General features: G+C 36.2%; 4 protein-coding genes and 1 pseudogene across 5 annotated transcripts; 3 read left to right on the top strand and 2 right to left on the bottom strand.

The window, feature by feature from the left end:
• The first annotated feature begins 17,644 nt into the window (after positions 1-17,644).
• Positions 17,645-18,279, top strand: LOC145088279 (histone H2B.9 pseudogene; annotated as a pseudogene).
• Positions 18,280-30,104: 11,825 nt separating this feature from the next.
• Positions 30,105-30,697, top strand: LOC145088280 (histone H2B.9-like). Its single transcript, XM_079026540.1, has one exon. The coding sequence runs from the start codon at positions 30,175-30,177 to the stop codon at positions 30,586-30,588; it is 414 nt and encodes a 137-aa protein (XP_078882666.1). The 5' UTR covers positions 30,105-30,174; the 3' UTR covers positions 30,589-30,697.
• A 135-nt stretch (positions 30,698-30,832) lies between these two features.
• Positions 30,833-31,864, bottom strand: LOC145088278 (uncharacterized). The gene is made up of 2 exons (XM_079026539.1): positions 31,120-31,864; positions 30,833-31,019 (listed from the first exon to the last, which is right to left on the bottom strand). The coding sequence occupies exons 1-2, from the start codon at positions 31,722-31,724 to the stop codon at positions 31,013-31,015; spliced, it is 612 nt and encodes a 203-aa protein (XP_078882665.1). The 5' UTR covers positions 31,725-31,864; the 3' UTR covers positions 30,833-31,012.
• Positions 31,865-35,426: 3,562 nt separating this feature from the next.
• Positions 35,427-37,560, top strand: RAB8 (RAB GTPase homolog 8). The gene is made up of 9 exons (XM_079026537.1): positions 35,427-35,560; positions 35,657-35,800; positions 36,080-36,152; positions 36,244-36,344; positions 36,434-36,499; positions 36,581-36,678; positions 36,832-36,894; positions 37,055-37,147; positions 37,277-37,560. The coding sequence occupies exons 2-9, from the start codon at positions 35,728-35,730 to the stop codon at positions 37,358-37,360; spliced, it is 651 nt and encodes a 216-aa protein (XP_078882663.1). The 5' UTR covers positions 35,427-35,560; positions 35,657-35,727; the 3' UTR covers positions 37,361-37,560.
• A 17,236-nt stretch (positions 37,561-54,796) lies between these two features.
• LOC145088275 (DNAse I-like superfamily protein) lies at positions 54,797-59,285 on the bottom strand. 2 transcript variants are annotated; one of them, XM_079026535.1, is made up of 11 exons: positions 59,123-59,285; positions 58,292-58,361; positions 58,097-58,178; positions 57,910-57,987; positions 57,445-57,493; positions 57,175-57,279; positions 56,628-57,039; positions 56,341-56,537; positions 56,061-56,169; positions 55,810-55,958; positions 54,797-55,488 (listed from the first exon to the last, which is right to left on the bottom strand). In XM_079026535.1, exons 2-11 carry the CDS (start codon positions 58,319-58,321, stop codon positions 55,218-55,220), a joined length of 1,482 nt encoding a protein of 493 aa, XP_078882661.1. In that variant the 5' UTR covers positions 58,322-58,361; positions 59,123-59,285; the 3' UTR covers positions 54,797-55,217. The 2 variants fall into 2 exon arrangements, with proteins under 2 accessions (XP_078882661.1, XP_078882662.1); XM_079026536.1 differs by having other exon boundaries at positions 58,097-58,175.
• Between the last annotated feature and the right edge of the window lie 9,510 nt (positions 59,286-68,795).

Genomic DNA, 68,795 nt, shown 5'->3' with positions numbered 1-68,795 from the left:
ACCTTGTTAGTTAGTGAGGACTAACTACCCTTTATTGACTACTTTCTTCAATTGGTGCATCTTGACTTATCCTCTTGCTCGAGGCCTATTCATAGAACATTTCGAGTTCTTAAAAACTTGTCTTTGCTTATTAAGAGCTTATTTACTTTTTAATGTCAAAATGATCACTTAATTTATCATACTTCTAACATTTCATTCTTTACTTCTAAATTCATTCCAAATAATGAATTAAGCATCCTGTAATAATTAATTCATCATCATCTAACATCTTAATGCATCAATTCATTAATCACTAGTTTAGGGTTTCAACCCCTAACATTACCCATAGTAATTTCACCATTGAAATCACACATAAAGCTTGTTCAAAGCTTCTATACACTACTAATAACATCAATTAACAGCTTCTCAAGAGTAATCATCCGTAAATAACTCAATTTCATAATTCCCCATTAAAGCCCTAATAGCTTAAGGATGAAAAAGATGATTACCTCATGTGTTTTCTACCTCAAATCTAATCCATAAGCACCCAACATCGCCTCTTGCCCTATTTGATTCCTCAAATCGTCAGAGCTTCACTTGTGAGTGTTTGGTATGCGTTATGACGAGAATGAAGGCTTAACAAACTTAAGCTCTAATGTGTTTTCGTGCCACAAATGATATTCTCTGCTCCATGTTGACCTCTTTGACCTCGGTCAAAGGCCGCTTAAACGCCTTCCACGTTGTGACATTCTATTTGTCACGTCATGACGCTCTTTCTCGATGTCATCCTACTTTGGCCACCTCATGCGTCTCATACATCTAATTTCCACACCGCATAAATTGCTTAACAACGTCCCCTTGGTTGATTTGGTGGTTGTCGAGGCCAACAAAATAAATAACCCTAAATCAGGTACACTAAAATCGTGTATAGTGGTAAAGGGATCATATCCACGGAGATTGGTTCGATTTTATAACTCTATGAAAATCTCTTTGTAAAAATACTTGTAAAATGACAATAAAAGTAAAAAGGGGGGTTTTTGGTCTTTTGAGATGTTTAAAAGAAAATTAGAATTAAACTGATATTTAAAGACACAATTCAACAAAAGCAAGAGTTTGATGTAAAATCAATAAGAGAAAGATGGTTGACTTTGGTTTTCATCACATGGATAATCAGTTGATTATCATTAGACATTATGGTGTAAGACTTATGGTTTCATTTGAGGTCACCTGGAATTTTCTTAGTAAAATGGATAGAGAAGCTCATAGCATATTTCCTTAGTTAAGGTCATAATTTCCATTAACATGTAATTAGTGAAAATTAACTAGCATTAAGAACTAAAAAGTCACCAAATCCAATAGGAGTCAAAATGCTTTCACTACCATGTTGGAGAAATAGTTTTTATGAGCGTGAGAAGTGAAAACTGACACAAGAACTATTTGTTGCATGCTAATTTGAAGATCCATTACTTAATCAAGAAATTAGCCAACTAATTACCAAAAATGCATCCAACCTCATGAATAAAGACATATAGATAGTAGGATGTTCGAATGCAAATCACTTTCATAAAAATCACCACAAGTTCATAATGTTCTTCAAACAACTAAATATCCATGGATTTCACCAAAATTAACCAAGATTAGTTTATCCTAGCATGGCTAAACCAAAGAAAACAAAATAAAGACAAATTGTACCAAACATTCCAAGAATTAAGAGCAAAAAGATGATGTTTTTGATGTGCTTCAAGTCCTCCAAAAGTTCCCAAAACTTCATAGAACTGACCAATTTCCGGATGTCAAGAAGCGTGCAAAATATGCACACCAACCTTCCTCAAATATCACTCAAGATAAAATCCCGAAATTACCCCTGCAGTAAGTCACGCGGGCCGCGTGACTTTTGGCTTAAATCACATGTCATTCGCGTGAACTAGTTGAGAATGGGCCACTTTCATTTATTGGGTTTGCACTGCCTTAGCTCACTGGACCAATTTGAATTCCATCAGCTCGTAGCCCACGATTCTTCATTATTTCTTCAACTTCGGCCCGATTCATCTCCTCTAAACCATCCAAAGCTCGAACACTCACTTGATCGATTAATTCCACAACTTCACTTATCTTCTTCCATCTTCTTTTAAGACCAGACCCGTGTTGATTGCCAATAAAATGCCTCCAAAATAGCATATATCTTCCTTTGATCTTCTCAAGCCCAAATCATCACATCTCTTCTTAGACCATTAGCCTAATCGTGTTTGTCAGATAATCCGGAAATGCACCACAATCTCCATGTTTCAAGGCTCTGCACTCTCGTAACCGCTCCACATTAAATAGTCTTTGATAAATCTACAAATAAGCTCAAGAAACTACAAAGAACCCGATAAAGATGAAAAATAACAAAAAGAGAAAATATGCATGAGGAGTAACTAAAATGAGATGAAATGTGCTAAAATAAACTAAAAAAATAAGAAAATAAAATGAAACTATCAAATACCATTCCAGCTTTGGGACATTTTTGTCCCAACTTCTAACTCTCATATCTTCTTTTTTTCCTACTCGTTTTTGATGTTCTTTATATCCATGCGGATATAGGAACTTACTCTACACATCTATTAATTCATATATTATCAACTTAATATGAGTCTTAATCTAGTAAGACACAAACTTAGCCTAAAAAGTATAAAATACCAATTTTACCCTTTTGGCCAAAATACATCTTCTCATGCATTTTTTCTCTATATCTTACTCATATAACTTATTCTTAGCGACTTAAACTTATATTGGCCATTTTCATGAAGTTACAACGTCATATTCTATAACGTCCCAAAAATTCATAGTAAATTTTTTATTTTTTTAAACATTAAACCCATACAACAGTTTGTTCCAAAACAAATCAAAGTGAATTATATCATTTAAACATCAGAGTAAACATCACAAATAGCCAATATGAAGTAAACTCTGGGGGATGTTGTGTAGTCAATCTGGACCCTTCTATTTGGAACTAGAAGTACTTGAAAAATGTTAAACCACAAACCGTAAGCATAAATTTTAGCGAGTTTCCCAAAATACCACTTACCATACATAGGATAGGGAATGTTATGTGCCAACCATATTCACATCATGGTTTTCCCTTGTCAAGTCGGGGGCCAAAACCCAGGTCTTACAAACAAGTTTCAAGAGCCACCTCCTAGTCTTCCATGCAAGTATCACAAAGACAACTAACATCTTACATATAACTGCTAGGGTCCAAACCCTGGTCTTGCATACAATTATCGGGAGCCACATCCGGCTCCTTTATATAATTGCCAAGGGTCACCCCCTAGTTTTCCTATATGGTATAGCGAGAAGACTCACCTGAATCACAAAGTCAACTAAAACTTATCTAGATGTCATGTTGTCCATAGCTATCAGTTTCCCCAAGCCAATGAATAGGTGCTAAACACCTCCTAATAATCCACACAAGGTAAACCCTAAGTCTACCTTCTAAAAATAGAAATTTGACCAAAAGTCAATCCATGCCAAAAGTCAATGGTCAAAGTCAAAATCAACAGACATCAATGCCAACCATAAAGTCTCACGTCGTGACCAACCCTTGGTCACATCGTGAGAGCACACTCGACTCGATTCCAAATCGACTCACTTCGTCTCAGCCAACTCGGTCACGGACAACCCAAAGAGCAAACCTCATGACATGAACATTCCTATGTCATCTCGTCAGCACAAAAAGGCACAATAGACGCAAGTTATTTTCACGGTCAGGTCGTGACTCCCTTAGTGACACGTCATGACTTCAGTCTGAAGCAACAATCAAAAAATTTGAGTCCGGAATCCATTACGTCTTCAACACTAACTTTTCCACAAACTTAAGAGAACTCCAAAGGTCCATAAAAATGAATACTTTGTGGACATACATGCTTCATGCAAGTCATCTACTCTAGGTTAAAATTGAAGAGATAACACCAAAGCTCACATACATGGATCTAATACTCAACCAACTCTTAGATATGAACCTTATAATACTCAGGGGACCCTTAGAATCCATAAAGTTGCCAACTTTATGATTTCATTATATTTATACTTGCTCAAACATGAATGACATGGGACAAAAACTTAGATATAGCAACATTAAGCAATAAAGTTTGGATCTTGAATACTTAGAAATTTCCAGAATGAGCACAAGATGATGATGATGAAGTTTCCTTAGTATATCCATAACTAAATCACCTCCTAATCCTTTTTATTCTCCTTCCTCAAGCTACCAAATGCACCAAAAAGGCCAAGAACCACCAAGGGGATTAGGGTTAGGTTTTTTATGAGGTCTGAGGGTGATGGAAGTCGATTATGAACCCTAAAATCGACTTAGAAAGGTTTAAATATGAAGGAAAACCTAAAAGATCATGGGCTTGGGTTACAACAAGCTTCACATCATGACCACCTATGTGTCACATCGTGATAACAGTTCCGAAACGCGTTTCTCGTATTGGCTTATCACGTCGTGACCACCCTATGGTCACGTTGTGACACTTAGTTTTCTCTAAAAATCAAACTTTTGAATCTTTAAAACCCTAAATTGATCCATCCTGGAAAATGGGTGTTACATATTCTCATTTTCTCATAAATGACCAAATTGCACTTTTGGTCAATATTTGACTAAAAGTCACTTTCTCAAAATTTTAGGTTCGTGCATTCTCCCCTCCTTTAATGTGATTTTATCCTCATGATATTTTCTTACTCACTTGGTTAATTTCCTACTCAATGACACATTTATAATGTTATTTTCTTCTTTAACCTCTTAATCTGAAATAGCAATCTACTTTCATTTTCTTTGCATTCTCATTACAATGTTGTAACACACCCTGTTCCGAATCATTTCCTATGTGGAGCTGGTGACCCGAAGACCAGGTACCATCAGGCTTAGGGCCTTTGAGGAAAAGAGATTTAGACCCATTTGGGTGTGGGTAATGTAATTTGGATGATCTGGGAGTTCGGTCTGTGTTTTTGGCGTCAAGGGGTATTTTGGTAAAGTGTCAGTCCGGGCTTTTATTAATTTGTGATTTTTGTTCAAAAAGTTTTAAGGTAAGTATGAGTTTATAGAAGTGTAGAGCTTCTCATTACCTTTATGTGGATATAACGACCGTCAAAATCGGAGTTAGAGCGAAGAAGTTATTCCTATTTGAAGTTTGGTCAGTTTTGGGTTATGCTGAGTACGCTGGGTGTACTGAGGCACCTTGAGTATGTTGGGCGTAAGTAATCAGTGCCTTAACCATATTTTTGTGGTTTAAGCCCTATTTAGTCTCCTTAACTCCCCCAAACCCACTATATTCTCAGCATCTACCCCTCCAACACCTCTTCAATGAAACCCTAACCTTAGTTGAGCCTTGTATTCTAAAAGAAGGTGTTTTTGAGTGCTTTGGATTATGCATGGTGCACCTTGGAGAAGAAGGAACTTCTTGGAGAAGTTTTGGTTGCATTGTAGCTTGTAGATATGAACTTTTTTCACCTTGATCTATCTTCCAAAGGTATAAAGTTTAATTCTTGATGATGTATTTGTTAGATCAAACTAGTTTAGGATGTTATGAGCTTTTGGTATTTTTAGTGCATAAAGTTTAGATCTTGAAAGTTTGTGACATTTTTATGGATAAAGTTAGAAACTTTATCCATCTAAACATCATTTTGATTCGGATCTGAAAGTTAGAGACTTTTACTTAATGGATTAAGTTAAAAAAAGATGAACTTTTGGGTCCCTTTGAGACTTAAAGACTATATCTTCTTTGGTGGGACTATTCTAATGGATTTAAGCTATTATGAACAATAAAAATGTGATCTTGTCCCTTCTATCTCTTTAATGCAAGAGTTGTGATGTCTTCTTGGGTTAAGAACTTAGGGTTTTGGACATTGAACACTTTATAGCCATGCAAAGTCATAAAATTGGATTGGACTTGGATCTGAGTTTTGGATGTAAGAACTTAATGGAATAAGCTCTTAATGGAGTTTTGGGACTAGGTTGCGTACACTAGGGGTACCTGGTGGTACGTTGCTCGCACGCTGTCAACGTCACGCTTCTGGTCAATATCATACTATATTGGGCATACTCTCTTGGTACGCAGGGTGTACAACACTAGGATGAGATACTGACTTTTGGACCTTAACCATTTGACTTTGACTTTGACCAAGTTGGAACTTGAGGGTATTTTAGGTATTTTGGGGAGTTTGATTGTGTTTGGTCTTTTGGTTGGAGTAGGTGTTGGTTTGAGAGTTGAGATTCGGAGTTGGGACCTCATCAGCTTTTGTCCGGTTTGCGAGGTGAGTTTTCTTCACTTTACCTTTGGGTCAAAGGTACCAAGGTCGACCCCTTTGGATTGTTATCCTAGTTTATCGCATGATTGTATGATGTAGTGATCTGTTAGATTTGTATCCTGATATAGGATGATGTCATGCTTAGTGATCTGTTAGATTTGTATCCTGATATAGGATGATGTCATGCTTAGTGATCTGTTAAATCTCTATGACATTCCATATATGCTAGTTAGCATTTTATATTGTATATGTTGATATGTGATGGTGTGTTTGGTTGAGTCGATCTTATTGTGTGCTGAAGGCAGAGAGACCCAGGGCGTCCCGGATAGACTACAAGCCGAGTGGCGTACGAGTTAGGGCGAAGGCCCAGAGGACGTTCCAGATAGGTTGAAGGTAGGTGAGGCGTACCAATCATGCTGAAGGTCATGTGAGCGTACCAATCATGCTGAAGGTCATGTGAGCGTACCAGATAGATTGTAGGCCGGTGGGGCATTCCAATTAGATTCAATGCTCTGTATGTATGTTGTTGTTTGCTAGGTTATCTATTTGTGTGGTGGTATTTTAAGAGAACTCACTAAGCTTTGTGCTTACAGTTTGGTTTATAGTTTCAGGTACCTCGGTGGACAGTGGCAGGGCGAAGGCGTGATCGTACACATCGTTGGTTTTACAACTTATTGGATGTCACACCCCCAAACTAGAACGGCGGAAACGTTCGGGGGCGGAGGACGTCATATTCAGTATCATAACAATTCATAGTAAGGAAAGTACACACCACCATATATATATATATATATATATATATATATATATATATATATATATATATATAGGTTTCAAAATGTTTACATAATTGTATTTGTTACATGTTCAAAAGATAAATACATAAACATCTTTCAAAAGAAGTAATTAACGTCGGAGCGTTAATCCCCGAAAATTGGTTTCCAAACCTGTTTAGCGGTTCCCTCAGAATACAAGTTATTTCAAAGGAAAAGTGTCAACAATTAAGTTGGTGAGTTCATAAGTGGTTTTGAGAAAATGTATGACATTCCAAAGTTCGTGCGTTTTCCAAGAAAATCCCTTATTTTCTTATAAAAGTATGAAATGCATATGAATGTCCGTGTCGTGAATCGTAAATGGTTGTACTAGGAAAATCCCTTATTTTCCTATTAGTTTATTGTTTTGGATACAGGAAAATCCCTTATTTTCCTAAACTAACAGGCAGTCTCAAATGTCCAAGAGCGAAAATCACAAGCAACTAACATGCTTAAAAGGTTGAGGCATAGTTTTATATAATAAAGCTATAAGAAGATTGCATTCGTTAGATGAAGAATAGTTTTAATAGCTACTCGTTCATAAAATCAGAATAGCATAATAATTGTCTATCCGGTGAGTTTTATAACCGTACTAAACATAATATGCCTGTGGCGACGGTATTCAGGCATTGAAACGTTTATGACAAACTGTTACCGAAAGGACTGTAACTAACAGTCAGGGCGCGAGATCATGACTTCCCGTATAGATCTATACACATTTGACACACTCTCCAAATGGGAGACTCTGGTTATAATAGACAGGACTTTAGGTAGTACCTTTTTAACAAAAAGGTAGCATTTGAAGATGTAATCGTCTCACGGATTCTCAACCAAGTCTGTATTAAAGTGATAGTTTTGTATGCAATGTTTATCCTCTTTCACAATGTTTGACAAAGCATAAATCATAAGTTCTTTGAATGCATAAAATAGTTTAACAAGGATGGCTACCCTGGATACTATGTATTTTGTATAAATCTAGTGCATGCAAGGTATAATAAGAGTTTTCACGTTTTCACTCGGGATTAACCGGGTGTTTACTTGTATTCTCCCCCGAAATGTATTAAAAGTACATTATAAAGTATTTGAAGGTGTATAAAAGGGGTATGAACTCACTTGATTGAAGTGGTTGTTTTGAAGTAGTAGAGAGAAGAATCGAGCAGAACTTCGACTAGAGAGAGTTGAAATCTCGGGATTCTCGGGGATCTCGGGAGTGTAGATGGAAAGAGTTAATCATGCAGAGTAACGACACTTAGATGGAAAGAGATGAGCACCAAACTCGGCACCCTTAAGCTTCTATTTATAGGGGCTGATTTGGGGTCTCACGTCGTGAGTTTTGGATTTCTCACGTCGTGAGGCTTAGTCAGCATGATCCTCTTCGATGATTTGATGTGGTTGACAACCTGGAACCCATCAGTCACGAGCTCACGTCGTGAGATTGAGTTAACCTCGAATTTTGTGTCCCGAACTTGTAAAATCCGTAACTTTTGCGTACGAGCTCCGATTTCGACGTTCTTTATATGCACACGTAGGTGTGAAAAGGATATACAACTCTCGTTTAGACTCCGTCGGCTAATTTTCACTTTATTTTTATTATATTATTTTTAATAGGCCGGACCTGGAAAAGTCCGCTTAAATTCCATAACTCCTTCATCTGATGTCCATTTTCGTCAGACTTTTTACTGTTGTACTCCTATTGTCAAGGTCTTCCACTTTCATTTAGGTTTTGTCGGCTAAAGACCGCTCGATCTCTATTTCAAGTTTTTAGCTGTCCACTGTTAGGTCAGAAACTTCCAAAAATCATAACTTCCTCATACGAAGTCAGATTTGGGGCATTCTTTTTGTGTATGTTCACGGTTTTGAGATATATATAACTTTCATTTAGACACCTAAGGTTGAAAAGTATCTTATTGAAAATTCTCGTTTTATGCTTAACAACATTTTACCGGTAGCGTTACGAATCTTTGATTGGTTATAACTCCTTCGTTATAACTCGGATTTTAGCGTTTTTATATTTTTGGAAACCTTATCACGATATCTACCACATAGTGTACCCAAATAGAGCTTTTTGAACCTTTCATTTTCGATGATATTCTTATTACTTTACAAAGAGGTTACAAGACTCAACTTTAGTCATTACGTTTACCTGAAATAACGGGTTGTTACATTGGATCTTGGTAGACTTTGGTTTTAGATAATTGTAAACGTTTTTATTAATAAATGGGTCGCTTCTGAATGGTTTAAATTTTTTGGGTTGTTACAAGTTGGTATCAGAGCCTTGGTTTGAGTTAATTGGAGGAACACTCGTGTGAATCTAGTCTCAAACTAAGGAAATAAAAAGGTTTTAAAAAATGATTTCAAAATTGTTTTCAAAATAATCATGAAAGGATGCGATGTGTACGATCAGCCATAGCCAATAAGTAGACCCCAAATTACCACACTGTTATTTGATATTGTGATATGTTAGAACAACATGCTAGTGATAGGCTAAGGACATTCAAGACTTGAATGATAGAATTGCCTGATTATATGATGTCTGATAGCCTACGATTAGTTCTTATATGAAATTGACATCATTATTGTGGTCACCTAGTGTATGCATCATAGTTGTACATAACAAAGATTATGTAGCCTGATAATGTTTGATTTAGCTTTACTTATTGTTCTTGTTTGATTAAGGGATTAGAGTGAAGTCAGTTATTCGACTGTTTATAGGATCCAACGTTATGTATGATTAGCATGCACGAGTGGTTGTAGGGTTGGTGGAAGTTTCATGAGTGGGTGCAGTTCATAACGGGTCGGCATGGGGAATGATTAGCCACTCTCAAGAGTGGGAGGACGGTACGAAGGTGTATCCGAGATGATAGGAGATAAAGATTGAGAATTTCATATGATGATATGTCTGATTATATTATGTCTTAGTGCTAGTCGGCTCCTCTGCTCGAATGGTGCTTGCTTTGAGCTTTGTGGACCCATATTGATGTGAGTTAACCATCAAGTGAATACATTAAATTACATGTTATGATGGTTAAATAATCTTAGAATAAAGGAATTGAACCTATTGCATAGCTCTTGTTTGAGTCCAACCGTTGTAGGGTTGAGTCATTTAGTCGAAGATTATTTAAGATTTGATGCATGTAATTATACTCATGAAGTGGTTAGATAACATTAGTAGGAATTTTTCAGCAACTCATGGTGGGGGAGGTGGGGGGAATCCTAGGGGAGCCTATGAGGTATCTTAGAACGATTGTTCATTGTTGAGTAGGCATCGGGTGTATTATTCTGAGTAGGTATTAGAGGACCCGGGATGATTCTTGAGGAATGTATGGATAAGTGTGGAAGGTAGTATTGGGCCCGTACTACTAGAATCACAACATCCATAATCAAGTCATGGAGAGTTTTGGGGATCATAAGTGCTAGTCGGGGAAGATGGCATGGTTTGATACCATGATTTGTGGCAATAGTTATGTATTTGTCGATCTTGTGGTAGGGTTGTGCAGACATGAGGATGGGTCTGGAAATTGTTTTGGGCCCCAGTGGCAATATCTGGTTGGGTTGAATGGTGCAGACCTGGATGAGTTTGTTAGCCCCGAGGGTGTTGCTCAAGGTTATGCATTGAGTCAGGGGACTCAAGAAGGAAACGCTTGTTATGATCGGTTGGGTGATTACAGTTCAAAGTTGAGCGGTTGATTGATGGTTTGGAATGTCGCCATATGTGGAAGGGGTGATTCCCTTTCAGTTCTCCGAGTTCGAAGAAGGAGTGAGCAAGCTTGCGACTTTTAGAGTTAGTATGTAAACCCAACATGGGGTCTGTTGGTCGCGGTGTTTGGCAACAATATGTCGGCGCAAGTGGATTGATGTGTTATGGATGCTTTATGATGTGATTAAGGAATCCTTAATGATAAATTGGCCATGATTGGGGAAATTTCAAAGATCTTCAGCTGAAATTCAGGAATTCTATTAGGAATTGTTTGATCCTTATGTGGAAGATCATCTTGTGTATGTTATTCATTTCTAGGTCAGGGATGGTTGTACCTGGTTAAGCCGATTTGAGTTATGGTTTGTTTTCAACACGAGTTGGTGGTAGTTCGAACCCTAAGTGGGGGATAACTAGGTATTATTCTTGGAGGATCATCGATATGTCCAGGTTCATAGTATTGAGAGAATGGTTCATAGGGATTTGCGGTGCGAGTATGTGGGATCTCGGTTCTGGATTTGGTGAAGACAGAGGTATATAGTAGATGGCGATTGGATGTATGTGTTCAGGAGACACATAAGTTATCCCTCAGCAAGAATTGGTATGTCAAGGAGCTCATTGTAGCTATTAGATTCATGTGGGAGTGCCAAATAATGGATGAGGAGCTGCTGGGACCACTCAGGTTGAGTATTGGTTGCAGAGGGAATTTGTCATCTCGTTGCATGGATTTCTAATTATTGTCTAGCTTGTTTAGAGGTTGATTAGGGAATCAGTTTTCGAGTTGGTTATGTTCATCTCCGTGCGGGGTTTGGTTCATTAGACCTAATGTCAATGCGTTCTCGATCATTGATCGTTTCGTTTGTCATTCAACGAAGATTCTTCGAAAGTTTCAAGTGGTGACAATTGAAGTTCAATAGATGTGTAAACCAATCATAACGTTCAGTAAGTTCTATGTTCCTTTGGTCTCTGGGTATGTTTAACCTCAATGAAGGTGTTGTGGAATTTTGGTTCATAGTCGGCTCAAGTTTTGGTAGCATTTAGGATCACCTTGGAAGTCTTCATGAGTTGGTTGCGCATTAGTGGACTTTGTTCGGTATCAACCAAGGTATGGGGTCTTGTTTTCGATCATTCATGGGGATATCTTTTGTTAGTGATTGAGGTTTTTCGTTCGCTAGAGATCTGGTATTTCTTTCCTTTTTTGGATGGTGTTATGGGTTCTTTATGGTTGTGCATTGGGGCAATGCATTATATGTATTGTCGAGAGAGGTGTATGCGATTGGACAATATAGCATTGGAGCACTTGGTTCGAATTATATGCATGGTTCTTCTGGGTTATGGCCTTTGAATTGGATCAAGAATACGACCATTTATCCTATTATTATGCCATGTGCGGCCATGATTTCCTCATATTTTGCATTGATAGCAGCGTGTTATGTGAAAAGAATTGTTTGTGGTAAGACCATGGGCGGTGACCATGTTGGGATAAACGTTTCGTAAGACTATGGGGTGGCCATAGCGTTTACTGAATTGGTGAATAGTATGGAAGTGTTGTAAGTTTGCGATGGGATCGTATCATTCACCAGATTAAGGTAGACCATCATTGGGGTTATCGTGAGTGTAATGGATGATCGGCTCGTGCCTTGGGCCTGTGTAGCTCTTGTTGGGTGAGACTTGTGGACAAGCCTCGTATAATTATGGCAATGCACGTGAGACCTAGTAGAGACTGGTTAGGTCAAGGAATTGGATTATGGTTTTAGTAGGATAATTATGCGACTATGGAGTGGAATAAAGTGGTTTATAGGCTAGAATAGCCATATCTATTGGACTCTCAAGAACATGGTGGCTGGACCAGGTGCAAGATTGGCAGTCTCAACGGTGGTTTGGGGATTTTATATCCCGGTTTAGGGAATGGTTGTCATGAATCATAAGAGTTCAGGTGAAAGGCAAGTGTAAATCCTTGGATCTCAGGCTATGGTTTATGTACCGAGTTGGCTCTTGGTTAAGATTCTGATAGTTTGTTTTATTTACTTCTTTTTATAGTTTATTTTAGCACATTTCATTCGCATTTTAGTTAATTTCCATACATATTTTCCCTTTTGTTATTTTTATGACCATTTCAGGTGCTTTCTAGTTTCTTGAGCATTATTGCAGATTTTCTAGGAGACTAGCGGAGCGGGACTCTTGGGAGGCGATTGGGCTTGAAGGGAAATGGGGATTTCGTGCTTGATGGCTATGGAGGTGATTCATGGAGTGGGCTTGTCAATTTCTTGAAGGCTTGGAAGAATTGAGCTTTAAATTTGAAAGACGCGGGAGAATTCTTGAGTGTGCAAGATCGATGTTTGGGAGTTTGCGGAAGCTTTGAGTGATTTGGAGAGGCAAATTGGGCTCAAATTGAAGAGATATTGAAGAAAAATAGGCTAGAAGCTGATTAGACTTGAACCGGGCCGATGGACTAGCTGTTGGGGCCCAGGACATGAAGGAACCCAAAAACCCGTCAAAGTTACGCGGCTCGCGTAAGATTCCCCGCGGCTCGCGTGGATTCCTGACAAGGGAAAATTCAGGATTTTTTCTAGAGCTCTATATTGGGAAGGTTGGTGTGCCTCTTCAGCCTTATCTTTTACATCCAATTTGGAGGCATTCTCTCTGGAGTTCTGGAGCAATTTGAAGGCCAAAAACCTTGAAGAACTTCATATTTTCTTCTCTTGATTCTTGTTTAATGTTTGGTACAATCTTCTCTAACTTTGTTTCTTTGAGTTTAGCCATGCTTGGCTAAACTAATATTGGTTGACTTTTGGTGAAATCCTTTGACTATTTGTTGAATGTTGAAGAATCCATGAACATGTTCTTAAATCTTTATGGGAATGTTTTGTGTTTTAACATCTTATCACTACTTGTATGTTTTAGTTCATGAGTTTAAATGTGTTTGTGGTGATTAGTTGGCTAATTTCTTGATTAAGTAAAGGATCCTCAAATTAGCAAGCAACAAATGATTTTTGTGTTGTTTTTTTCTTCACACAATCATAAAAACATTTTCTCCAACATGGTAGTGAAAGCAATTGACTCCTCTTAGATTTGATGACTTTTTGGTTCTTAATGCTAGTTGACTTTCACTAACTACATGCTATTTGGAATTAGTGACTTTGACTAAGGAAATTGTTATGAGCTTCTCTATCCATTTCAACAATTAAGAAAAGTCTAGGTAATCTCAAGCTCCTTGGATTACTATAGCCAAATTAAGGATTTAAATCAAAATATTGCACCATTGGATTCTAATGATATGTTCATCAAAAGTTAAAGTGAGGAAACTTTAAGGCAACCATCTCTCCCTTATTGATTTTACATCAAACCCTTATTTTTGTTGAAATTGTCTATTTAAATCATAGTTAATTCTAGTTTGTTTCAAGTATTTCAATACACAAAACCCCCCCCATTTTATTTTTATTGTTATTTTACAAGTATTTTTACAAAGAGATTTTTCATAGAGTTATAAATTGAACCAGTCTCCGTGGATTCGACCGCTTTACCGCTATACACTATTTTAGTGTGTAATATTTAGGGTTATTATTTTTGTTGGCCTTGACAACCACCAGATTCGCATCGGGAATCATTAGTGTATAAGTGAAAAATTTGTATCTCAGCAAGTTGTGGATTTAGGAATCTATATGTCGGGTTATCAGTTGGAAGGTTCAGGGTCAAAAGGATGTTTCAGTTTTGATGGTAGGAAGAGACCCTTGTGACCGTGTTTCATAATGGTTCTACCTGTACGGAGATCAGACAAGTTATGGGGCTTCATAATTATAAAAGTATCATTTTGGATCAACAGTTATGGGTTCAATGAGTTGTTTAGCACTAGAAGCTTTTGTTCGAAACGTTGGTTCTCACGAGTGTGGTAAGGAGTGATTTCGAGGACAAAATCTAATTTAAGTGTGAGAGAGTTGTAACGCCCTGTTCCGAATCATTTCATATGTGGGGGTGGTGATCCGAAGACCAAGTATCATCAGGCTTAGGGCCTTTGAGGAAAAGAGATTTATACCCATTTGGGTGTGGGTAATATAATTTGGATGATCCAGAAGTTCGGTTTATGTTTTGGCATCATGGGGTATTTTGGTAAAGTGTTAGATCGAGCTTTTATGAATTTGTGATTTTTGTTTAGAAAGTTTTAAGGCACGTATGAGTTAATAGAAGTGAGAGCTTCTCGTTACATTTTGTGGATATAAAGAACGTCAAAATCGAAATTAGAACAAATAAGTTATTCCTATTTGAAGTTTGGTCGGTTTTGGGTTATGCTGAGTACGTTGGGCGTATAGAGGAGCATACACTGGGTGTACCGAGGCACCCTGAGTATGTTGGGCGTACCAGAAGTACATTGGGCATACACAAATCAGTGCCTTAACCCTATTTTCGTGTTTTGAGCCCTATTTAAGTTCCTTAACTCCCCCAAACCCAGTTTATTCTCAGCCTCCACCCCTCCAACACCACTTCCATGAAACCCTAACCCTAGTTGAGCCTTGTGTGCTAAAAGAAGGTGTTTTTGAGTGTTTTGGATTATGCATGGTGCACCTTGGAGAAGAAGAAACTTCTTGTAGAAGTGTTGGTTGCATTGGAGCTTGTAGATATGAACTTTGTTCACCATGATCTATCTTCCAAAGGTATAAAGTTTAAATCTTGATGATGCATTTGCTAGATCAAGCTAATTTAGGATGTTATGAGCTTCTGGTATTTTTAGTGCATAAAGTTTAGATCTTGAAAGTTTGTGACATTGTTATGGATAAAGTTAGAAACTTTATCCATCTAAACATCATTTTGGGTCCCTTTGAGACTTAAAGACTAGCTTTGTTTGTTAGGACCATTATAATGGATTTAAGCTATTATGAACTATAAAAATATGATCTTGGCCCTTCTATCCCTTTTATGCAAAAGTTATGATGTATTCTTGGGTTAAAAACTTAGGGTTTTGGACATGCAAAGTCATAAAGTTGGAAACTTTATGACTTAGGACATCATGTTGGGCTTGGATCTGCGTTTTAGATGTAAGAACTTAATGGAATAAGCTCTTAATGGAGTCTTGGGATTGGGTTGCGTACACTGGGGTTCCTGGTGGTACAATGCGTGCACGTGGTCAGCGCCACGCTTCTAGTCAACATCAGAGTACGCTGGGGGTACTCTCTTGGTACACAGGGCGTACTCCGCTGGGAAGAGATGTTGACTTTTGGACCTTGATCATTTGACTTTGGCTTTGACCAAGTTTGACCAAGTTGGACCTCAAGGGTATTTTTGGTATTTTGGGGAGTTTGATTGTGTTTGGTCTTTTGGTTGGAGTAGGTGTTGGTTTGAGAGTTGGGATTCAGAGACGGGACCTCATTAGCTTTTGTCCGATTTGCGAGGTGAGTTTTCCTCACTGTACCTTTGGGTCGAAGGCACCAAGGCCACCCCCTTTGGATTGTTATCCTGGTTTATCGCATGATTGTATGATGTAGTGATATGTTAGATCTGTATATTTTTCGTTTCTTATATGTTTTCGATGTTCTTTATATCCACGTGAAGGTGGGAACTTACTCTACACATCTTTTAAATGATATCTTATTGACTTAATATGGATCTTAATTTATTAAGTCACAAACTTGGCCAAAAAAATATAAAATACTATTTTTACCCTTTTGGCCAAAATGTATATTCTCATGCATTTTTTCTCTATAACTTACTCATCTAACTTCTTCTTAGCGGCTTAAACTTATCTTGGCCATTTTCATGAAGTTACAACTTGATATTCTCATCTTTTTTACATAAATGACCAAATTGCCCTTCTGGTCAATATTTAGCTAAAAGTCAACTTACTCAAAATTTCATATCCTTAAAATTTAGGGGTTAACATTTGCAACGGACCGACTTTTGGACCGAATTGGTTTTGTAGAAATTGGTGGACCTTTGACTGAACCTGTTGAGGCTTACCAGGTCCATGTCTAGTATGGTTCCTAGTTCTTGGATGTAAAGGTGAGCATTTGGACCGAACCGAACCGAACCTACTCTTGGACCGAAATTGTTTTGCAGAAATTGATGGACCTTATATTAGACTTGTTGAGGTTTACCCGGTTAGTGTTTAGGTCTGGTTCTCGTTCTAGATGTCCAAATGCTCACCCTTACCAGGATTTGCATAAGCCATGTCACAACTCAACTAATAGGCATGACACAAGCTTATTAACATCAAAAATACTTGTTCGAAATCATTTGAAAAAATGATTACTTTTATATATATATATATATATATATATATATATATATATATATATATATATATATATCAAATATTTATACATGGTGACTATTTTTTACTATTTATTTCGTTTAACCTTACATATGACACTAATTATTCATATACAAAACATATTTTACACAATAACCACTTTAAATTTAATATTTATGTTTATAAATAAAAATGGTTAAATATAAGGTAATTATTTCAAAGCACATGTATAATAAGACGAGGCTCCCTACCCATAAAACAAAACAGGAGTAAAACATTTACTTGTCCACGAACCTTAAAAAATATTGTAAAAATACTATCTTACGGTAAATCTGACCGATAATTAAACACTTTCGACTCATTAATTTTGTTACATTAAATAAATCGGATACGTTATATAAATTGGGGGATGGATAATAGATGGCTTTAAGCAAATACATTTTAGTAAAATAAAAGCGACTTGGAGAATTCCTGCAAATGAAGTTTAAATTTGGGGACTATATCTGCAAAAATCAAAATGGAACATAATGAGATAGCTCGGGTCACTCGATTGCCTAGTCATCAATCCGTATGATACCTTCTCACCCAATAGGAATCAAGATGGCGTCGCTATATAAATCAAATCAATCGGATCCAAATTCCACCACCGACAGCTTGTCAATTTTAACCTAGTGTCTCATCGTCTCTAGCAAATTCTTCTGTTTCACAAGATGGCGCCAACAAAGGGTGACAAGAAGACGGCCGAGAAGAAGCCATCGACAGCAGACAAGAAGCCATTGAAGGCCGAGAAGAAGCTTCCTAAAGAAGGCGTTTCAAGCGCCGGAATAGAGAAAAAGAAGAAAAAGAGCAAGAAGAGCGTCGAGACATACAAGATCTACCTTTTCAAGGTTTTGAAACAAGTTCATCCTGATATCGGCATCTCTGGAAAAGCCATGGGGATCATGAATAGTTTTATCAGCGACATCTTCGAGAAGCTCGCTCAGGAATCGTCTCGACTCGCTCGTTACAATAAAAAACCGACGATCACTTCTCGTGAGATTCAGACTGCTGTTAGGCTAGTGTTGCCTGGTGAGTTGTCGAAACACGCGGTTTCTGAGGGTACTAAAGCTGTTACTAAATTCACCAGTTCCTAGATCTGATGTTAGAAATATAGAGATTTTTTTTTTGTGTGATTTGATCAATGCTATTCTTCAAGAAATCTAGGGTTTCTTAAATTTTCCATGTTTGTATTCATATGAGTTTGATAATCAATACTCATTACTCAATTAAGATCGTTACGTTACGTATGATTTCTTTGAACTAGATTGCCTTTTGTTGTCATTAGAGGCAACTGCTGATTGAATTAGGTCCATTAATTAACGTGATTAGTCCTTAATTATTCGTTATCGATAGAGCTGCGTCATCCAGTTATATTCATGATCCCCCAATTCGTTACAAACAATTTCAGTTCTTGGTTGATGTTGAAGGACGCTTGATCTTAAAACACCTTTATGCATGTTGCAGGTAAATTAATTAATCTTCATTTGTGTTACCTAGTGTCTCATCAGACCAAAATAAATTCTCAATCTCCTGAAAAATATCTTGGCAAGTCTGCAACATTGTCTTCTCCTGATGACAACGTTATATCTGTTGATCCATCAGGATGCAGTTCCATATCTTTCCCTGTAAGCATTCAGTATTCAGCACACAACTATATTTTTTGTTATATGTATCAGTTATTCAGTTGTACCTTGTAAGTCTGATTTTTTTCGTGCTTTGTATTGTGTTTTGTTTACAAGACCCATTTGAAGGCTATATCTGCCATGAAAGGTAGCCGGAAGAAACGGGGAGTGGTTCCAGAAGTGAAGTTGAGAGTCAAATGGGCTCCAGATGTATATGATCCGGTTCCTAGGAAGGCCAAGCCTTTAAGGCGTATAAGAAAGAAGAATTCAGAGGGTGTTTGGCAAAGCTTATTTAAAAAAACTTATGACTTTTTTATAACTTATTTGGTTAAATAAAGAGTTTTTAATAACTAAGGGTATGTTACTTATCATTTTTTGACTTATTAGAGGTTACCAACAGTCATAAGTTGTTTTTTATCCAGACATTTTTTTGGCTTATACCGGTATCAAACCAGTAACAAGTCAAATAACTCATTTTTTAAACTTTGTCAAATACCCGATTAACGAAGAATCAAAATAACAGAAGCCAAATAACTCATTTTTTAAACTTTGCCAAATACCCGATTAATGAAGAATCAAAATAACAGGAGCATATCCTCACAAGGAAGTAAACCTATTTCTAAGTACATCTTCAAACGGGGTTGCATATGTAAGGGGCTGAGGTGGAGTGGTATAGTTTTTCTTTTATTTATTTATTTTTATTTTTATTTTTTATAATAAGGTAGAGTGATAGGTTTTGGAGTTCTATGATCATACCATGGTTGTAAGGATTTTTTTCCGATAAATATATAAAAAATGAGATAGATCCAAGGTGAGGTGGAGTGGTATAATTTTTTTTATTAATCGCAGAGATTTTAAGGCTCATCAGAGTGGATTTGGCATCCTCGGCAAACACCGGGCGAGGTCTCTGCATGCCAAACTCGGCTCGGCATCTCGGTGAGCTTTTACTGACGAGAGAGAAAGTTATTTTTTTTGTTTACGCATTAACTTATTTTTTTTTTTCAAAAAATACATTCTTTTCAGGAAAAAAAAACAATCAATTTAAAATATAACCGTTTTTTTGTCAAAATTTCAAATTTTAAACCCTCAGTCTCCAACTATAAATACCATTATCATTATTTATTCTTCATCCCCTTCAAATCTTCTCAATTCGATGCTCCTAACTTTCTTATTTTTCATCTTCTTCAAAACCTCATTGTTAATGGCTCGTATGGGTCATTTTTGGTCCCCTGAAGAAGATATGTTATTGGCTCGTTCTTGGTTTGACGTTATAGAAGACTCAATCCACGTTAACCTCCATACAATAAACTTTTTGGAGGAGAGTCACCGAAAAATACAAATGTGAAGCCTCGGTCCCTCGAGGTAAAGTAGAAATATACTCCAAATTGAGGCACACAAATGCACTTATGTAACAACCCATTATTTCAGGTCAATGTAACGACTAAAAGTTGAGTCTTGTAACCTCTTTGTAAAGTAATAAGAATATCATCGAAAATGAAATGTTCAAAAAGCTTTGTTTAGGTACACTATGTGGTAGATATCGTGATAAGTTTTCCAAAAATATAAAAAACACTAAAATCCGAGTTATAACGAAGGAGTTATGACCAATCAAAAATTCGTAACGCTACTGGTAAAACACTGTTAAGCATAAAACGAGAAATTTCAATAAGATACTTTTCAACCTTAGGTGTCTAAATGAAAGTCATAGATAACCCAAAACCCTGAACATACATAAAAAGAATGCCCCAAATTTGACTTCGTATGAGGACGTTATGATTTTTCAAAAATTCTGACCTAGCAGCAGACAGCTAAAAACTCGAAATAGAGATCGAGCGGTCTTTAGCCGACACAACCTAAACGAAAGTTGAAGACCCCGACAATAGGAGTATAATAGTAAAAAGTCTGACGAAAATGGACATCCGATTAAGGAGTTATGGAATTTAAACGGACTTTTCCAGGCCCGGCCTGTTAACAATAATATAATAAAAATAAAGTCAAAATTAGCCGACGGAGTCTAAACGGGAGTTGTAGAGCCTTTTCACACTTACACGTGCATATAAAAAACGTCGAAATCGGAGCTCGTATGCGAAAGTTACGGATTTTACAAGTTCGGGACACAAAACCCGAGGCTAACTCAGCCTCACGACGTGAGCTCGTGACTGATGGGTTCTAGAGTTTCAGCCACGTCAAATCGTCAAAGAGGATCATGTTGACTAAGCCTCACGATGTGAGAAATCCAAAACTCACGACTTGAGACCCCAAATCAGCCCCTATAAATAGAAGCTTAAGGGTGTCGGGTTTGGTGCTCATCTCTTTCCATCTAAGTGTCGTTACTCTGCGTGATTACCTCGAGAAGCCTTCCCGAAGCCCTGGTTTTTCATACTCGAGTCCCGAAGGAAGTTCTACACTCCCGAGATCCCCGAGAATTCAACTCTCTCTAGTCGAAGTTCTGCTCGATTCTTCTCTCGACTACTTCAAAACAACCACTTCAATCAAGTGAGTTCATTCCCCTTTTATACACCTTCAAATACTTTATAATGTACTTTTAATACATTTCGGGGGAGAATACAAGTAAACACCCGGTTAATCTCGAGTGAAAACGTGAAAACTCTTGTTATACCTTGCATGCACTAGATTTATACAAAATACATAGTGTCCAGGGTACCATCCTTGTTAAACTATTTTATGCATTCAAAGAACTTATGATTTATGCTTTGTCAAACATTGTGAAAGAGGATAAACATTGCATACAAAACTATCATTTTAATACAGACTTGGTTGAGAATCCGTAAGACGATTACATCTTCAATGCTACCTTTTTGTTAAAAGGTACTACCTAAAGTCCTGTCTATTATAACCAGAGTCTCCCATTTGGAGAGCGTGTCAAATGTGTATAGATCTATACGGGAAGTCATGATCCCGTGCCATGACTGTTAGCTACAGTCCTTTGGGTGACAGTTTGTCATAAACGTTTCGACGCCTGAAGACTGTCGCCACAGGCATATTATGTTTAGTATGGTTATAAAACTCACCGGATAGACAATTATTATGGTATTCTGCTTTTATGTATGGGTAGCTATTAAACCTATTCTTCATCTAACAAGTGTGATCTTCTTATAGCTTTATTATATAAAACTATGCCTCAACCTTTTACGCATGTCAGTTGCTTTCGATTTTCGATCTTGGACATTAGAGACTGCCTGTTACTTTAGGAAAATAAGGGATTTTCCTGGTACAACTATTTACAATTTACAACGTGAACATTCATATGCATTTCATACTTTTATAAGAAAATAAGGAATTTTCTTGGAAAACTCACTAACTTTGGAATGACATACATTTTCTCAAAACCACTTATGAACTTACCAACTTAATTGTTGACACTTTTTCTTTGAAATAACTTGTATTCTTAGGGAACCGCTAAGCAGGTTTGGAAATCAACTTTTAGGGATTAACGCTCTGACGTTAATTACTTCTTTTGATAGATGTTTATGTATTTATCTTTTGAACATGTAACAAATACAATCATGTAAACGTTTTGGAAACCTTTATATATATATATATATATATATATATATATATATATATATGGTGGTGTGTACTTTCTTTACTATGAACTGTTATGATACTGAATATGACGTCCTCCGCCCCCGAACGTTTCCGCCGTTCTGGTTTGGGGGTGTGACTGATTGGTATTAGAGCTTTGTTTATAATGAATTAAGTATATCAAAACCATTTTTGGTATACAAATATAAACACAACTGGGCAAAAACACTATGAGTAAGAGTCATACTTTTAAAATTTTAATTTATTTAATTTTTGTAAAGTAGGCATGCATTCAATTCATATTAATAACAATGTCATAAATAAGATCAATATGGAAGTATTATAAATAAATTATGCAGTGCAGGTGTGCCTTGGGACATGTAATCGGAACTGGGATGAATATAGCATGATCAACTATATTTGTCCGAGAGCCGACTAACGTATGTCAGGGAATGTCTGCAGTGGACAACAAATTTAAAACTTACCAAGAGCATATCATTTAGAACACTATGGGAGTATTTGGGTATCTTCAACCGTCAAACGTAAGAGTAAACTTTACATGCTTTAGTTTATAGTCAATTCTTAACCCTATTCTCGTATAGACTCAATGGCTGGATTCCATCACCCGGCGACCCCTACTACCCCAACCAAGGTAATGGGGGATGGATTGTAGACGACTCCGAGGAGGAACCCATGGAAGACGAGGAAAAGGAAGATTCAGATAGCTCAACCTCAGAACCTAAGGTAATCAATCTGCCAGTCGTCCGACCTCCGTCCATTCGACCTCCTTTCAGATAGCTCAGCCTCAGAGCCTGAGGTAATCACTGTTAAGACATTTGCATTATACGACGAGAGGTATCAAGTTCAAACATTTTTATTCACTAATTTTTCTATTTTTTTATTGCATATCAACGTAGCATGTTGTGGATATGATTTTAAAATAAAATAAACTCAAAGTTTGTAATTTTGAGTTTGTAGATGATTTTAGACTATAATTTGTTGTTTCTAGTGTTATATTCAACGAATTATAATACTTGAAAGTTGAGATATCAAATTTGAAATACTTCAGCTTTTCAGCAAAAAATTTAAACTTTTGTATCTTATGAAATTCTTTTAACAAACATATCTCATTCGTTTAAGTTGGAATTACATGTAGTTTGTCACACCCCCGAACCAGATGGCGGAAACATCCGGGGGATTGGGTGACTTCATTTTTTACAGTATCATCATCACACGTGTAAATTACTACATTCATTGTTTACATCAAATATTGTATTTCAATATTACATGCCAAAATATTCGAAGTATGATCAAAACAAAACATAACAAAATATCCATGTAATCTTGCTGACCAACCTGCTCAACGGTTTCCTGAGAATACAAGTTAATTTAAAAAGGTCAGCATAAATATGTTGGTGAGTTCATAAGCATGTTTGAGTAAAACGTTTTGTATTGCTCGGTAAACACCAGAAAATCAGATATTTTCTGAAAAACAGTTTGAAATATTTTTGTATGTTTGTGTCCGACCTTGTATTAATGTATGTGTGTTAATGTTCGTGAGAGTATAAAGAGAATAACCCCAGACAACCCAATGTTATTTGCTTATGAGAATGTTAGAATCTCAACACCCGAGTTTGAGTACTAGCGCGAGTATATTACCATGTTATTAAAAAAAAAGATGGTTTCCCGTAAATTTATAACGTTAATTCCTCTAAATGAGTCGTTATAACCATACTAAATAATGACAATTTTGCCTGTCTTGACGTTTTTCGGACGCTGACGGAACAAGGTAAGGTTTTTGTCACCCTAGACTGGTCTAGTCTAACTGTAGCGAACAGCTCAGATGTGGGGTGTCACCCTCGTATAGATCTATACACAAACTCCCGCTCTCTCTCTAGGAGACTTCGGTTATAACTATAAGCTACGATTGTACACTCAATAGGTGTCAACCGACACGTCTCACTAGATCCTTAATCGAATTTACGCGAAAGAGCAAACATATACGATATATTCCATGCACAATAAACATGTAAGTGGACACTAAGGCCCACTAAGCATGTGAATTATTTCCAGGCTCAAATGGAATGAGAATATATATGTCCCGGACCCAATATACATGAAAAATGACAACTAAGGCCCATTTAACATGTATATTATTTCCAGACCCAATAAGGACGTGGATACCGAAATCAATTTGTGGTTTGTTACGTTGGTTGTTTAAGCTATGTTATTTACCAATGCGACATAAAGAGTTCACCTTTTTGTAAAAGATCATTTTTGGTCCTATAAACCAAAAATTTACATTTGTGGGGAAAATGACAATTTTGGTCCGTTAAGGACAATAATTGCATTTTAGGCTAGTTTTAAGTAGCAATAACATTTTAACTCACTTTTGTCAAAAAAAAAATATCATTTTTGGCTTGGTTTTATGAAAATGACCCATTTAAAAATAAATTCATCTTTTTGGCCCAAATTTTAATAAATTTATATTTTTCGTTCCTCTTATCAAAAATTTACATTTTGGCACAACTTTGTTGAAAATGACATTTAAGCCCACAAAAGTCCAAAAATTTACAAACTTGGCCCAAATTTTCATAAAAGCCCAAAAGAAACCCATTTATGAATTTTTACACTCGTAGCCCTTTTTAAGATCACAAATACTATAAAAATTCATATTTATCAAAATACATCCTTTTTGGTCCCTTAAAAACCGCGAGTTATATAAAATTACCCCATTTTTGGTTATCTTGTCATTTTTGTCCCTCTTGTGCAAATTTCTTAGTTTTTAATAGCTTAGATGTATTTTTAAACATTTTCTTTGCATAATAAGTTGAAATGAGTGTTATGTTCTACAAAGATCATCACATTTTAGTAGATCTTCAAGTTCATGGAGTTTATAACACATAATCACACATATATCATGAAAAACACACAAAATCATGCATACACACATAGATCTACACAAAACAACTTGTATTCTCCCCTAAAACATAGTAAACCCGAAAATAGGGGTATGAACTCACATTGCTTTGATGATTTCGGATTGATGAAAAGTTTGAAGGAGATTTCGGCCCTAGATGCTTCCTTCAGTTGAGTTTTTGGATTTATGGAGTTCTAAGCAGCAAGAATCACAAAAACATATGTTTATAAGGAGTAATATAGCTTGAAATGATTTTTTTGAAAACACACACAATACTCACGAATTTTTTGAGGTGAAGATGAGAGAATTTTTGATGGCTTTGAGAGTAATTTAGTAGGATTTGAAGTTGGAACGAAGAGTGATGAGTGAGGAGAAGTTTGGCCGAAAATAAGAAAAGATGGAAGAAAAGAGAAAGATGTGATGGATTATGCATGGAAACATGAGATTTTCTTGATACTTGAGGGATAAATTGCCTAGATAACCTCTAGTCCATAATGAGGTGTCTTCATTATAATTATCCCATATGGGGAAAAGAGGAGGGGAAAATAATTTGTTTGGGCCATTAGTGAATATATTCGATTGTTATAGGGTCTAATATGGAAATTTCGGCCCATTGGGCCCTTATGCGAGTTTACGGCCCGATAATGACAAGGAAAGGGAGTTTACGGCACATTAGGGTTTAAGAAACCATTTACGACCCATTAGGGCCCATGGCAACAAGCTGATACATTTTAGGCCCAATAAGGCCCAAATCCAATGGTTTGATGAATGTGAGTCCAATTAGAGCCCAAATGGGGTTCTTTGGCCCCAAATCATCAGATGAAAGGTTTACTGGCCCATTTGGTCCAATAAGAGGATCCTGGTCCATACTAAGTTTGAATCGGGACATTAGGGTTTCAAACCCAAATTTGAGTATCTAAGATGTTTTAAATTAAGTTTTGGACTTCATTCATGAGTTTTGATTCAAATGGATGTTTTTGATTGAGCATAGTATGTGATATCCACGTAGATTACAAGTTTTACAAAGGTTGATGTTTACATGAAAACATAATTTCCTAGCTATAAATGCTAGTTGTGATATCATCCCTTGTTAGAGGGAATTTCGTCCCGAAATTCTTCTGAAAGATAGAACTATGAACGAGAGAATAGGTGAGGGTACTTCTGCTTCATCTGGTCTTCGCGTTCCCATGTGAATTCCGACCCACGCTTAGCGTTCCATCGAACCTTCACAATCTGAATGTGACTCTGTTTCGTACGCTTCACTTCCCTATCCATTATCTCGACCGGTTCTTCGACGAACAATAGATTCTCGTTTATTTCAATCTCTTCCAGATGAATGATAAGAGTTTCATCTGATAATCACTTTTTCAGATTTGAGACGTGGAATACGGGGTGCATGTTGCTGAGCTCCGTATGTAGCTGCAACTTATATGCCATCAGACCAACTTGGGCTAGAATCTTGAACGACCCGATGTATCGTGGATTTAGTTTTCCTCGTTTCCCAAAATGGATCATCCCTTTCCAGGGAGAGACCTTTAATAGCACCCGATCTCTGACTTGGAATTCCAGAGGCTTTCGTCGTTTGTCAGCATAACTATTTTGTCGGTCTCGCGATGTTTGGAGTCGGACTTTGATTTAAATTATCTTCTCTGTCGTTTCTCGAATGATTTCAGGTCCTTTAAGAGTGCTGCTCGATGACTGCCCTTTTGCCAACTGGGTGTCGCCCACCTCAACCAAGTAGAGAGGCGAGAGGCGATCTGCATTTGCGACCATAAAAAGCTTTAAAATGAGCAACCCTTATACTCGTGTGATAGATGTTGTTGTACGAGAATTCAATCAAGGGCAAGTGGGTATCCCATGATTTTCCGAAATCGATCACACAGGCTCGGAGCATGTCTTCAAGTGTTTGGATAGTTCGTTCGCTCTGGCCATCAGTTTGAGGGCGGGAAGCAGTGCTCATGTCTAGTTGTGTTCCCATTACCTTTTGGAGCGACTGCCAAAATCGTGAAGTAAATCTATTATCCCGATCCGAGATAATAGATATTGGCACCCCATGAAGTCTCATAATCTCCTTTATATAGATTCGTGTTAAAGTTTGTAGATGATTATAGACTATAATGTGTTGTTTTTATTGTGATATATTATATTCAATGAATTACAATTCTTCAAAGTTAGGGATATCAAAGCTGAAATATTTCAGCTTTTCAGTAAAAAATTTAAAATTTTGTATTTTGTGAAATTCATTAAACAAGCAAATCTCATTTATTTTAAGTCATATTGACATGTGGTTCTTTTCAACATGTAATTTAGAGTTTGTAGATAATTTTAGATTATAATTTTGTTGTTTTTTGGTGCTATATTCAATGAATTACAATTCTTCAAAGTTGAAATATTTCAATTTTTTAGCTATTATTTTGTGTTTTTGTAGAGATTGCACAAGCTCTAAACATGTTAGATTTAGATGATAATGATGTGGGAAAGAGGCCAATAAAATATTAGATTATGACGTTTGTTAGTTGGATTGGTTTTAAGGTTTAAACTGTGATTTTTGGTCAAATCTCAAATAATTGAAGTCATATTGACATGTGGTTCTTTTCAACATGTAATTTAGAGTTTGTAGATGATTTTAGACTATAATTTTGTTGTTTTTTTGGTGTTATATTCAATGAATTATAATTCTTCAAAGTTGGGATATCAAAGTTGAAATATTTCACTTTTTCAGCTATTATTTTGTGTTTATGTAGAGATCGCACAAGCTCAAAACATGTTAGATTTAGATGATTATGATGTGGGAAGAGGCCAATGAAAGATTAGATCATGACGTTTGTTAGTTGGATTGATTTTAAGGTTTAAAATATGATTTTTGGTGTTACGATAATTACTTTTGTATGTTTGTTTTAAGATTGTTAACTTTTGTTGGTGAACTTGATTTATATGTTAGTTGCTTTTATTTGGAAAATTAATTGTGCAGGTTATAATATTACAGATAAGATTAAATTAGATATGCATGGAATATGATAATGTTATTAACTTATTTAATTCAAAATTCAAACAAATGGTATAAACAATCAAAGTTTAATCAGTCCAACGAGTAAAATAAACGGAAACATATTCATTTTTATGAGTTGTATCGTATGAAACCCAAAAACATATTCATTTCAACGAGTTGTAACGTATCAAACTCAACAACATATTCGTTTTAATGAGTTGTATCAAACCCCAAAACACGTTTTAACGAGTTGTATCGTATGCATGTAAACTTGAACCGGTCCAACTAGTACAAGAACTGTAAAACCTGAACTTGTAAGTCTCATTCAGTTAAGGCCACGGTCCGGGGTCCACAATATTCTTCGAAACCTGTCCGGTCTAAATGCTTACACCTCGTTTCAAGTGTTAAAACTATTTTCTTATTTGTACAAAAATGAGTATTTTAGAAACATAAATTCCAAATAAATACTTCAAGTGGTCAATAAATTATGGGAAGATTGTTGGATGATATATACCGAGAATAAACACTCCATGTAGAATAAAAGTTCATTTGGATATTGTTTAGTAATTACTTAGATTTTCTTAAAATCAAACATGGGTAATTTATAAAATCAGGTTCTCTTAATTCAATTAAAGTTTTAGTATTTTTCCCAATTTCATGACACTGTAAAACAAATATAAAAATAATTTGATAAAATTTCATGAATGTTTTCTTATTTTTCATGATTTAATGAATTAAACGTTGTAAAAATAGCTAGACTTGTCCAAAAATGAAAAAAATTACATGGAACATCATGACTACTGTCAGAACCATAAAATAAAGTTTGATAATTTTTGGAATCGTTTTGAGTGTATTTTTGAAATTGCTTGTATTTCAGAAATTAGTTACGATCTATACGAAATCTAATAGTATAATAACCATGACATTTTTTAAAGTAGGTATTTAGTACATTTAGCATTAAAATTGATCAAAAAACTCACTAGTTTAAATTGTTATCATAGGATGTCAGTAGTAGAACAAGTGTAATCACTTAGTACAAGTCATCGTTTTTATCACCACAATCACCATGAGTATTCACTAATGTATGTTGTACTTAGTTTAAGAAGCAAAAACAAATTATTTAGTTGTGGTTTAAAAGTTATAAACAACTACTAATAAGTAATATTATAATTTAATATATCGTAGATAAAAAATTATTGAGAGAAAATACATATTAATGTTCTTTATTAGTTGGCATTTTTAGAACTTATTTGAAAAAATAAATTATAAAATTAATAAATAACTATAAATATATTAAATTAGCAATATTCTTAGTTAGGTAGGCAATATCATCACATGGCACTTTACAAATATATCAAATCAATGTACCAATTGTATATAATCATCCCTAATAAATAAAGATAATTTTGTCACATGTCACTCTCCCATTAACTTGGACACATGTCATTTTTTGGTATTTTTAAATAAATGTTTTTTCCATTTGTCATTTTCTCATTTTTTTTTAATATTTTCTTAATTAACAAATCATATTCCCACCTCAATTAATAATTGCCTAAACTAAAAGCAACCAATAAATTACTCATATTATATTTAATATGTTTCCTTTTAAATCCAAATTTCAAATTTAAATAATTTTTTGTTTAACCTAACATATTTAATTTTATTGTTTATCCAACCCCTCTTACAACTAGTTAAGAATATAAATTGTTTTATTGTCAACGATATAATATACGGGTTATTACCTATTAAAGTGATAAAAAAACCGTTTAAAAAGTGGCGACTTTGATGTTTTATTGTATTATCTTCCAAATTAATATGAAAAAATCATATTTGTAAAACGGGAAATAATGTTTTTCAATTACAGTTTAGACGGTTTACTCACTTGCCACGTCATCAATCCCCGTGAACCCTTTTCAACCAATAGAAATCAAGATGGCAACGCTATAAATTGCATCAGTCGGTTCACATTTCTATCACCAATAATTTGTCAATTTTGACCTAATATCTCCTTGCGTATCTCAAATTCTCCGATTTCACTTACGATATGGCGCCAATGAAGAAGACGGCCGAGAAGAAGCCATCGACAGCAGATAAGAAGCCATTGAAGGCCGAGAAGAAGCTTCCTAAAGAAGGCGTGTCTAGTGCCGGCATAGAGAAGAAGAAGAAGAAGAGCAAGAAGAGCGTCGAGACATACAAGATCTACCTGTTCAAGGTTTTGAAACAGGTTCATCCTGACATCGGTATCTCTGGAAAAGCCATGGGGATCATGAACAGTTTTATCAGCGACATCTTCGAGAAGCTCGCTCAGGAATCGTCTCGTCTCGCTCGTTACAACAAGAAACCAACAATCACATCTCGTGAGATTCAGACTGCTGTTAGATTAGTATTGCCTGGTGAGTTATCGAAGCACGCCGTCTCTGAGGGCACAAAAGCCGTTACCAAATTCACTAGTTCTTAGGTCTGTTATTAGAAAGCGAGAGAACGATTGTACTTTGATAATCTGCTCAAGGTTTGCTTAAAAGTTTGAAACATGTATTACAGAAATTGAATTGGATTTTGATGATCTACATCTCTACTCTAGATTCAAAATGTTAGGTTAAGTTTGTTATTTCTGAATTAGATTTTGCATTTTGTTCTCATTGATTGATCATATAAGAAAAAAGTTTACAGATTTAAAACATATTTGCAAAGTAAACACATCATAACTAAACCAAACATAAATATAAAATTAAGTTTATAACTCTAAAATCCTTAACTAATCTATAATGAATAATAGTTCGAAATGATATCGCCATGAATGCAATGTATGCAAATCTCAAAGCTCCCGAGCCATACAGCTATGTCAAAGTGTGTTTGCGCTTATGGCTGGAATTGTCGTTATTCTAGACCCTGTAAATAAAAAACAAAACATCAAGTCAAAATGGAAGAAAATTTCTCTCCATACTTTGATAAGATATGAATTAGAAATGGGGTTGTTTAGATGTAATACCTAGTGGACCCAACATTCATGTTACGACGGAGTATCCGACCCGATCCTGCATCCTCACATGATTCAATCAGCTCCTTCAACCCGGAATTCACCACTTTGTCTTCCTCAGCCTTCACTTTCATCTTCTCCGGCACAACTCTCAACTTCTCGAAGTAATTCCCATAGATATACTCTGGGTTATAGTTATACCCATTTTCTTCATCAAATAACATGATGTGACCATGCCATTCCCACACCCGATACTCCGAATCGGGTTCCACATGATACCCGATGCAAATATGATGCTCTCGGATCCTAACAGCTTCACCCGAATTCGGTTTTAGGGATTCCTCCGTGTTTCCACTAAGAATGATCTTAATCACCTCCTCTTCCAGCTTCGATTCTTCTTTCGCGAGTTGGGTTTTGCCGCTGTTGTTGTTTCCATCTTCTTCATCGTCGGTATCAGGTAGGTTGTTTATTGTATCAAAGAGGAGGGATTCTAGGGTTTGGTTTACAGATGGCGATGATTGGTGTTGAAGAGGGTTTGGTGGACGGACTTGAAGCCTACCCATTAGGGTTTGAAGGAGAAGATTTTCGAAATTTGGTGGGTTTGTGTTTGAACTCATCTTGATTCCCCTGAGGGTTTATCAAGATTTTAGAGGTAGAATGAAAGAGATGGTATAGTCGAAGAATCGGAGGGGAAAAAATAAACCAGGGAAACCCTTTAGAAAATGGGTTTAAACTTCATCCGGTTTGGAAGAATGCAAATTAAAATAAGTGTGATTAGTATGTGTTATAGGGGTGAACAAATTGGCACCTAGTCCAGCCCAGATTATCCCTGAAAAACTAGCCCGTTAAGGCTTGTGAGTTTTTCCCATTACCTAAAAGCCCGGTCTATTTGGGGAAAAAAATTATAAGTTTTTTATTGCGTTTAAATACTCGATTAAATACACCACGATTCAAAACAATAAATCAATAATATGTATAAATGCAAATTTTATTAATAAACAAAAGCATACAATTTGGTTACAATACATCTGTGACATTGCGTCCATTGTTTGTCATCTACATCTTTGAGGTGCTAAAAAATCTTCCAAATCTTCCAAATTGACGTCTTTACGTTTCCTTTGCTAAGAACTTCAAGCCCGATTGAATATCACTTAAGGATGAGGGAGTCATTCATTTTCAACCTACCGAACCTAATGCCACATATTTTCTCTCTTGTTTTTCTTCATCTTTCCCAACTTACAACACACGAAAATTTTATCTTTTTCAACTCATTCAATTAAAAAAAAATGCAAAACAACTAAGGTACACGTTTTAAAACACATGGTACAAGAGAAAATGAGAGAGAGAAAGTAGAGAGAGATGATGAAGTGGGTTAGTGAAACCAATTAAACAACCCTTTGAAACGGGAGCACATGAGTGGTACCGGCAGTAACTCTATTGATAATTAAGATTTTACCTTGATTGTTTTGTATTTATTTTTAATTGATGGGTTGAATGGGTTCAAAAATATAGAGTTTCCGTGTGCTGTGGGTTGGAAAATATGAAGAAAAATAAAAGAGAAAAAAATGATGTGGCGGTGGGTTCAGCAGGTTGAGAGGGAATGACTCCCTCCTCCCTTAGTGAAGCCACCTTTTTCATAATCGAGTTTAGATTGCAAATATAATTATAAAGAATTTATAGAGAGTTACTACAAAGATGGAGTATGGAATTAAACCGAACACAATACATCTATTTATACTTGAAAATATATATAAAAAACACCAAAAATAAAATGTCAATCACCCATAATCCGAAATAAAGCTAATAAAGCTTATAGACAAACAAATCTGATTAAAATGCAAAGTAGTATTACTTATCAAAATATTATTTGATAAAGGACCAAGTGATAATCTAATATAACACAAAAAAAGGTTAAATTCATTTATTCTTTTGCAATAATATTTGGCATAAAGAAACCGATAAATCAAACTAAATATCCCAAAACAGATTAAAATGGAGCTTATTCAATCAGGTTACAATCAATTCAAAATAATTAAAAAACAAATTACATCAAATCAAAACCGTAAATTTTTTTGACTTATTTTTGATATATCAGGAGGTACTATATCAAATTAGAAAATGCTTATCCCCGCTTCGCTGAAGACGCATACAAGGTTTTGCTTATAAAATTATAAGGATTGTTTTTCAAAAAAACCCTCATAGAGACCATTTTCGTAATTATTTTTCTACATAGGGATAAAGTTCACTTTTTAAATTTTTTTTATTAGGAAGGGGCATTTATATAAAATTTTTAAATATACACTATTCCTATAAATGTAATCATGCACAATGACCTATTATGTAAATTACAAGGACATTTTTGTAATTTGTTTTCTACATAGGGACCAAACATGTGAAACCTACAAATTGTGAAGATACGAAAGGTAAACGATGAAAATGTCAGTGTTCAAAATTAAGGGGGGGGGGGGGGAGGGTAAAAGTGATATTTTACAAAGTAAGGGATAGAAAGTGACATTCGAAAATGTAAGTGGTAGAAAGTGTGAACATATGAAAGTTTAGGGATTAAATATGCCAAATTAAGAAAGTTTTATAGCTAAAGTCTAAAATAAAAAACTTCATAGCTAAAATTTTAAATTATTTATGACCAAAGTGTAACATAATAAAATTTTGAAGTAAAAATGTAAAACTCTAAAACTATGGATTATGGTAAAAAATTAAAATAAAACTTTAGTGACAAAAGTTGAAAAACATAAAACTTTACTATTCATATAAGCTTTTGTTTTAAGCTTATTTTTAATCGAACTTTAGAAATAACAAAATTTTAAGACAAAATATAACTCTGGAAGTAGGTAAGGGACCAAAAGTGTAAGATTTACAAACTAATGTGGCAAAAACTCGAGGTGTCACATTTGGTAAATGTTAGAGACCAAAAGTGGGAAACTCTTGAACTTTTTGTGGTTAGCAGTAGAGAATATCGAAGTTGCGAGACCAAAAGAGCCAACTCCACAAACTAATGTGGTAAGAAGTTGATAAGGGACCAAAAGTGGGAAAGTGTTGAAAGTCTTGTGGTAAAATTTTGAAAAAGTTGAGGAAAGTCCAAAAGTGGCAAAGTGTAAAAAATAAAGGAGGCACAAAAATTGGCAAAGTATTGAAACTTTTTTGGCAAAAATTTACAAAAGTTGACCTTAAAATTACTAAAGAAATGCGGTAAAAACCCAAAGTGATTAAACTACACTATTCCTTAAGCCTATATGCTTCGATATATACTCTTTTTATCCTAAAATTATTATCCATAGATAAAAAATATATAAATTAAGAAAACATTAATTACCATTAACTTTATCAAATAAAATAAATTTTTTACTATTTCATACATTTAATTCTATTATTAAATGTTTTGACTGGTTAAGTAATAATGATTAATATCTTGATAAAAATAATATTTATTTGAAAAAATAAAAAATTATTTTGGAACAACTCAAAAAAAAAAACACGGAAATATGAGAAGGAGAGTATATATTAATAACACAAGACGTTGCAAAATCCACAGTTCGTAAATCTATGGGTGAGGTAAAACTAAAAAGGGATAATGACTTAAGAAGGTAATGAACTTTTAACTTTGTTTATATTTAGTCATTAATTTTTTTAGTGCTTGATTTATCTGTGAATTATTTGAAACTGTTCCCATTTTATCCTTATAAACGATCATAAGGGTAATATGTGAACATTTGAAATAATTTATGGGTAAATCAAGCACGAAAAAAATTCAGTGACTAAATATGAAATAGTTGAAAGTTTGTTACCTTTCAAGTTATTATCCTTTTTTTGTAATCATCTCTTACTTTATTCTACTTATTGGTAGCAATTACTTAGATTAATAATTTTGATTTCAATCACTACTATTTTTTTATATTGTGTTATAAGGAGTATTATAGAATATAATACGTATCACATAACCATGTTGTAGTTCATTGCAGGATAATAGCTTGAAAGGGCAACGAACTTTCATATATAGTTTTTATTTTGGTGACCTTCATATTCAGTTTGTGCTAATTCTGAATAACATTTAAAACAATTTACTGAATAATAACTTGAAAGGATAACAAGCTTTCAATTTTATTCATATTTATGCATCAAACTTTTTTTTTCATGCTTAATTTATCCATTAATTATTTGAAATTGTTAATATTTTTCTCTTATAGCCGGTTAACCTATCATAAAGATAAAATATAACAATATCGAACAATCTGGGAGGATAAAACAATTTTGGAATAATTTGGGATAAATCAACGACGAAAAAAATAGAATGACAAAAGATGAACAAAATTAAAAAGTTGCTATTATCCGTACTAAAAATCATGGGGAGAAGATATAAAATCATAATTGAAGGCCCGACGACTGCCGACGTCTAGGCTTCTCATCTTCGTCTCACACATCTGTTACCTGTGATCTGGTAAATAATAATATACATACAAATCATCACTGTATCTATACATGTTTTTCCTCAATATCATTCTTTTAATTTCCCCCCAATTTTTTGTACGATCAGAGGAAGAAGATTCGAAGAATTTGCCATTTTTCTAGGGTTTTGCTCAATCTGTTTAATCTAAATCAACCAAAATGGCGGCTCCACCAGCTAGAGCTCGAGCGGATTACGATTACCTCATAAAGCTTCTCCTAATCGGCGACAGTGGTATGCATTATTATGTCCTTTTCCTTTCCCCCCTTTTGTTTTTTGATCCCCTTTACCGAAATTTCTCTCTCCGTGTGTGTGACTTTTTGACCGATTACCTCGAATCATTGGAGAATTTTGTGTAGTGAGTGTGTGATTTCCTACTTTGCCTTTTTTCCAATTGCGAATGCAAGAGAAAGACAGAAGATGCTATTAGGGCTCTATTTCGAAACATTTATCTCTAGAAAATCGTGCGTAATTGTATTATCAGCCTGATCATCCTTTAATAAATTGCTGCAGGTGTTGGTAAGAGTTGTCTCCTTTTACGATTTTCAGATGGCTCCTTCACCACTAGTTTCATAACAACTATAGGGTTCGTACATTCAAATCCACAATTCCTTGTTACTAGTATTTCTTCATACTCATAACTTCATAAGTCATAACATAATCTTTTTATTCTTTAGTATTGATTTTAAGATAAGAACCATTGAACTTGATGGAAAACGAATCAAACTGCAAATCTGGGACACTGCTGGTCAAGAACGATTCAGAACAATCACAACCGGTTTGTAATTGAATTTATGTTCTATTGATTTTCTGTTAGATTTTTTTTTTAACATTGTGTAATCCTTGATCAATCTTGGTATTTTGCAGCTTATTATCGTGGAGCCATGGGTATTCTGTTGGTGTATGATGTAACTGATGAATCATCATTTAACAGTAATTGCTTATGCCTCTCATCTCATTTTCATATTTAGATTGTTTTAAAGAAATGAAATCATAATTCTTTTTAATGTTTAGACATCAGGAATTGGATCCGTAACATAGAACAACATGCATCTGATAATGTAAACAAGATACTGGTTGGAAACAAGGCTGACATGGATGAAAGCAAAAGGGTCTCTCTCTCTCTCTCTCTCTCTCTCTATATATATATATATATATATATATATATATATATATATATATATATATATATATATATTAAAAAAATAGCAACGTGCTTTCATTTATTTTTTTGTTTATAACAAAATTGTAATTTCAATTTTTAGGCTGTTCCTACCTCAAAGGGTCAGGCACTTGCAGACGAGTATGGCATTAAGTTCTTTGAGACTGTAAGTAAAACATATGCTTTTTTGGGTTCCTTTTATATATATATATATATATATATATATATATATATATATATATATATATATATATATATATATATATATATATTGAGATTGTTCTTATTTGTTTTTTATTATTTTTGTGAAATTAAAATTTAAACAGAGTGCAAAAACGAATATGAATGTGGAGGAGGTGTTTTTCTCTATAGCTAGGGATATAAAGCAAAGACTTGCTGAAACTGATACAAAGGCTGAGGTATGTTGTTATTTGTCAATTTGACTTTTCAAATATATATATATATATATATATATATATATATATATATATATATATATATATATATATATATATATATATATTGAGTTTATAAATTTATAATTGCAGCCACAGACAATTAAGATTAATCAACAAGGGCAAGGTGCAGGGTCTTCTGAAAGTGCTCAAAAATCAGGGTGTTGTGGGTCCTAATAATTGAAAAAAGGTTAGCCACATTGACAAAAGAAGAATGTCGATAGGGTGATTCTATACTACTAATCTTGCTATGACAACATTAAGGTTGATTGTATTTTTGTCAGCATTCTAAATTTTTATTTACTAAGTTGTGTTTCAAAAGCTGGTTCCTATTGTGAGAAATCAATCAAATCATGTTATGTCATTTTTTTTTTTAATGTTCATGTATTGTTTCTTGCTTTGGGTATGCAAAGTTTTAGTTGTTGTGTTACATCCATAAAGGCATAAAGGATAAAACCAGCATTTTATTTGGTGTGGATTAAATTTATTTTGACAAAATTACACGGTTGGTCCCTGTGGTTTGCCAGATTAGCTGTGGTCGAGGACAACTATAAAACTTATACGCACTTGTCCTTTTGGTTTTAGTTTCTTACGTGGTTGGTCCTTGTGGTTTCATTTTGTTAGTTGTTGTGGTTTCATTTTGTTAGTTGTTACAAATGTGATTTATTATCATTTTTTATTTCTTTTTAATTTAACTTCATATTTAAAAAAAATAGAAATTTAAATTAAAACCCATTACATCTACCCACCAACCCCACCTATTTTTCTCTTCCTTCTTCTGTTGTCCATCACCACCATGAGCCACTGTCTACCTCCATGATCACTAGCTACCGTCATTAATTTAATGCCAAAATTACTATAAAAACAAATCAATCAAATTACAAAATCAGAAATCTAGAAACTAATTACATGCTCAAGGAACTACACATCACTTTCTGGATTTGTTCATATTTTTTATGCAGTTAGTTAGGCTGTGTTTGGATATGTGATTTTTCCGATTCGATTGGATTTGAATATAGTTCGATCAAATAAAAGCGCATGAATCAGAATAAGAGAGAAGAACCTTTCTGGCAATGTTTACCCCATTTCTCCAGAATATTGTTGCCGTCCCTTTCTGCAACGTAAGAAACACCGATATTGATGAACTAGAGGAGGAGCTGAGGGGATAAAGGGTAGGTTTGAAGGTTGATGAAGTGGATGTGATGAGTTTTAACCTGCAACCTTTGTCTCACCACCGGCTGTTGTCGAATGCGTTTTTGAAGCTTCATGACCACCATGACCAATGTAGACGCCCACAAAGGTAGATGAATGCGAACAAATTTGGTCTTTAAGGTTAGATGGTAGGGATGAAGAGGAGGGAGCGGTTATGGTATAGGTATCATAGTTGTTCTGACATTACCTATTTTTGGCAAACCACATGGACCAACCATGTAATTTGGTCAATTATCTATAATTTTAGATTATGATATGAACTTATTTAGTTAAACAACTACTTATATAACATGAACATCCACATAATACATATTCAAATATGGATTTAATATTCAAAATTATCAACAACAAGATTACAAAAACCTTAGCTTTAAGAGGCTAGTTTCTCCTAAGGTATAAGATACCATATATCACATAAAGATAATGATACCTACATTTCCCACTACATCTTATAAGCACTATGTTGTAACAAATTTATATAAATCAACTACTTGAAATATCCCCTAATTGCTTGCTAGTTTGCTAAGTATCTCATATCATTTTCTTTAAAATGTAAAATAAGTCGTTGAACGAGACACGTAGCAATACCCCACCCCTAAAGATTCACCTTGTCCCCAAGGCGAAAATAAAGAAAACAATATTTTGTTTTCATTTATCATGTCAATACAATTACCATGACACAGTCACCTTAAATATTCCAACCAATTGCTCCACCACATCTGAAGTTAGGGAACGTCTGTGCCTTTAACGATGCATTAACCACCTTCATTAGATAATACTACCAATCGCCATCAATTCCTCATTTTCCCGGTCACATCCTTATAAAAAAACTTAGGATTATTTATGTAAAACCTTTTCAATCACCACATTATTAGTCCTCAGATTCTTCAAGTTCTTTGAACCCCATTGACAATGTTGACCTCGACACCCTTAATGAACACTTGAACGATATCATAAAACTTAATGAGTTTCTCAATATACAACATATTCCACCATACATACAATGCATCCACATAAAATCCTCGACTCTACGCCGAGCAACCCAATATCCTATCCACATTCATACATCATACATAACGGGCCAAAACCTAACCCACATGACGAACCCCACCCAAAAATACATAACGGGAACCGCCCAACTCAACTGCTAGGGGCCAAATTCTGGTCTTTCATATAGTTGTCATTGTTCCCGCCATGTTATTTCCCTGCAATGCCAATAGCTAAATCTTGGTCTTACATACAATGCATAAACCATACATAGTCAGGAATCAGTTAGACAGTCGAACAAATGATCCACTCGAAAGAAATAAATCAAAGAAGAACCATGTAGTCAGGCATTAGACCAAAAGTTCTCAGGTTATCCAACTTGACTGCATACAACCTTTAGGGTAATCATTTAACAAACAAACAATACTATCATTGCCCTAACCAATTACGACACCTAGCAATATCATATCATATAATCCGCATGCAAGACTCTATCAATCTAGCGTACCATGACATCAAGTGTCCTAAACAACACATGCATAACAAGGAGTTATCCTAGTCAACTAGCATACCTTACCCTAACAGTACAACTATCCTAATATACAAATGATGTACAATGTCACATATGTTATAGTGAGAAGACTTAGTTGAACCGAAGAAGCAGAGAAGCACAACAACACTCTCGCTCTTTGCACCGAACAATCTAACAAACATGAAATAATACTCGAAACATGAAATAGTAGTCGATCTAGTCCATACTCTAATAAATCCATAGTAACATCTAAATCCATAATAACATCATCCATAACATAAAACAATATATACTAATCGTCTTCCCCATCTTCGTTTTCCTCGTCGTTGTTGGTCGCATTGTCGACTTGCTTGATAAATGAGCGGATAATATCTCAAATTGTCATCACAAACACCGAGTTTTGGAGAAAAACATTAACATCTACATCCTACAAAGTAAGAATATAAGTTAAAATATATCAAACTATAAAAAATTATTATTACTTAACAATTAACTCACAAACACATTAAGTCCTTAACAATCTAACAAACTACCAAATTCATAACAATTTAACAAACTAAGAAACTAACAAACTACCAAATTCACAACAAATTAGTAAGTACCTGTGTTGGTTGCGGTGTTTGTGATTGTGACTTCAACTGGGAGGGAGTACTTGTACCCGCTACGGAAGGCTTAGGCCCGATGCCTCCCACATGTCCCCTTTAAGCACCTAATGCCTTCTCAAATAAGGTTATCCAATCAATGGAACTTGGATCAACACCAGAGCCGGCTATGTGCTGAGTTTGTAAAGCAGCCTCAGCAACTAAAGCATACTGCATTTCACGAAGATTGTCAATATACTTCAAAACAAACACAAAAAAAACAACATTCTACTTCATTTTTAAGTAAAAATAACGTACATATTGTTCTTCAACTAATGGGTCAACGAATTCCCCCTGTTTATTGACATGTGCACGGTGAAATACTTCAAGTTTATTCAAATTCTGTTTAACATTAAAGAATATCTTATACTTGAATAAACATTACAAAATATGTTATAACTGAATAAACATTAATGGAACTTACATTTTTGAAAGAAGCACTACCGTAGCTGCACATCCCTCCACGATTCTTAACTACTTGTTTCTTCCGACATTCTTTATTTACACCGGATCGTTTACAATGCGTATCAGTTAAGAAGTGGTCAATAGTAGCACTCCAATGCGCTGAATCCATACCCGAGGGGGGCAGGAGGGTCGAGCCCTTGCTGCCTCCGCACCCTCTAGCATATCTATAAATTTATCTTTTGCCCTATTTTTGCGGCCGCTATACCATTGACATATCCGATGGTTCAGTGATGCCCATAAAATTCTAGCATCGGGATCATTTGAAATGGATTGAAAATCAAAATATGTCTTCAAAAAATAGAGAGTTAAAAATAAATAAAAATTAAACATGTTAAATATAACCTTATAAATAATTTACCAAAAGATATGTATACATGCCATTCTGATCGGCTTCAGGAACTTCTTTCCAAGTGTTCTTATCCAAAGCTATGTCGCGCAGATATAACTTCCAACCTCCCGAATGAAACATTCGCATACATCCCCAATCAACACAAAAATATTTCTGTCAAATATTATTTTTAGAGGCTGTCTGTCGTTTGCTTCATATAGTTGATGCATTTTCTTGTTTACTGAGATACAGCTGCAAAAAAAAATAATAATATTAGCCAAGATAATGTTATATATACATACAATATGAAATACAATGAATTAGAATGCATCTTAATTATCATCAATGCGGTGAACACCAAAATCTCCATCGAACGAATGTGGTGGCTCGTCACCGTCATCACCTCCATGACCCATCACAACAACCATGAGATGAACCAATGCAACCCAAAAAAATGACATCCTGAAAAATTATAATACTATATATATATATATATATATATATATATATATATATATATATATATATATATATATATATATATATATATATAATAAAAATTATATCACAAGTGGGAGTTGTGTTTTTATTATAGCGTTGTACTTTAAATGTGAATTATAGTATATTTTTATTATTTTTAGCATCTTAGTTATATAGTTTTTCTATTATAACATTGTACTTTAAATGATAATGTGAATTATAGCATGCAATTTTTTTTTTTGTTTTTTGAATTAACATTGTCAATCATAACATTTTACATAAAAATACACATATACACAAGTAAATAATGTCGTTTCTAAACGTTATATTTCTTTTTGTGAATACACATGTTTTAACACAAGTAAATGCATCTAAGTGAAATAAAGGTTATTGCATTGATAAAAGAGATGAGAAATATAAACAGATAACGCGACTATTACCGATACCAAATACCAAATACACATATACATACATATATTTTATACATATAGACATACCATATGCCAAATACACATATACACAAATATATTTTATACATATACACATACCAAATACCAAATACACATATACACATATACACACATACATTTAGCAACTAAGCTATTACTTATCTTAATACCAATCAGGAATACAATTTCGTAGATTTATACATTGACAGATTTACAACATATACACATATAAATATACAACAAATATATATAGCAATTCAATACCAAATACAAACACATGCATATACACTATATATTTAAAATTAATGTAAAACCCCGTTTATTTATTAAATAAATTAATTAATTAATGAATGAATGAATAGAAGCCCTAAAATAAATAACTATATATCGAATGATGGTCTCGTAGAGCTAATTGTCACACTTTAGGAGATTGGGGGTTAAAAGTGTTAAATCCGGACTTAATTTGTAAGTATTATGGAAGGTGGGGACTAAAGGGTAATTATTGGGATTTCTTTGAAGAGATTTTGGAGGCCTAGGGGAGGTTTGGTAAATCAGGTATCAAATTCGAAGGGAATTTCCAAGTTGGGGTAGAAAAGGTAAAATTTGGGCTTAGTTTGGAAAGATATGGTAAGGAGGGGCTGGTTGTGACAAATCTGTAGAAAGTTTATATAGGGTGCAGGTATTTAACCCATCGTCATGCACCGGCCTCCTAAAACCCTAAACCAAATATCATATGCAGCCGCCACTCTCACCTCACCCATCTCCGGCGCCGCTGCTACCTCCGACCACCTAGCTCCGTCAAATGGCATTTATCGCCGGCAATAGAGGAGACCGACGAGAATCGAGATCAGGCACTGCATCAGTTGAAGATTGGAGAAGGATACGGCGTCGTGGGTGTTGCCGACTCGTGACCTCCTGCCACCACTGGCGTTTGTGCAACCGGAGGTGCCTCTGAAGAGCGGAGATCGGAGCTAGTGACGTCGTCGTGTGGGATATGAGCAACCAGAAGACTCTCGGAATGTTGACAACACCTCCTTTTTGTTCCTTCTTATGGGTTCGACGTCTTATGCCCCCTCCTGCTGCCATTTCTTTCTATTTTTCCGTCATCGCCGCCGCCACCGACCACCATGGGAGGTGACCTTGAGTTCGTATGGGTATGATTCTGTTTCAAGGATCTCGTGTGTGTGGTTGTAAAACTAGAGTTATCAAAAACCACCGCCACCACCGTGAGGTGGTGGCTGCCATTATAAATTCGCCACTGCCGCCGTCATTGGGTCGTTGGCTTCCTTTCCCGAGCAAAGAAGTGAAGATGTTTGTGTTCCAGTTGGTGTGTGTGTATGGTTGAAGCTCTCGGAAATGGCATCACCGCTACCATGGGATGGTGGCTGCCGCCACTCACCACCGCCGACAACCAAGGTGGTTTTGTGTGTGTATGTTTAGCTTAGTTAGTGTGTGTATGTGTGTGTGTGTTGCTTTGGTATTTTCGTTGTAATTGTAACTCAAAAGCAAAATAATGGAAATAAATTGGAAACCACCACCCTAGGGTGGTGGCTGCCGCCACTTGCCGCCGTGTCGAGTGGCGGTGTGCTTGCCTTCTGAGATTGATTTGTTTGGGGTGCTAGAAACCCTAATGGGCTCAAAGGAGCTCTAATGGGCCCAATGAAGCTTAATGGACTCTAATGAACCCAATAAAACCCTAATGGGCTTAATAATATTTTAGCGGGCTTAATAGGCCCAATAAAGCCCTAATTGACATAAAAGGCCAACAAATTGATAAATGGGCTAATATTTGGATTGAAAAACCCTAATGCCAATAAAACCCTAACTTTAAGAATTATTCGGGTCACACACAAGAATTATTTAATAACTTGAGATATTAAATAATAAACTTTGGCAAAGATTAATCTAAGCGATAATGGACTTAATGGATTAAGTCCTTGATGGGTTAAGTAGGAAACTTAACCCTAATCATCATTTTATGTGAAATCCTAATTTCACTTGGGTTTATTGTTGGGCCTTTCTATTGGGCCTTGATGATTTGGGTTATTAAATGGACTATCCAAGATCAAGCAAATGGTTTAGAGTAATTTAATGGGCCTAGTGTAAGGCCCATGTAAGGGGCTTGGGGCCATAGATGGGCCAAGGTTTGGGCCTTAATGAGTATATGATGTTGGGCCTTAGAATAAGACCACGTATAGGCCTAGGCCCAATTTGGAAAATTGGGCCATGTGTTGGGCTTTGATTCCTAGTTGACTTTGGGCCTACGGATTGGGCCTTGGGCTTGAATAAGCCAAGCTTGGGGTAATGTAATTATCCAAAGTAAGTGTTTATGGTTATGTGTTGGGACCCAATTATTAATTGGGTGATGTTTTGATATTGACAGATCGAAAATCTGTCATCCAGCAGCTGCGGTTGAGTCTGTGGGACTTCAGCAGTGTGGGACTGTGTCTACGGGACTTCAGCAGTGTGAGGTGAGTTACCTTCCAGTAGAGGTGGGTCTACGACCACAATGCCGACCCACCAGTAGGAGTTGTTGTTAGATGATTGTTTTTGTGACAATTGTCTATGTTTGCTACTACCTATTATGTTTATGTGCTAGCATGATATGATGTTATGTGGTAGTGGTAGTAGGGGGTGAAATAGTCCCTGATTATCGGTCGATAGGGCCGAAAGGGGTAGATTAGTACCCAACTATGCTAGACAGATTATGATATATGTGATATGATATTATGTGGTAGTAGTAGGGGGTGAAATAGTCCCCACTTACCGGTTGACAGGACCGAAGGGGTAGGCCAGCACCCAGATATGCTAGGCAGTATATGACTTATGTGTTATGCTATGCTTTTATGTGGTAGTGTTAGGGGGTGAAATAGTCCCCAGTTACCGATTGAAAGATACCGAAGGGGAGGCTAGCACCCAGATATGCTAGGCAGTATCCGGTCGAGAGGACCGAAGGGGAGCCCATCACCCATGTATGCTAGGCAGTATCCGGCCGAGAGGACCGAAGGGTAGGCTAGCACCCAGATATGATAGGCAGTATCCGGTCGAGAGGACCGAAGGGGTAAGTCGGGCACCCAAATATGCTTGACAGTATATGTATGATATATGATTGTATGGTATGTGGTATGATGGGGGAACTCACTAAGCTTCGTGCTTACGGTTTTTAGTTTTGGTTTCAGGTACTTCATTTTCAAAGGAAAGGAGCCGGCTTGATCGCAACGCATCACACTATGGTTTTCCGCACATGAGATCTTTGGGATTACACTCTGATATTGTTTTATGATAACATGTTTGATTATTTCTACTTTGGTTTTTGACATGACATGAGATTACAAATGTTTTATTACACTGTTTGTTTTATAATGACGTATTTAAAAATGAAATTTTTGGCCTGTATTTTTGGGGTGTTACAAGTTGGTATCAGAGCCTTGGTTTGAGGGATTCATACATACTCTTGGGTGTGTCTGAACTCAAACTAAGGGCTTGGTATGAAAATTTTCAAAAGTAAAACCATTTTATAAAAAGGAGTTGAAAAGAATCTGAAAAGAGAAAAGAACAAGGTGTGTGATGCATGCAATCAGCCGTGCTCAAGTAAATTTTCCCCAAGATACCCATACATGTTATGATATGTTATGTTATGATATGATTATGAGAACTGCATGCTAGATTAGGGATAAGGATCTAGGAAGGATGCCTTATATGCCTATTGTATGTGCTTGTAGACTTGCATGCTAGTACCAATCAGTCATTGATAGGATAGCCTGTTTAGGTTATGCCTGATTGTATGATCCTTTGAATAGCATGTACAGATTCCTGATTAGAGGATAGAATGATTTGATTGGAATATGATGGTTAGATTTTCCATTGTCTGAATGCTGCTTGCTTTGTGCTTTGTGGGACTCTTAGTAATGTGAGTTAGCTATTAAGTGAATATGCTAAGTCACATGTGGCACATGCTGGATAATCTCAGAGTGATAGATTCGACCCTATTGCGCAGCTCTCGTTTGAGTCTAACCATTATAGGGATGAGTCTGATACTTGAAGGATTATATGATCTCTGTTGCATATGGCTATATTCATAAGGTAGCTAGTTGACATTACTGGGGAATCTTTCAGCAACTGAGGACTGGGTGAGTTCAGGAACCTAGGGAAGCCTAGGATATATTTCAGTGAGTTAGTAGTGAGGCTCAGTTAGACTTGGGTTTACCAGTTAAGGAAGTGACTCGGAGGATCCGGGAGGATTGCTGAGGAAAGTATGGATAGGTGTGGAAGGTAGTATTGGGCCCATACTACTGAAAGCACAGGATCCATACTCAAATCAGTGAGAGTCTTGGAGAATCTAAGAAGCTTCAGGGAAGAGTTTGTGACCTAGTTTGGGGACAGAGGATGTTCCAGTTGTTGTAGCTTAGCCATTGGCAAGCGAGCTAGTGAGCGTGACAGGGTGTCAGACCCTGAAGGATATGATTTCCAAGAGTTGCAGAGGCGGGATCGATTTGCGAGCACCCTAGAAAGAGAGGTGCATGCCAGGTGGGTATAGTAGAGGGTTTCAGGAAGAGACCCATGACTTATGATCATCGGGTGAAAGGCCAGCAGGGCCTGAGTCAGTGCAGCGCATACGAGAAAGTACACGAGGGAGTTTGACACTCCAAGGGTTTAGGCTGCTACAGGGTAGCAGGATTGGTCATATCAACAGAAGGGGGGTCAGTATTCCTCCAAAGGTTGCAGGTATGTCATCTTCTATGATATTAGGTGGATGTTTGGAATACGTACCGCTTTGGAATTGTGAGCGAGTTTGGATAAGTCAGACCTCGGGTCGGTTTTTCTGCTAGTGTTTGGGTTACCAAGGATCATATATGCCATCCTGCATGCCGAAAGGTCCTTGATGAACCCAAATAGGGACGCATCTTGCGGAGTGGGTTCCGCGCATACCGTTATCATTTCGGATCTTTGTCAGAATCTATGCAGGAGTATTATTTAGAGGATACTCGATCAGGGTTGGAGTGATTGTCCTCCAATGAAGTCAGCGTACAGAGGTTCTATCATTGTTCAAGTATGGTCGGTAATTGTTTATGGATGAACTTTGGAGTACAAGGCACTAGCGTTGCTAGGACAGAACTGGTGACAGGAAGAGGGTAGTGTCAGTCGCGGGTGTTAGATGCATAAGTGGTTGGTCACTGGATGTTCAAGAGAATTGTGTTTTCTCATGGGCTGTGTTCGATTAGAGTTCAGTGGTACTGCAAGATTGGCAGTGGGAACGAGGATTCGTCAGCTAGAGTGAAGATTAAGGTCTTCAATTGATAGCATGTTAAATGGATTGAGGTGTCAGACTGGATCATATTTCAAGAGTACTCATTGAGACTTCTGAGGGTGGGAGATCTCATGGTTTAATTCACGATTAAACGTAAGCATTCGTAGGCACAGGTTGTCATCGGTGGAATATTAGAAAGCGAGAAGGATTGGAAATCCTTTAATTCTCATGTAGTGTGAAGACTTAGTCGAGTCTAAGTGGGGGAGAGACTTTTTATAAAGTTCTCCAACTGTGAGACCTGGTTGCGCAAGGTGCAATCTCTTGGCCACCTTGTCAACCAGAAGGGTATTCTAGTTGATTCGACCAAGATAGAGGTCATGATGCAGTGGGAGATTCCGAGGTCTCCATCTGAGATTCGAAATTCCCTGGGTATAGCGGCTTATTACCAGAGATTTATATGAGACTTCTCCGAGATTGAGGTTCCTTTGACCCGACTGACCAAGAAGTCGGTGACCTTTCGTTGGGGGCGTGAGCAGCAGGTAGCCTTAGAGACTCTCAGACAACGGTTGTGCGAGACACTGATTCTCATCCTCCAAGAGGGTGTAGATGATTTCATGGTTTGCTGTGACGCTTTGATCACGGGAATGGGTGCGATACTGATATAGTGGGATCATGTGATAGCAGGTTTCGGGAACCAGGGTAGAGTTTTGGTTAGAACTCAGGTTCAGTGGTGTGTTGGTTCGAGTGCGTGTTTGACCCGGTATGGAAAGTGTTGTAAGACTACGGGGGTAGCCGTAGCATTCACTAGCGGTCAGTAGGGGTGCAAACGAGCCAAGCTACTCGAGATCGGATTGTTAAAAGCTCGACTCGAAATCGATTTTAAACGAGCCCGAGCCGAGCTCGAGCTTAATATTAAGCTCGTTTATTAAACGAGCTCGAGCTCAAGCCTATGTCATTAAGCTTGATTAGGCTCGCGAGCCTAAACGAGCCTTTATATAATATAATTTAATATTATTTATATATATTAAAATAAAAACATATTAGGGGAGTTATGGATTTAGGGTATTAGAACGAGTTTCTTAACGAGCTTGATCCGAGCTTAAGCTTATTTAGACACGTCAGATAAAAAACGAGTCGAGCCCGAGCCCGAGCCGAGCTTGTATAATTCTTTACGAGCTCAAGCCGAGCTCAATATAAGGAAGCTTGAATCGAGCCGAGCTCGAGCTCGAGCCTTATATAACTTAAACGAGCCCGAGCCGAGCCTGGCCAGGTTCGGGCTCGGCTCGGCTCGTTTGCACCTCTAACGGTCAGTTAGTATGGAAAGTGTTGTAAGACTACGGGGGTAGCCGTAGCATTCACTAGCGGTCAGTTAGTATGGAAAGTGTTGTAAGACTACGGGGTAGCCGTAGCATTCACTAGTGGTCAGTTAGTTCGGGAAGTGTTGTAAGACTGCGGGTGTAGCCGTAGCATTCACAAGGTTAGCGGATAGTACTTGAGTGATGTAAGTATGCGGGTGTAGCCGTAGCATTCACTAGGTTAGTAGATAGTGTGAGTGCGTTGTTAGGACGCAAAAGGAATAGTAGTACCCACCAGTTCGGGTGTATCAGTAAAGATAAGGAAATCCACGGATTGGATTTCAGAATTACCCAGATGGATTAGATCTGGTTGAGCCAGTGATAGGACTGCAGGAGCGTCACTACAGTTATGAGATCAGAGAAGCAATGGACTGCTTCAGGACGTGTGAGATAAGGCTACCATTGGTCAGGTAGCAATCACTTTTAGTCTTGGATGTGATGATGACAGGATTCGATGCATGGACCCGATCGGTTAGACCAGAAAGTTGTTAGAGCCTCAGTGGCATGATAGCTAGTGGCAACTAGTTCCAGAGAAGGATTTCGTTAAGAAGTCGTGTAAGGCGACTAAGTGGGAGTCCATTGGCTCCGCAGCCGGGCAGGAACCCGATATTTCAGATAAGTAGTGAACGAATGGGGACCAAGGAGATCTCATTAGATTTTGGAAAACAGCCGTGTGGCAACATATTGCTTCAGGCAGTTCAGTGTTTGGGCAGTTTCAGTGTTTGGGTGGTATTAGTACTTGTGTCTTAGGTTGCAAGTACACACGGAATAGCTGGTTTATTGGGGAGTGACAAGTCACTCACAACAGGAGTATCTGGGCCTTGGCCAGGTACAAGTGATCTGCAAAGATAATTAGGTCTGTGATCCTGTTTTATAATGGGAAACTTGAGTTATCGGAAATTAAGTAGCCGATTGAAGGATAAAGTGGACTGGGTCCAATGATAATGATTTAGTATGAGTAGTCTTCCAGGGATTTAGACCATCTCAAGACATCAGATTCAGATCGAGTAAATGTTACCTTGTTGCGAGAAATTCGTTCATCTACGGATTGTAGGGCTTTGTGAAGATTGGGCACGGCTACCCTGGGAAGGCTAGGGTGTGCCCGGGAAGATGACTATGTTGCTAGAGTGGCTTGGTATGTAAGGATTGGTAAGGAATGATTTCGAGGACAAAATATAATTTAAGTGGGGGAGAGTTGTAAATCCCCGGTTATTTATTAAATAAATAAATAAATTAATGAATGAATAGAAGCCCTAAAATAAATAACTGTATATCGAATGATGGTCTCGTAGAGCTAATTGTCACACTTTAAGAGATTGGGGGTTAAAAGTGTTAAATCCAGACTTAATTTGTAAGTATTATGGAAGGAGGGGACTAAAGGGTAATTATTGGGACTTTTTTTGAAGAGATTTTGGAGGCCTAGGGGCGGTTTGGTAAATCAGGTATCAAATTTGAAGGGAATTTCCGAAGCTGGGGTAGAAAAGGTAAAATTTGTGCTTAGTTTGGAAAAGATATGGTAAGGAGGGGCTGGTTGTGACAAATCTGTAGAAAGTTTATATGGGGTGCGAGTATTTAACCCATCGTCATGCACCGGGCTCCTAAAACCCTAAACCTAATATCATATGCAGCCGCCACTCTCACCTCACCCATCTCCGGCGCCGCTGCTACCTCCGACCACCTAGCTCCGTCAAATGGCATTTGTCGCCGGCAATAGAGGAGACCGACGGGAACCGGGATCAAACACTGCATCAGTCGAAGATTGGAGAAGGATACGGCGTCGTGGGTGTTGCCGACTCGTGACCTCCTGCCGCCACTGGCGTTTGTGCAACCGGAGGTGCCTCTGAAGAGCGGAGATCGGAGCTAGTGACGCCGTCGCGTGGGATATGAGCAACCAGAAGACTCTCGGAATGTTGACAACACCTCCTTTTTGTTCCTTCTTATGGGTTCGACGTCTTATGCCTCCTCCTACTGCCATTTCTTTTTATTTTTCCGTCACCGCCGGCCCGCCACCGGCCACCATGGGAGGTGACCTTGAGTTCGTATAGGTGTGATTCTGTTTCAAGGATCTCGTGTGTGTGGTTGTAAAACTGGAGTTATCAAAAACCACCGCCACCACCGTGAGGTGGTGGCTGCCATTATAAAATCGCCACTGCCGCCGTCATTGGGTCTTTGGCTTCCTTTCCCGAGCAAAGAAGTGAAGATGTTTGTGTTCCAGTTGGTGTGTGTGTATGGATGAAGCTCTTGGAAATGGCATCACCGCCACCATGGGATGGTGGCTGCCGCCACTCACCACCACCGACAACCAAGGTGGTTTTGTGTGTGTATGTTTAGCTTAGTTAGTGTGTGTGTGTTGCTTTGGTATTTTCGTTGTAATTGTAACTCAAAAGCAAAATAATGGAAAGAAATTGGAAACCACCACCCTAGGGTGGTGGCTGCCGCCACTGGCCGCCGTGTCGGGTGGCGGTGTGCTTGCCTTGTGAGATTGATTTGTTTGGGGTGCTTGAAACCCTAATGGGCTCAAAGGAGCTCTAATGGGCCCAATGAAGCTTAATGGACTCTAATAGACCCAATAAAACCCTAACGGGCTTAATAATATTTTAGCGTGCTTAATAGGCCCAATAAAGCCCTAATTGACATAAAAGGCCAACAAATTGATAAATGGGCTAATATTTGGATTGGAAAACCCTAATGCCAATAAAACCCTAACTTCAAGAATTATTCGTGTCACACACAAGAATTATTTAATAACTTGAGATATTAAATAATAAACTTTGGCAAAGATTAATCTAAGCGATAATGGACTTAATGGATTAAGTCCCTAATGGGTTAAGTAGGAAACTTAACCCTAATCATCATTTTATGTGAAACCCTAATTTCACTTGGGTTTATTGTAGGGCCTTTCTATTGGGCCTTGATGATTTGGGTTATTAAATGGACTATCCAAGATCAAGCAAATGATCTAGAGTAATTTAATGGGCCTAGGGTAAGGCCTATGTAAGGGGCTTGGGCCCAATTTGGAAAATTAGGCCAAGGTTTGGGCCTTAATGAGTATATGATGTTGGGCCTTAGAATGAGACCATGTATAGGCCTTGGCCCAATTTGGAAAATTGGGCCATGTGTTGGGCTTTGATTCCTAGTTGACTTTGGGCCTACGGATTGGGCCTTGGGCTTGAATAAGCCAAGCTTGGGGTAATGTAATTATCCAAAGTAAGTGTTTATGGTTTGGTGTTGGGACCCAATTATTAATTGGGTGATGTTTTGATATTGACAGATCGAAAATCTGTCATCCAGCAGCTGGGGTTGAGTCTGCGGGACTTCAGCAGTGTGAGGTGAGTTGCCTTCCAGTAGCGGTGGGTCTATGGCCACAATGCCGGCCCACCAGTAGGAGTTGTTGTTAGATGATTGTTTTTGTGACAATTGTCTATGTTTGCTACTACCTGTTATGTTTATGTGCTAGCATGATATGATGTTATGTGGTAGTGGTAGTAGGGGTGAAATAGTCCCCGATTATCGGTCGATAGGGCCGAAAGGGGTAGATTAGTACCCAACTATGCTAGACAAATTATGATATATGTGATATGATATTATGTGGTAGTAGTCCCCACTTACCGGTCGACATGACCGAAGGGGTAGGCCAGCACCCAGATATGCTAGGCAGTATATGACTTATGTGTTATGCTATGCTTTTACGTAGTAGTGTTAGGGGGTGAAATAGTCCCCAGTTACCGGTTGAAAGATACCGAAGGGGAGGCCAGCACCCAGATATGCTAGGCAGTATCCGATCGAGAGGACTGAAGGGGAGCCCAGCACCCATGTATGCTAGGCAGTATCCGGCCGAGAGGACCGAAGGGGAGGCTAGCACCCAGATATGCTAGGAAGTATCCGGTCGAGAGGACCGAAGGGGTAAGTCGGTCACCCAAATATGCTTGACAGTATATGTATGATATATGATTGTATGGTATGTGGTATGATGGGGGAACTCACTAAGCTTCGTGCTTACGGTTTTTAGTTTTGGTTTCAGGTACTTCATTTTCAAAGGAAAGGAGCCGGCTTGATCGCAACGCATCACACTATGGTTTTCCGCACATGAGATCTTTGGGATTACACTCTGATATTGTTTTATGATAACATGTTTGATTATTTCTACTTTGGTTTTTGACATGACATGAGATTACAAATGTTTTATTACACTGTTTGTTTTATAATGACGTATTTAAAAATGAAATTTTTAGCCTGTATTTTTGGGGTGTTACAATTAATGAACAAATACCTGTGGCCGGAGAACAACACAGTGGTGGTGGTGGGTCCGTGTTGGTGGTGGTCGTCGGAAAAAAGTTCGACAAAACAGTGGTAGCTGTTGTGGTGCTTAAACATGAAATACTCAAGAAATCAGGAAAGGAATCAAGGTCAGAATCGTGAGAGAAAGAGAAAGAAGGCCATACCGTCGCCGGAGTCGAAGCTACTGGCCGGAAACATCGGAAACCGAAGCACTGTCGACAGAAATGGACGAGTTGGTGGTGGAGGGAAGTTGGAGAAGCTCCAAATTGAAAAAAGGCCGAAAATTTGCCGAAGGAATCGCATAATCGTCGGTGTACGTCAGGGATTTCATTTGGGAAAATAGTTGCGTAGAGTATCTGATTTGGGACGAAGGGGACAAAATGTGAGAACCTTTTGTGGCGACGCCTTTAGCGACGACAAGGGACCAATAGTGACAACAAGTTGGAGGGAATCCATGGTAGCATTTTCTGGTGATTTTGACCGTCGGATATGCTCGATAACGTAGGGCATAGAATGCTTCTCAAGACTATGACACAGATCGCTAGTAATAGCGGCGACGACGTCGCCACAAAAGGCGTCGTCCCTAATAATTGCGCGAGAAGCAATCTTGATTGTTGGATCTTGTAGGAAATATATGGCCACAACTGAGTGTAGCGTACGTTCGTCGGATCGCCGATTTCTATCATTAGGGACGACACTATTAGCGGCGACGTCCCACCAATAGCGACGGCAATCGCGACTTTGTTTGATGTTGTCCCAAATGCCTTCTGTCACCGCAAATAATGTCTTCCCAAATGGTTGTTTTTCTTGTAGTGTATGGAGCGGAGAAGGCAATCGCACCCCTGCACACATCGCCACTTCGGCTTAGAGGGTGCGGGGAGGTTACCCCATCCTGTCTTTTCTCGTGTGATTGGTCGGTCTTATTTATTTATTTATTTTCAGTTTTTTAATATTTATTAAATTATATACATACTAAAAAGTTATTAAAAATATATTAAAACTAATGGTTTTTAATTCCCTACAAAAAGAATATCATAGTTGTATAAAAATTTTAAAATAAAAAAAATTAAATTAAAGATAATGAAAGGTAACCCTTTTCTGTTTTGGTAAGTGAAATGTGAATAAATAAAAAGCTAAAAGATAAAAGATGGATATACCTTATGGCCTAATTAGTCAAACAAAGCTTAATTATGAAGGTAGTGATATATATTTCGTAAGTCATGATTCAATAGACAGGTTATCATTCATTTTTTTCGGAAGCTGATCCGTACACAATAATTTTTCTCCGTACACAACAGTTTGTGTTTTAAAATGTTGTAGTGTACAACTATATAGTGAATGAATTGTTGTATATAACAAAAAAACTGTTGTGTACGAATCATTTTCCATTTTTTTCAAACAAGTACAAAACTCTCTTAATTTTCCAAACTTTCGTTTTGTAATCGCTTACTAAAAGAGTTTGTAGTTTTCTGGTTTTAATTCCTTGTGCTGAGTTCTGTGAATAGATTACTGATCTGATCTTAGTCTAGGGTTATAAAATGTTTGGTTTAAATTTGTAAAAATTAAATCTAGTTTTGTTGTAAAATCTATTAAAGTGTTTTTAGAATATGAGCTCCTAGCAACGATTCGATAAAGGAATTGAGTGAAAGATGCAAAACAAGATATATTGAGCCATTAACAATTTGACAAAATTGACAAGAGGGTACATTGACAATTAACCTCTCCCGATTGTTTTTTCCTTCCTAAATAAAAAAAAGCTTCTTTTCACAAAATCACTAAAATTAATTTATACAACTCGAAAATTAATATAATAATAATAATAGCAAAAGATCATTCGGAATCCTTCCAAAGAGTTGCGTCAATTCTCATGTGTATTGCCCATGCTTCCACTCTCATCTTTTTATCCATAGTTAATGCATGCCATCACAACTCATTGCTCCAATGTCCCAAACTTTTTTAGAGAAAAAAGGAAAGCCTAAAACAAGGTGCGATTGATCTTATCCACATGTCATATCATTATCATATACATCCATTTGTTGTTTAAATTTGTCGATCGATGTTAGCTATTTGGAAACCTAGGGATGGTCTCTATGCAACTCTTTGTCTTGTTTACCAACCACTCATGATCTTCAACTTGAACTTTCTTTACACAAACTGGTAATACTGACGATTTTAAAGTGTCTGAATCCATACAGTCGATCGATTTATTTGGTAGATTCACTTGTATTGAGAATACAGAAGAAACTGGTCGATGATCTGAGAATTTGGATTCTCCCCTAACATATGACTTCTGTTTTAGTCCTTCTCCCTTCCATAAAATACGATCACACCTATCATATTATCACATCCACAAACATGGATCAATATCTCTATCAAAATCACAAAGAAGTCAACAAATTAGGTTCAGTATGATAAAAAAAAAAGTCAACTATTAACGTGTAATGATGCGAAATTTGAGCCAATGGTTTTGGGTTTCTATAACAGAAAAAATAATATTTTGAGATAACAGAGAGTTGACCGAATCAGAATACAGAATACCCATAAAGTCTACATGTAGTTGCCATTAATTTCAACCCGCATGCATTAAAAAAATCATATTTTATTTTATCATGAAGTAAACACATTAAATAAATAGATATTCAAGATCTTACCATGCAGGTGTACGTCTTTTTTCTTTAGTAGTAGGAGTTTGGGCCACGTAACGATCAGAGTTTGTAATGTATTTATACGTGGGAGCAAAATATATCTTCCCCTCTTTCCATCCCTCAAAAATACGTCCAGCCTTTTGCTCTAATCCCAACTGTAAATCAAAAATTATATTAATAAATATATATATATTCATAACTTTTAATCTTTCGCAATATTGAATATATATATTTTTTATTTGCAGATGTATATTCACCTGATCTTTTTCTAGAAGCGCTTGCCAATCATTTCTTTGTAGTAATTCATGAATGTCATCCGAGGTCGATGACAAACGATAATTCAAATCCCCAAGCCATATTATCTTTCTACACGTCAAACCAAAGATATATTTAATATAATTGGAAGATATATATATATATATATATATATATATATATATATATATATATATATATATATATATATATATATATATATATATATATATATACAAATTAACGAATTAAGAAAAATAAAAAGAAAAAAAGGAATCTTACTCGTGACCCAAAATATTATCAGGAGGAATTGGTCTTCCAAGTGTTCTAAATGAACGAGAAAATCTTGTCTTTTTTAAGATCTCCATCACGTCTGAATTTCTTTTGAATTCATCGCCTTCTTTCTGTCCAGATGCCAAATGGGTGCAAACGAAGCAAAATGTGGTACGATGTAATGTCATACTAACAGAAACAGATCCCTGAAAGGAAATAATAATAAGATATATTCAGACCAAAATAAAAGTTGAAAACAATTAAAATGTATTCAAAATTTTGTAACTTATTTTCACCTTGTTTCCTAGATACCCCATAATGCCTCTTCCAACACAAGATATCTTCAAATTGGTAACGTGATGACTCAAATCTTTGCGGATAAATACACAAAGAAAGATCCCGACCATTTGCTTACTTGCAACCAAACAGAATCCTGGATTCCGTTTGGAATTGGAATCATCAATTCCGGTTGATGGATTTGTGTTGAACAAGTGTTGGAATTCTTGTTCATCTTCAAGAGACAGAAGATCGGAGAAGCTAGGTCTGGACTTGAGAGTTGAGTCGACGGTGGTGGTAGGACTGTAATTATGCGGAAGTTCAGGGGTAGTATTCAAGGCTTCGTGAATGAGTGATAGCCACCTGGCAGCTGGGCTTTTGTTCTCAGTGCCCAGTACGTTTCCTGCGTTTAGGGGTACGATCTCTTGAAACCTGGAAATGAAGAGGGTAAAAAGGTAATTTAACAGTTAAGAGCATCTTATCTTTTATACAATAGTTAATACTTAATAGTTTACGAATTTGTTTAAAATTAAATAATGGAAAAAATAAAAGAAAATGAATTATTACCCAATAACATAAATATCAGCAGGGGATGAAGTTGTAAGCCAATCCCTCACATCCAAACCTTTATGTGGGCAATTTCCTCCTACGTTCCATGTCCCAACAAACATACTATAAAAACAAAACATAAATCTTATTAAACAGAATTAATATCTAAATTTATATTAGTAATTATTACCACTTTTATTTTCAAATAAATTTAACAATTTCTTTATGGTAAAAAGATTTGATATTAAAAAATAAAACAATGATGCTTTTTGCTTGCTAATAATATACCTGAGATCCGATTTCTCTGGTTTCGATTCCTCGTTTGTCAACCATACCTCTGTCATAAAATAAAACAATTATTATAAAACGATTATTAGGCTTGAATCAGAAATTCAAAAAAACTATCAAACTTATAATAGTTTTTTTTTTCTTTTAATAAATAATAGCAAGTGATAGTTAGTTAAATCAGGAAAAAAATGGTAGCTAAACCAAACTGTGGAATTTAGCCTATTTTGAACTATATATTTTATTAATAAAATGAAAATCTAGGAAGAGATTTTCAGAAATTCCTTTTTAAACTTTCCAAAAAGTCCAATCAAATAAAGAGGGCGTTCGATTAGATAGTTCTGAAGAGTGATAGGCTAAAAATTGCAGTCTTGCCTGGATCGGACGGCTAAAAAGGCTGAAGGACTACGGAAGTTATCTGAAGCGCCGTCACACATAAATAAAGGAAATCATTTAAAGTGGTTGTACCTGATAACTCCTCTGGTACGACGGCGTATCGACCATCATCGGAACAACTCTTCCTTCTCTCGCTCCTATCTGGTGCAACTGATACCATAAATAAAAATTTTAAATAAAATATATATTCACAGGCTCACAGCTCATTTCCCATAATTACAAGAAATATTTAATTTAAAAACTGTAAATCAAATCATACCATTTACAGAATGAAAATCATCTGTTCCTTTCTTTAAATTCAACCATCTTCTCACGTTCATTTTTGGCCATGATCCATGCTGCTGTAAAAACATAGTATTTCCATTTTCATTTTCATCTAATTATGACAAATTCTCCTTTTTAATCTAAAAATAAAATACAAAAGTAATACTAAAACATATCTATATATACATACCTTCGTATGTCGAAGACTTTCTGTTTTCATTTGTACGCCGTTATTGCAACGTGGAGATTATGCGTTTGACCTACAAGATCGAAAGAGAAACGAAGTTCGATCATGAAAGAAGTGAGAAAACTTGATTTAAGAAGGCAAGAAGATGACACTGAATGACAGAATTGTGGCTGATATTTTGTTACCAAATTATTATTTTTAATAGATATGTTAAAATATTCAACCAGTGAAATGAAATTAAAAACACCCAGTTGCAGGAGAAATGGAGACAGGATGTATGGCAATACATATTCCAATATACATATTAAATTATACAATATTGTAGAGTAATGTTCAAGTGATTATGTATTTATTGAAACTTATTAAGTATTTTTATTGAAGGAAGAAATTTATATAATAGATTTACAGAGAACAGTCAGATGGTTACTTTCTCTTGAAGATAATGCAAAAATATGAAAACCTTTTCGGAAGACGACTTTACAGAAGGAGGAACAAACACTCGGAATATCTTTTACAAGATTTCGAGATCTATCAAGCTTCCAGATGATCAAATCAATAAAGTTTTCATAAACCCAAACACAAAGTTCAAATCTTTTTAGTTTATTAATCACAAAGCTGTCAAATTATTAGTAAAAACTGAATCCTATTTATGATCGATCATACATATCAAGAGAATGTTACGATTATCATCTTATAATCTTGAAGAAAAAGTTTCGTTTTTTTGATGTTATGATTGTATAAACTAGAAAGAAGAAAACAGAGTATGGTTTTAGTAGAATGTGAATAGTGTTTGAATCCACGATTGATTGAGATTTGAGATGAATGAAGACTTACATGAAATGAAATGTTGTAGAGAATTGAAGCAGAGAGTTTGATTCTTTCCCGTTTTGACCCTGTCGTCTCTTCTTTTTGATGTGTGTAAGTAAAATCTTGATTATTGATTCTTGAGCGTGGATTGGTATATGTTTGTGGGCGTTCTCCTCGTAAAAGAAAAAAGGGCAGTTGCTTCCTTTATATATTTAGATTTTAGAGAGATGGGGGAGGAGGTGGGGTATGGAGCAGGTGTATAATCGTCATTTTGATTAAATATTCAAAACCCAATATGCATATGAGAACATGGTGTTTTTTTGTGCAATGAAGGTTGTACCTTGGAAGTGGGATGCGAGTGGGGGATGTGGGGTATGAAACAGGGGTGTAATGGTAATTTAGTTGATTAGTGTCGATAACAAAAGTTGTGCTTTCTGCTTCCTTCTGAGGTAAAAAGGACATGTACTCTGTGCAACAAAAAATTGTACACTGGTGTATGGTCATATACATAGAAGAGTGGTGGGGGTATAATGGTCAATTTGATTGGTTGGTCTATAACTAAAGTTACTGAGTTGTGTGTACTCTCTGCTAAAATAGATTGTACATTTGAATTGAGCACGGTTAGATGGACGGGAGGTGGGGTACGTGGCAGAGGGTATAACAGTCATTTTGATTGGTTAGCCTTTAAAACTGTTAACACGCCCTCTGACTCCTCATTTGTAATTTTGTGGAAAAAACAACATAAATAGTTAACAAACAAAATGTTTGTCCTTATGACATAAAATGATAAAATCAAACAATAAGAATAATAAAATGGTTTCTTTGTGTATAATTTGTGGGACATAAAATTACACATTTGGTTTATAGTTTATGGATAAAAAGAGGAGAGGGGGAGTGGGGGTAGTGGGGTAGTGAGTCAGGGGTATGAAAGTCATTTTTGATTTTTTGAATATGTAACTGAATATTTTGTTATCTAATTTCGTAATATATGGTCATCTTGCTTACTTGGACTTTATTACAAAGCTCCCCTTGTGGACTTGACTTTAAAAACGTTCAATAGTCTTTATGAAGTACATATGTTTTTGTCCATGTATTTCTTAGGTAAGATAGTGCATTTTGTTCTCAAATGGATCTTTGCTTACTTGTACAAGATTAATTGTTTGATTCATAGCCTCTAAAACACACAACCTAGGTCGTAACATTCACGAAATTTCCAATAAGAATTGGTGTTATGCGTTATTTTTTGGGTGATGACAATCGGTTTAGAAATGTTTTCTAGAAGGTGAAAAATAATAAATGGATTTAAGTTGGATAGTTTGTAATTTTAAAACGTATGTTGCTATTTTGGTTACGGGACTAAACTTTACTATTTCATGGCTGGGATTTTTATGCTCATTATGTCCTAAGTTGAGAGACATTTTATGTAAACATTGTGATAAATACAAACAAATAGAAATTATGAGACTAAACTATAGTTTTCGGGTTTTACATAGACGAACCCATATTTGTTAGAGCCTAGATGCCCGTGGTTATTGTAACACCTGCAAAATAAGTTGACATTTGGATTTTTTTAATAATTATTACCCATTTTAATAATTATTAATGCAATTAAAATGATAATAGGTTATCAAGGGTGTTAAGCGTATAAATACACAGCTACGGATGTAGGAAGTGTAGTAGTAAATGTGGGTAAACTCAAAATCATTAAAATATGTTCCTATATTTAATTATCTGGTTTGTAAATTGTTTTTAAAGAAATTTGATTCTAACAAAGAAATTGGAATTTAATGGATTTGAATTTTAACGGAATTGAAATTATATCGTGTGTTTGGTTCAAACAAGTGAGATGGAATTCAGTTCGTGGAATTTAATCAATTTAATGTAAATTACAAACTTGTCCTTTATTAACTCCTTATTTAAATTTTTTAATACCTTCAATATAAAATTTCAGTTTTAAACTTTTATTATTAGTTCATTGTAATCTTGTTAAAAACAACATCTAAATACAAAATAGATTATAATTTTTGAGGCTAATGGTGACTTCTCAAAGAAACAAAGAATTTAAGCTTGACAATTGGGAATTGAAGTCCAATCAGATCAAGAAACATGATCAAAAGGTCAAATATAATATTACATTTTATTTTCAGAAAGACGAAATCAAAAGATCCAAATTGAGAAATGAAGAACACATGTCAGTAAGCAATATCAAAATATCAAATCCCATATTGTATTTTATTTTTCACCAAAACCATGCATTGAGAGTTGAAATTTAAGAATAGTGCAGGTGGGATCGTGTCGTGAGAGCTAGAAGGCATAGGTGTTACAGGTGGGGTCGACAGAGTAACTAATGAAAAATATGATATGTAGGATTATATAAGTAATAAGACAGTAAATAAAAGTATGGAATTGATTTCCAAGGTTTTACAAAACCTTAGTTTGAGGTATAGGAATATTTTAGACCTACATTTTTTTAATCATTTTTTGGTATAATTTTTAATCAAGAATAAAATAAATAATAAATACATCATATAAATAAAATAAATAAAAAAACAAATGAAAAAATTAACTATTAGTAAGTTTTAACATGATTAAGATTGATTAGAAGATCAAACATAAGGCTCAAAAGAAGATTTAAACCAGAAGGAATATAATTTCTAATTTTTAGGAAAAAAGAAAATAAAGGGTTAAAGTTCTTAAAACGACCAAACTTGTGGTTTAAGTCCCATCTTCTCCATTTAGTAGAGAAAAACAAAATTGGGGATTAAAGAAGATGAATAAGGTTATCTCTTGTGGTAGAGGATGAATTGTACAGGGATTTGAAGAATATATGAAGATTAGAAGCTAGAATCATTACCTTGAGTATTTAGAATGTATAATTTTTATTTTTCCTTCTTCTAAGTTGGATCTAGGGTTTAGGATTTCCCCAAATCCAAACTTGTTGCTTGATTATGAAGTTTATGTAGATTTTCCACTTTTTTATTTGTTTGTTAATATAAAGTGAAATTACTCACTTATGATTTGATTTTGAGTTTACATGATATTTTAGAACTTCAAAGCTATAACAATAGTGGAATATGAGTTTGAAAATTCTCTCATAAATGGATGTTACTTCTAACCATATTTAGAAACTATATTTAAGCTAAAGAATCCACCATTTGTTTATAATTCCAAAATTATCAAATGAAAATTTTCAAGCCAAGTTTTAGGGTTATGATTTTGACTTAATATAGATTTGGACTTGTGTGGATTTCATTTAATGTTGTCAACTGATATATCTCTAGGCCCGTCCTCTACCTTCCTCTAACAATGGATTACCTAGAAAAAATCACAAATTTGTGAGCTCGTTGTCCGGGAAGGGGTCCCGGGGCAACGCTCCGATGATTAAGTTAGTTGAGACCCTTATAGGGTTTGCTAAAACATATCTTAAATTGGAGTAAGAGAGTGGTTCTTAACGTACCTCGTAGGGGTGCGTCGAATCCCCTATTTATAGTTGGAGTAGAAAATTAACATCCCGACCCTTCTTCCTACCGAACTGATCTGAGGTCTTGTCACATCTATGGCCGTACACCCGAAGGTACGAATAGGAACACTTGGAAACCATTATACAACTCTATAAGGTTCAATTAACCATTCTTACACAGTTGTTCCTGTTTCTTTGAGTTCCCATGTACTTTGTGTACTATGACGACATCGTCTTGTTCCTTTGTCAGCCCCTTCGCCTAAGTTCAGTGCTTTAGGCTCGGTCAAGTATTAAATGTGGTTCGAGGTTTTCACATAACTCGGGGGTTACGCAAGGTTCAACAATTCGGTCATTCTGAGGGTATAAGAACAATGGATCAACCCTATACCCTATTAAGTCCCCCCCAAGTTTGGATTATTACTTGTCATTGTAAGTGATAATTCAAACTAATGAGGTTTTAAATGCGGACCGTTATAAATAGATAAGACCAAGCACCTGAATTGAATTCTGACGAGACGGTTTGGCGACCTCTAAAAACCATCATTGCCTATAACTGTCCTTTCATTTCTTGTCCATTTAAGAGGTATAAGTGCATAACTTCCATTTTGTCTCCCTTATTATCATTCTCACTTCCATTTCCCTATAAATACTATTTTGCTATATTTCAGTTTCTTTCATTCGAACTTCTCCTCCAATTTTATTCGTCTTTTTTTTTTCTCTTTTCTCATGGCTAGCAAAGATATCTCCAACATTGAGACCGTATGATCTAAACTTTCCGTTAAGAGTTTGGCTGCCCTCTTGAAAAAAAAATACCACATTGATCCCAATTTTATCCTCACCTTCCAGATCCTGGATATGCCATCGTTGATGCATCGGCTGGTTTCGTTGGAGTGTACAGAGTTCACTTCAAATCAGGGCTTCGCCTCCCTGCCCCTGATTTTCTAGAAGCGATTCTTGATTATTACCAACTGCACATCACTCAAATTTATCCGAACGATTTTTGAAAGTTGATTTGTTTCATGCTCCTGTGTTCTGCTCTAAATATCCCTCCCTCTGTAACTCTGTTTCGTCATTTCTGTATTACCATGTCTAATGGCGAGTGAGTTTCATTTTCCCTTTGCCATGTCTTGGTAGAACTTTGCGATGGGCTTCCTACTTCCAATAAAGGGTGGAAAGTGGAATTTTTCTTTGTTGACGCTTCTGCTTTCTCTGGCCCCATGACATATGGGGCCACTGTCGATAGAGGTTCTGATGCTCGACCCGAATTATCCACTGAAGAGTGAGAAAGTGTTGATCGTTTGGCTTAGAACTATGTTAAATGGGTGGATCCAATTGAAGTAACTGTAGGCATGGCTGGCCTGAGTCCTCTTTGGAAAAGATTAGGTAAGCAACTGATTGAAACTGTGGTCGGTCAAGAAGTAACTCTGCTAGATTGTTTGCATAAGAAACGATTATCAGATTCCTTTGTAGTTGTCGAAGAGGTTGTTGTACCAGACTCCCATTCTCTCTCCGAATCGAGCATGGATTCCACCATGAATCCTCCATCTTCAGAAGCTTTAGTGTCACCCGCTTCTTCTCCGGCGAAGAAAAATGTCAAGGCGGAGTTGGGCAGGGAGAAACCTTCATCCTCGTCTATTAGGGCTAATACAAGAGGTCTGTGAAAAAGGAAAATTGGTTTGGAAATATTGGTTTCTTTGGAGGGGGTAATGAGTCGTCCTGATTCGTCAACCACGACCTCCCCTCCAAAATGAAAGAGGTATTTTGTGCTCTGGACCGAAGTTGCAGGAATTCGAAGGATCTGGCATCCCGGATTCCCCCTACACTGGTTGTTTCCGATGATCCAGTAGGGAACCAACCATCCTCTGCTCTTCATGACTGCCCTGTGATCACCGACGCTGCGCTAAAACATGCCGAGGATAATATCCCCTTATTGGACTCTAAAGTTCCTTCCATTAACGTTTTTTCCACTTCCTTAAGTCAAATGGAAATCCCCCTTGTCTCTGTTGTTTCATCTGTAGGTCTGATTGTCATGGAGGTATCTTGGCCTTTGTCAAGAGGTTCTGTTACCTCTTCTTTGTCTGATGCTGAGGTTTTTTGCCAGAAATTATTTGGGGCTGGGCTTGGTCGTTTTCAGGCCACTATTGTAGAAGCTACCGTTGTGATTGTGAATCCATTGAACATTGAATCTGATACCCCTAGGTCTTCATTGATGCTTATAGACACTTCTTCTACTGAAACTTCTACCGAATCGAATCCTCCTTCGTCTGGCGTAGATTGTAAGTTCTTTTTACTCTTTTTTATGTATATGCTTGTGAATCGACTTTTCAGGTCTTGTTCTTTTTTTTTTCTTTTTTTTTTTTTGTTTATTTTAGTGATCCCATCTTCTAGTAAGGAAGCTTCGATTCCTCTTTTGATTAGTCTTGCCGCTTCACTTCCTCTGTTTCAATGTCCATTTACTATCACTACCGTTCCTAGAAGTCCTGAACTGGCGAGTGCTTCTGATTAAGAAACCCTTGACAAAGCTCATTCTCATATAATGGAGGGTATGCATCTTTTTAATGAAGTACCTACTATCTCCAAGGTCCGAATAAAGCTTCTTGCCCAACATCAGGTTAAGCTTGAGCAGGGCCTACGACAGTTAAAAGATCTTGGCAAGATTCTGTTGGATTAGTGTCTAAGTCCATAACTATTTTGGTATGTACTTGACCCGATGGTGCATGGTCCTTTTGGGTTGCCTTCACCAAAGCAACTTGATTGGAGAAATAAATAAGAGAGAGAGTTTATTATGATTTATTAATATGTTATAAGAATAATATATTAAAGGAGAAATCATATTTGTTTAATTAATATTGGTCAATAATTAATTAAGAATTAATTTTGTGATCAAATGTAATTAATTAAACTAGAGGGGCTGAATTGTAATTATGTGATAGTTGCAAAATAGGGCAATGGTTATCCTTGTTAAAGGATGGGCGAATTCAAGGATAAGGATATCCTTAAAATCGTCCAAGGTCCAAGAGATAGGGGTTTTCAAGGCTTATCTTATGGTTGCTTGATGCGCAAGTAACTAGATAAGGATAAGGACTGAAACCCTAATCCCAACCCTATATAAAGACCCCTAAGGCTCATGAATTCGTCCATACCTTCCCAAGAGGTCCTAGAGACGAATTCTTAAACCTCTCCTCTCTCTTTATACCTTCTCCATTTGCTCTTGGTGTTTGTAAGCCATTAGAGGAGTGACACTTGTGACTCTAAGCCTTCCAAAGTGAATTCAAGGAGGAATTCGATTGTTGTTGCTACATAACAATCAAGGTAATATCTTAAACCTAATTATATGTTAATATCGATTTCCATATGCTAGAATTAGGGTTTATAGTCTTGGATTCAAAGCATGTACAATAGAGAAACCTAGATCCAAGCATTAGGGTTTGTATGAGCACATAGGATGTCTTATGACCAAAACCCATCAGTGGTATCAGATCCATGATTGGTTTCTATTGAATTGATGCCTTGTATGTTGAAAAAATTCGATTTTTGTGGTTCTGCCTCCTAAACTCGGCGAGTACCACAGTGTACTCGGCGAGTAGGCATCAACTCGGCGAGTACAGTGTGGTACTCGGCGAGTTCGAGCGTCAGATGGAGCTATATCCGGGATTTCTTGCTGTTTTTGCTTAAGGATAGTTACCTTATCATGTTAGATCAATATAAATATGATTTTATGACATATTTGACTATATTATTGATCTAATTAAAGATATTTATCAATTAATAAAATATTATTTCCTTATGTGATAATTGATTAATTATTTCGGTAAATTGTTTTGCAAGAAATCATTAAATAAATCAAATATGGATAATTATGTAATTAAATGTTAATTTAGATTATTTGTTATTTGGTCCTTGTGCTTTGAAAAGTTTCATACTTTCCCCTTTAGGTTTTATAGTTTAAATTTGAACCCAAAGGTTTTGTTGTTTTGAAATTTAAATAGTTGAAACCCTAATGTTTTGAAAAAGGTTTCAAAACTTGCCCTCAAGTTTTGGAATTTAAATTTTGATTAATAGTTTAATTTTGATGTATATTTAAATTCTAAACCCTAATGTGTTAAAATGTTTCAAAACTTGCCCTCAAGTTTTGGAATTTAAAAGTTGATTAAAAGTTTAATTAGGAATGTTAAATTCTAAAACTCTAGTATAGTTTTGAAAAGGTTCAAATCACACCCTTATGATTTTATTAATTAATTAAGGTGAAGTTTAATAAATCCATAAAATTTTAGGTTTACAATTTAATTGAATTAAAAGTATAATTGTTAAATTAGACCACCTAGTATTTTGAAAGTATAAAATACACCCTATACTATATATAACATTAAAAGTCTAACATTATATATATTTATGAGTAAAAGTCAGTCTTACCGTTAGTAGGCCTCATTCACGAAGCTGGTCTATAAGGGCTGTTTAAGGAAATTGCCTATAAAATGGCGATTGAATGGGTATCCACTCTTACCCACCGCACTCTTGACTAGTGGAAGGTCGTTAGCCGAACGGGTAGGATAGGACGAAACCTTCCATTATAAGTATAATGAAATATAAAAGTAACTAAATGTTTTCATAAAATTCCCAATCTTAGTTACTTAGGCAAAAGTGAATTGATGCAATTCCATGAAATTACACTTTGTGCCCTTGCGAAGACGTTAGTGGAGCGTGTGTGGTTTACTGTGACATCCCCAATTTCTCGGCCAGAAAAGACCGATTTGTTTATGCTTGGTTTTTAAAATCAGAGTAATCTTTTAAAGAAAACAGTTGCGGAATTTGTTCCCAAAATATGATAAAGATTTATCAAAGCATTTCTTTAGAGAAATGTATTTTTATTATATAACAAAATCTCGGGATGTCATGTTCCGATATAGACACATAAGCATAAACAGAACTTACATTTTTTACACTAAAGATTTTACATCTCCTTTAATCTCTCCGTGAAATATATCTTCGTATCGATACCTATGATACAAAGAAAACTGAGTGGGTCAGGCTTGGGAGCCTGGTGAGCATATAGGGTTTTCAACCCACAATAATATAATTATTATATTTAATTATCAAACAATCAATTCAAATACCCACCCCCATTATCTCCATTTGTTTCTTAAAGATTTATCCTAAGAACCAATTACCCTTCTCCCATTCATTCCTAAGGATTGCCCTAAGGAACTGACACAATGTCTAGTGCTGCCAAGGTTCTTAGATTACCTCTAATGAACACGCAATTCACAATAATTAATGAACACCTAGTTCAAGAACACCTAATGAACACTTAGTTCCAATATTACCCAATGAACACCTAGTTCACAAACACTTAATGAACACTTAGTTCAATTATCTCTGATGAACACTAAATTCAAATATCTAATGAATACTTAGTTCGAATATCCCTGGTGAACCCAATCACCTAAGGAACACAGAGTATGAAAGCTCTTAGTTCAAACAACGTGATAATAAAGTATATCTCGATCCTGCAAATCACTAATATCATAAACACATATAAATTATATTTCTAAAACAATATATCCCATCCCGTGGATCCCCACATACTGACCCTATACTATGATCTTACGAGATCTAGCCTAAGGAATCGGTATGAATAACAAACCGACGAAGCTGCTTCGGAAATTCCCTAGCAGCAAACGATGATCAATAAAGACATCAAATGAGGGGAATAGAATGAGTTTCACCACGAACCTTAGTTCGTAAAAGAAAGAACCACAAGACATTTTAAGTCAGGGGTAGTTATCTAGATAACAATGCCTAGGCGTGGTCTGACTATCATGAGGTATTATACCCCCAGACTTTACCTATCCCAACATCGAACTTTGCCTAGCAGTGGCCTGAATACATGAGGTATTTAACCCCCAGACGCACCCTATCCAGCAATATAACACCAAACATACCTAGTAGTGGTCTATAACTGACACACTTTATTAGGCAGTCTACGAAGTTCCCTTAATTACTTCGTGAAAGAAAACGCTGACATATGAAGCTCGGTCGATCACTTCATAAAAGAAACACTGACTCCAAAGCTCTCTCAAAATAAAAGTATTAGGAAATACTACTAGAGTACTCCTGTACGCTCCCGTAACCGACACACAAAATTGTCAAAAAGACTTTGTACATGATAGTACTTCTGGCACATTATAGTACTTTGATATGCGAAAGAATCGTACCCGAGAACATAATAGTACCCTGGCA

This window comes from Lactuca serriola, chromosome 2 (assembly GCF_051521515.1).
Source record: "Lactuca serriola cultivar US96UC23 chromosome 2, Lser_US96UC23_V15, whole genome shotgun sequence".
NCBI lineage: Eukaryota > Viridiplantae > Streptophyta > Magnoliopsida > Asterales > Asteraceae > Lactuca > Lactuca serriola.
This window is presented reverse-complemented; position numbering and strand designations above follow the sequence as displayed.

Bases quoted from the DNA above. Each gene is read 5' to 3' on its own strand.
- LOC145088278 (XM_079026539.1), bottom strand. From the start codon at position 31,724: ATGAGTTCAAACACAAACCCACCAAATTTCGAAAATCTTCTCCTTCAA.
- RAB8 (XM_079026537.1), top strand. From the start codon at position 35,728: ATGGCGGCTCCACCAGCTAGAGCTCGAGCGGATTACGATTACCTCATA. The intron at 36,153-36,243 runs GTTCGTACATTC...TTTATTCTTTAG, and splicing joins AGTTTCATAACAACTATAGG to TATTGATTTTAAGATAAGAA. The intron at 36,679-36,831 runs GTCTCTCTCTCT...TTCAATTTTTAG, and splicing joins ACATGGATGAAAGCAAAAGG to GCTGTTCCTACCTCAAAGGG.
- LOC145088280 (XM_079026540.1), top strand. From the start codon at position 30,175: ATGGCGCCAATGAAGAAGACGGCCGAGAAGAAGCCATCGACAGCAGAT.
- LOC145088275 (XM_079026535.1), bottom strand. From the start codon at position 58,321: ATGAAAACAGAAAGTCTTCGACATACGAAG. The intron at 57,040-57,174 runs GTAATAATTCAT...CTTCATTTCCAG, and splicing joins GCTGATATTTATGTTATTGG to GTTTCAAGAGATCGTACCCC. The intron at 56,538-56,627 runs GTGAAAATAAGT...ATTTCCTTTCAG, and splicing joins TGGGGTATCTAGGAAACAAG to GGATCTGTTTCTGTTAGTAT.